Here is a 50927-nt window from a genome sequence, read left to right on the forward strand (position 1 = left end):
TTAGATTTTCAAGTTATATTCTGCAAAACTAATGTTTTCTGGACAATAAGTACCAAAAAAAAAAAAAAAAAGAGTGTTATAGACAAGTCAGAAAAAGATTCCTTTCCTGAAGAGATGCAGGATGTTGACAGCACATATTCATTGTGGATGTGCAACAGGAAGATGTCCTATCCCTCTTCTCAAGTTTATTTAGTCATGAAATACCTTTTTCCACACACCAACTATCCTTTCAGCCTGTGACTCTTTGACTTACCACCCACACAGCAGAGTAACTGAAATGTGACCTGTCCCCTGTACCCACGGCAGAGCAGCAGGCCCCAGGTGCTGTATAGAATGTGGTTAGGCAACACACAGCACATTCAGACTTCTGTCATCAAGAAAGCTAAGCCACTGATGAAGTGGCTCAGAGCCTAGAAAGCAATGAGAAATGGTCCAAAAAATATTCACAACTGAACATCAGGTGATATTTTAATTTATTCTGTTTACAGACAGCACTTAGATACACTATTTTCCTTGATCTCATTTGTTGTTGGACACAAAGACACTGAGAAGCTTGGTGAGAGGAGAAACATCAGCCATTCATTGGCTCAAGGGCTTTCCAACTACTGGAAGGCTTGCCAGTTTGTCCCCAACTCATCACCCCCAAAGACTGCAAAAACACAATGCATTTATTTACATGAAATGATGCCTAATGCACGTGTAAATTCAAAACATATTACTCAGGCTCTGTTAGAAAAAGGATGGCAGGAAGTCAGGGGCTGAAGTAGATGGAGGTTAATGAGCCACCAGGTTTCTCCAAGTGAAAACAGCAATCATGAGCCTGCCATGGGGCAGGATAAGAGATTTCTTATGCCCTGCTCAAGACCTGCAGTGGACGATGTGACTGCATGGGTGGCGTTTTGACAGCAGATGGTCATTTCAGTCATCACTTTGCAGAGGTAGCTACTGTACCATATAGCCACGCTGACCAAAGCGTGTTCCTAAGGATACTGATCCCACAAAGTGCTCCTTAGAAAAGGAATTCGAGGATCAAAAAGATTTTTAAAAACACTATACACCATTATCTACTTTTGGAATATCTCTCTCTCTCTCTCTCTCTCTCTCTCTCTCTCTCAGAACATGCTCTAAGAATTCTCCTATATGGCTTTGAGAAATTCTTTACAGAAACAAAAATAAAAATTTTTTACTTAAAAAAATTAACTCCTAGGATCACATGTTGGTCAATATGTGATCAAGGTCACATGTTGGTCAAGTTCATAAAGTCACAGACCTCTTTAAATTCCAACCCAACACTTTTATCATATACAGGCAGCAATAAATTGTCTGTTATTTCATTCTTTATGGCACAAGGTACTCAGCATACTGATTACAGTACAGGTTTGAGCACGGCCCATACAGGGCCGATATCTCACGTACAGAAGCCAGATGTTTATAGTCTCTTCCTCTTTATTAAATAGCTACTGCTGCTTATTACATGACTAGGAGCTCAAACGGACCTCACAGTTCTTTGCTCCTAACAAAAAAGGGACAATAAAAAGTAAAGCTTTAATAATGTGCCCTGCTTTTCAGCAAGAATTACGCAAACAAAAAAATCACAATAAAAAGCTTTTGGCCACACGTACCAGACAATTACACAGCAAGGGCAGGGAAAGATGAAATGATGTAAGTATTTCATCATTTCATAATATATATATATTCTTAATTCTTCTTTTCAAGGAATTTCACATGATATTTTGAAACAGAAGACAAGGAAAGCAAGATTCCAACTGTGGGACTTTGTAAATAAAATCACCTATGCCCTGCTAGGCGGTGAACCGGCACTCATACCTCAATGGCAATCCTGGCAAATCGGTACTGCAGGGAGGCGGGAGGCCTCAGCAGCACCAGGCCCCTTCCAGCTGCTGGCTGCCTGGGCAGCATGTCCAGCAATCCTGTCAGACTCACGAACCCCAGAGCTTCTCCACAGCCAATGGCCATGGAAAAGTCTCCCTGGGTGACAAAGCCTAGGAGGATTCTGGAACAGTGGGCGATCATACCTGGGAGGGGGCCTGGCCACAGCCCCAGAGTCAGAGCTCCCTGCCCAGCAGCAGGGGTCTCCACTGCCAGGCCCTCGGAAGCAGCAAACTCTCGGTTCTGCCTCCTCTCCATTTTCTTCTTCTCTTTCTGTTTCAGGATCATGCTCTTGAATGGATCACTGTGTCTGGCTTCCTGGGGCCCACAGTAGTGCTGATCCTGGCTGAGTTGGAGGAAGTCCTCCTCAGTTGGGACACAGATCATGGTGAGTGGCTCAGGGCTGCCCTTCCTGAGCAGGGACAGGCTGACCCATACCAGGGCCCTGGGAAAGTGATCCAAGATGGACAGGCGGGCCTCTGTGGTCAATTCTTGCTGGCCTCTGCTGGCAGCCCACCGGACCACCCGATTGTTTGCAGAACTGGGCCCACACCAGGCTGACAATTGCTTCAGTAATTTCCTATTCCTACAAGAAGTCAGAGACACACATTTGAGGATATTTTGTTAAAATAATAAAATCTTCAAATAGAAGATTAGGCATTGCTAGAGTTAATTTGATTTTTAAAACTGCAACATGGGAAAGTATCAAAACTACAATTTTTTTTAAAACTTAAAATACTTCAGTAACGGTGGGATATGGCTCAGTTAGTAGAGTGCTTGCCTTGCATGCACAAAGCCCCGGGTTCAATCCCCAGTACCACACACAAAAAAAGATTCTTCAGTAACAATATTTTTCTTTTTATGTACCTGATATTCTGAAACTGAAGGATTAAAGGTTTAAGAAGTTGAAGGCTGAGAAAAGAGAGTGGGATAGAAAATACTAGAAGTGTAATCACAGTGAGAAGATGAGAATAAAGAGGAGCTGATATTTTGATAAGAAAGACCTGAAGAGACAGTATATATAAAGTAAGAAATAAGATTATAAAATCATGAAATTAACTACACAGAAAAATAAGTATGAGCCAAGAGAAGTGAGCACTTTTTAAAATCACAGCATATTGCACAGGGTGTCTGCAGAAGCACCAAGGGCAGAACACATTTCATGTGGAAGCTGCTATAAGACCACGTTTCCCTGAACAGGCTGCTAACTCCCACAAACCATATAATTCAAAAGGAGCTAGAAGAGTGCTAATCAGTGATATAAAGCAAAGAAAGCCACTCTATGCACAGAGTGCCTTGTTACCTAGGGTCATTCAACGAAGGCACTTCTTTGTGAGCAAAGACTAAATGCAATAGGTCACAGGAAAAACTGACTAGGTCTAGGACTGTGGATGACAACATTTTCAATCAGGTCATGAGTAAGCACCAGGCCTCAATCAAGTATCTAATTAAGGTGTCTTCCTGGGCCCTCTATGAAACATCAAAGGACTGGCTTTCCTTTCCAGAAAGTCCATAAGTTCACCTGGGATTTGCATAAAGAAATAGTGATAACTTTCACACCCTGGAGCCTGTTTAACATGAACATTAGCAATCCAACATGCATCTAGAAGCCACTCACACTCACCTGAGAACACAGAGTTGACTACTGGTGGCAGCAACATGGTTCTCACCAGCACCCTGGTCTATTATCGTCCCAGTTTCTGCCTGGTCCTGACACTCTGTGTCCATGACTTCTAGGTCCCCACGGTCATTTACAGATGTGCCCACTTCAGACTGATGAGACTTTTCAGGAGCATGAGGCATCCAATGTCTTTTTAGGTCACCCTCCTCACCACATGGAGACGAAGCAACAGAAGACACATCTTGGGCATGGACTCTGGACTCCCAGTCCTGAGTTAACTGCTCCCAGGGACAGCAGAAAGGTGCCAGTGTGCCAAGTTTAACATAGTTAGGTCGTTTGGCAGGAGGGCGTCTAATAAAAAATGAAAAGAGAACTGATTCTCAACAACTGAGAAGTGGGCAAGACAATTAAAATAATCATCACCATCATAATACATTTTTATTTAAACAACAATCACACAAAAATGGCTTTCCAAGAAATGTATGGGGCTGGGGGCATGTCTCAGTGATATATCGCTTGCCTGGCATGTATGAGGCACAGGGTTCAATCCTCAACACCACATAAAAATAAATAAATAAAATAAAAGTATTGTGTCCATATATAATAACAAAAAAAATTTTAAATGTATGATAAAGAATAATAGCCAACTCTACTGGCCAAGTTCTTTTGTTTTCTTTGGTATTTAATAGATATTGCACCCACAAAGTAGTCCCATGTGGCTACTGAACAACCCCAGGGAGGACCATTCCTGAGAGCTCCAATTACATGGTGCCCTGGAATTGTGAAGTGATGTTCCTATATATTCACAAGGTTCTAAGTTCAAGGTTATAGTGAAGTTTCTTTCTCACTCCTCACCTCTAGTGACCCTACTGCCCTCCACGAAGACAGCATCATTATCAGTTTATGTTCATGCAAATACATATGTACTTATTTCTTTTCACTTATCTTTATACAAATGGTGGCATACTAGATACGGTACTTTTTGTTAACTTCACTTTTTCTGCTTAACAAAATATCTTGGAGACTGTTTTTATATCAATACATCAAATTCCCTCATTCTTTTGTAAAAGGTTATGTATCTTTTCTACCGTAATATGAATATACCTTAATCTATTTACACAGTCCTCTATGAAAATAACTTTTGGTTATTTTCACACTTTTGCTTCTACAAACACTACAGCAATGAATGACTGGGAATATGCACATCACAAGGCATATCCATAGGAGAAGCTCCTAGCAATGGAACTAAGGCAAAGAATAAAAGCACTTCAAAATTTGACAGATACTTCCAAACTTCTTTTCACAACAGTCACACTAAATGATCTTTCTAGCAATGTGTGAATGAGGAAAAGCCTTTGAAAAATACTACAAGATAATGAAAATCAGGCCTGACCAAGAAGTAGGGAATTGGCCTGCTGTTGGCTCTACTGGCCTGGGCACTCTTTAAGACTGCATCCTTAGGTTGTCTGATGATCTACTCTGAGACAGGTCCATACAACCCTCCCCTCATTTACTTCTTATTATGTGCTGTGTTCTGATTCTCCCATGGAAATGATCCTGTAGGCTTAATAGGGCCCACTGAGCTAAACTCTCAAGGTTGAATTAAATGTGTATTGGCTTCCTGAGAGGCACCTGCCCCACCCAGACATCTTTCCAAGTCCAGAGAGATAACAACAGCTGCCTCTCTCAATTCCTCGATTAAGAAGCCCATCTATGATAGTGTATGTAGTGCTGCAACTTGGTTAAGCAGAACACGATAATTCTTCAAACATTTAAGTTGTATAAATTCATATGAAATATACACACATTTTGGGTAGATTTTTGTGTGTGTGTGTGTGTGTGGTGCTGGGGATTAAACCCAGGGCCTTGTGCATGCAAGGCAAGCACTCTACCAACTGAGCTATATCCCAAAACCTTGGGTAGATTTTTAAAGAAAAAAAAATATATGTCCTTGGCTAGGGATGTAGCTCAGTGTTACAGTGCTTGCCTAGCATGCAGGAGGTCCTGGGTTTGAGCCCTAACACCACACATACACACACACACACACACACACACACACACACACACATACACACTCACACACACACACGCACACACACACTCCTTAATCCCATGAAAAAGTATTTAAGCCATTTCTTCCAAAATTTCATATTTAAGTAAACAGACACTAGGTTATAAGACAGAGAGGGTTCATGTTTGACTTGTTCTCTCTACTTTCAGTATACAGCAATATTGGATAAAGAAAGAAAATACAGAATGCAGGAAGTAGGGAGTGGGGTTTGAGTCAGAAATGGCTTCCTGTTTGGCAGTACCATCCTACTTTAATTAATATAAATTCAATAAAGGCTGGAGTGATAACAATAACAATAGCTAATACTTACTGAACACTTACCACACTGTTCCAAGTGCTTCATTCATCTTAACTTATTCAATCCTTGTGCAGCCACTGCCTAGGGAGTTTTCACTGAATGCATTTTATCTTCCTCCTGAACACTGCTAGATTGCACATCTTCCCTTTCCTTGTGGCCAAATGGACCAGGCCAATAGAATGTGAGTGGAAGTGACCTGCTCATCATTTCTAGGCCTAGCCCATATTCCCCTATGCTGTTCCCCCAGTCAGCTGTATGCAAAGACCCTGAGTGCCCAGGTAAAACCAAAGGATAGAAGATCCCCAGATCTCTGGAACCCCATCCCCTGATCAAGAATACCACATTCGATTACTCCACGAGTGAGAAATAACGTATCTTTGTGTTAAGCTCCTGACATATGGGGTTTGTTTGTTCTAACAATTAGCACTACCCTGATTAATACAATTCTCACAGCTATCCACGGGATAGGTTCCTATCTAAACTAAGACCCCAGAGCTGTTAGTGGTTAAATGAAGATATGAACCTAGGTTGTATGGATGCATTAACCACTGCATTGTAATGTCCTTTAAATAGGCATCTTGCAACTGGAAATGACTTCCTAAGCAGAACACTAAAGTCTAAAACCCCATCAGAAAAAATGTGTTAATATATGCACAAATTCAAAATTGTAAAGCAGATAAAGCAGGGAATAATATTTGCAATGTATATGAGAAAGGAGAAAGGAGGAAAAAAAAAACACTTAAAAATCAATAAAGCAGGGCTGGAATGTAGCTCAGTGGGAGAGCACACACCTAGTATATGTGAAGCCCCTGATTCAATCCTCAGCACAGGGAAAAGGTGGGAGGAGGGGGAGGAGAAAGGAAGGGAAGGGGAGGGAGGGATAAAAGAAAGGAAGGAGGGAGAGAAGGAAGGATAGCTAAATGCCAAGAGAAAAAGAAGCAAAATAAATAAATGAGTAATTTGTAAGAAAAGAAGCATGAAATAATGAAAAACATAAAAATATCTAACCTCACTAGTTAATAAAACAAAACATTTAAGATATCATTTCTCATTTTAGTTGGCCAATATTAACAGGACAACAGCCCACACTGGTGAAAGTGACAGGAGCCATTCCCCTCACTACAAGTGAGATCCTAAAGTCAGTACTGAAACAACGGGCACGGTACACCAAAAGCCTTAATATGGACAACTTTTTTTAAAACCAGGTATGTCATTTATAGGCATTTAGCTCAAGGTCTGTTCTTGCTGTCCTATAACCCTTTTCCAATAATGGCTGTTTCCTTCTCACTGCCCACGGTCCATATCAGATGGTCTTCATATGCCCAGGCCACTTTTTTCCTTCCTTTTCTTCCTGATTCCAGTTTCCCTGAAGCATACGCCATCAGACAAGCCACAGGCTCGCTCTCCTTGGTCAAGTCCTCTACCAACTTCCCAGGTGCCCCATTTACTAGCCACACCACCTTCCTCTCCGCCCCCAAACATTTAATATCATTTCCAGTGGCCTCGGCATCTACAGTCATCATCCTTCCAGTGCCCTGGGGCCTGTGTCCTTCACTACTTTTACTTTACCTCACCCTCAAGCACCCACACCCCTGGCCATCCCTCAGGTTTGGTCATTGCCGACTCTGCTCCACCTTAAAATCTCAATTTCATGCACGTCACTCCTCTACTTTCAGCCCACTTACCCCCCCTCCACATCCTTCAACCACTGGAGCCTCCTATTCATCTTTGCTACCACTGCCTCAGTGCTCACCACTGTACCCTCATCCCTGCTGTCGGCTTCGACTCCAGGGTTCACGGGACAGTCCCTCCATTATATGGGCTCTCAACCCTCTCCACCTGCAAAGCCCATCCCCATTAAGTGACTCTCCAGTGTCCCCAAGTCAGCACCCAACTAGGAGAACACAGCTGGGGAAGAACACATGGTAGTCCTGAGTCTTACTAAACAAACCCAAAACTCAAGTGGATGCTCTCTTAGCCTTCTTCTGAATCGCTTGTATTTCTCCAGCCAATTCAATCTTCCACTCTCTCAGAAACCTGTTTACAATTCCTCTCTCCTTAAATCTCCGACAGCCCCGCTCCCTTTCTTGCACCTCACTCTCTGTTCACTGAGAAGACAGTCACAATCCAACACATGCCACCTAATCTCCCCCACAGAGTCTAAGGAACCTAGATCTGGAGTCAGACTGCAGAGTCCACCCTCCAACTATGAAAATGGAAGAACTGAGCCCAATCCTATCAGGGGCCCCCTTCCCTTTCCCGGATCCTCCCACCAGCCCAGAAATATGTGATCATGAGTCCACAAAGGCAGGAACCACACTTTGCTTCATTCCTGCCGTAGTCAAGAACAATATCAGACCCACAGCAGGCTCTAAACAAGCATGTGTGAGATGAGTAAGTCCCCAGAGAGACGTGTACAGACAGATATTCACGGAAGCACGCAGCAAGAAATCGGAAATAACCAAAAGGGCCACTGGTAAAATATAGTACATCCACTCTGCAATCCTAGGGACTCACTCAAGCTGTACTCTTGAGTGACAGCCAGCAAGCCACGTGACTCACAGGCTGAATATGGCCCATATCTTTTTTTGTACAACCCATGAGCTAAGAACAGTTGTTGCGTTTTTAAATGGTTGCAAAAAGGAAAAGTAATATTTTACGACACATGAAGATTATATGAAATTCAAATTCAAGTGTCCACAAAAAAAAGTCTGATTAGAACACAACCACGCTCATTTGTTTTTATGTCATCCACGGCTGCTGCTTTCATGCCAAAATGGCAGCATTTATTGTCATGAAGACAAAGGGCCCTCAAAGCCAAAAATATTTACCATCTGACCCACTATCAAAAAAGTTTGCCAACATTTGATTTAGAGTCATATTTATTAAAATGGGGAAACTATCCACAATATGCTGTTAAATGGAAAAGACAGATTTCAAAATAATATAGTATAATCCTTTTATTAAAAAATTTGTACCAATGGAAAATGTACATGCACTAAAAGTCTATATAGTGAAAAATAGTATTATCATCATTATTATTTCACAAACACATAGAGGACCTCAACTGTGTTTTATGGGAGGGTACAGGACATACAGCAAGAGGCCACTGCCCTCAAAGAGCTGGTGAGCTAGCTTTCCAGGAATGTATCACCATTCATCCTCTCAGTTATTTAGCTGTCCATCAGTCAAGGAACTACAACATTTGATTATTCCCTCATTCAGCAGACAAAAAATAATTTTTTTTTAAATGAAAGCTATTAAGGCCTACCATGCATCAGCACTAGCTACACATGGAAGATGCCACAAGAAATGAAAGGGGGAAGGTGGGCATGGTGGCACATGCCTGTAACCCCAGTGACTTTGGAAGCTGAGGCAGGAGGATCACAAGTTCAAAGCCAGCCTCAGCAACAGCAAGGTGCTAAGCAACTCAGTGAGACCCTGTCTCTAAATAAAATACAAAATAGGGCTGGGGATGTGGCTCAGTGGTCGAGTGCCCCTGAGTTCAATCCCTAGTACAAAAAAAAAAAAAATGAGAAAGAGAGTGTGAGAGAGTGCGTGCACAAGTGCACTTCTGTGCTGGGAACTTACAATTAGTGGGAATACAGATTTCTAATGTTCATATGTACTTCCCTACATAAATGAAATAAAGGCCTCATTTGTTCATCTCCAAAGAAGGACACAAAAGGAAAAAAGTTTAGAAATATAGATACTAAATATAAAGAGTGTTGACTTCACCAGATGGCAGGACTACTTCAATTTATAAAGAATTTTTTACATATTTCAATAGTTTTCTTAAAATGTTATAAATAAAACTGGGTACAGTAGCACATGCCAGTAATCCCAGCAGCTCTGGAGTTGGAGGCGGAGGATTGCAAGTTCAAAGCCAGCCTCAGCAATTTAGTGAGGCCCTAAGCAACTCAGTGAGACCCTGTCTCTAAATATAATATTAAAAAAGGACTGAGGATGTAGTTCAGTGGTTAAGCACTCATGGGTTCAATCACTGGTACCAAAAAAAAAAAAAATTATAAATAGGTATTGCTTTTATAAACAGTTCTTAAAAAGTACAGCTTCCAGGGAGTGGGGGAATGGCATGAGAATCTATTGGCAAGTGTCTAAAACCCAGGGCCACAGTTAAGGTGGCAGCAAATAGCCAGGAGGAAAGTTGTAACCCAGATGGGTCAATAAAAACCATTTACATATAAAACAATCTTGTGACATAAGTATTATCTTCTTCCTTACTTCCTGCCGACCCAGAACTCAAGGCAAGCCTGTGAAGACTCCACATTACACATCAGGAGCTACTGCAGCCTCCTCCCAACTGCTCATCAAGGAGCGCCCACACTTCTCATCCCCTTACCATTACAGACTAGAAAGGGCAGCACCTTACCTTTTGTACTTTTCCAGAAGATTCTTGGCTTGCTCTTCAGCAAACAGAGCCCCAGCAGGACAGTCTGGGAAGTCACCCGGGATGTGAGGTAACCTTTTATACTGAGAATGCATCAGCGCCTCTTTTAACCCTCCAACTCTTGCACCTCGGTAGATCTAAAAGAAACATCAAGAGCTATTTTCAATTTAACCAACTTAAAGTGAAACTGCTTAATTGTTTGTAGGGGGAAAACGGGAAACAACATAATGTACATCAAGAAGAAAACAGATAAACACATGGTGAGATAATTCTGAAAATCCATGGCCATACAGTAGTAAAAATGAATGAAACTGAACTTCTTCAACCAACGTGGAAAAAGCTCAGTATCAAGTGAACACACCAAGAAAGACAAGCATAAATACAATGAGTTATGTAGTTTAAAAACATGTCACATGTACTTATTTTACTGTGGGACACAACATTCACAATGCCAGAATGGTGATTATTTCAGGAGGAGAAGGAGAAATGAGAAAAGGACACAGAGTACTTCCAGGGAATCTGTATGTTTTATTCTTCAGCTGGATGGCAGGTGAGGGATGCAGGCATCCATTATATTGGTATCTTTTCTTTTTTTTAATGCTTGAATTTCATAATTAAAAAATTAAGTGGAATTACTTTAAAGTATTCCCACTCCTGGATTTCATTAAATGAATGTCCCTTGCACTAAACACTAATGGCTAAAAATTAATTACCTACATCAATCTAACATTCTAATATGCCTTTTACAATTTCTAGCATCAAAGTATATTTATACTAACCAGAAAAAAAAACCAGAATAGATTTTAATAAAAAATTTAAAATAAGAGTACTATGGCTGGGGTTGTGGCTCAGTGATAGAGTGTTTGCCTAGCATACACAAGGCACTGGGTTCGATCTTCAGCACCACATAAATGTACAACAAAGACACTGTGTCCACCTAAAACTAAAAAATAATTATTTTTTTAAAATAAGAGTTAAAAAGTACATTCTATATATCCATGAAAGTTGTCTTTTGCTTTTAAACTATTATGGATTTCTTTAAGTTAAAAACACAACATTTTGTTGCTATTAGTAAAAAACTCAAGCCACCTTTAAAAGCTTCAAAAATTTATGATATGTTACAACAGGTCTTAGTAATGAGAATCTAGCTCCAAGGACTGTTTCCATGAAGTATCCATATCCCAGATTATAGATCTAAGGGCAGAAATATACCACTCAGATTCTAAGTTGTACCCAAAGTCTGGCATTTAGTATTTATTAGGGATGTATTTTAAATGTTGCAACTGTTAGTCGGAATCAAAAAGTAACTTACGAATGGAATCCAGAAAGCCATGCCCCAGCCCTTTGGGAGTAGGACATCCCAGCCACTTCCCCAGCCCAGTCGCTCTTCACCAGTCACTTTTCCTGGCTGCTGAATCAAAAGGATAGGTATCTTGGATTCATGGGGACCTAAAACAAGCTGTGACCCAGGCACCAGCAATTCACTTCTCATCCGGTTCAAATCCTAAAGTGGAAGAAAATAATTCAAGACAAACAAATAAAAGAAGTAAAAAGTAAAAGAAGGTACAATTAATAACAACAATTGGAAAAGTACCCTGGCTTCTGAGAAAATTTCTCACCAGGCCTGAATGATTTAAAATAGAAGATGCTATATAAATGATTTGTTTAGTGGAATTTAAGGAGTGGATAACAACATACTTTCATTATTTCAAATATCTACTGAGCAAATACAGTGACAGGCACTTTTCTAGAACCTGGGGAAAGTAGTACATGGCTCTAGCTCTCTTTCAACTGAAATTCTAAATCCAAGCTAAAATGTGAGAAGCTAATCTACAAATCTCCTTTCCTATTTTCCATCTTCCAGCCAACCACCAAGTCTTCTCAATTTTACTTTCTAGAAGGTATACTAAAAACCCCAGCTCTTCTACTCCAGCCACACTGCCACAATTCAGACTCCCATCATGTCATCATCCCATCTGGATTATTTCAAGGCTCTCTTCTGCAGACATCCAAACCAGAGACCTCCTTCCAAACCGTAGCCTCTCCCCATTCCTTCCCCTGTCTAATCCACCTATCACAAGGCTGCCAGAGTGAAATCCCATCATGTTATGGCCTGCCTTGAAACCTTCAATGGTGCCCTTACATCATCAGTCCAAAATCTTAAATGTCTCAAACTCTTTTATGCTCTGACCCCCATTGATCATTTCAGTTTCATCCCCTAACCCCCTACTGACTCCTAGCTCCTGACCTGCTAGGAGATACATGAATGGGTCATTTGGTCTGGGTCATTGCACACAATTGTTCTAATTTCCTGAAATCCTTTCTCTGCTAAAGCCTCAACCCTCCCCACCAAGAAGTATGGTTAATTTAATTCTGACTCCTATTTGAGAGTAAGTGGAAATACCAGCTCCACCATCCTGGAGGCAGGCCTCAATTTCTCTACTCTGGGTTCAGAACCCTTTTCAGAGGCTTCCTCAGTACCCTATACCTCAGCCACATTATAGTCCTCTATCCCAGCATCTAATACAACACCTGGCTCTGGTGAGAGCTCATTCACCATGAAATTAGAGACAGACAACATTTAAGGGGGCAAAAATGATTAAAGAACAATGTATTTAAACCATAAGATTATCACTTTGAGAAAAAATACATTTTCTACATATCATTCTTTCCTAAGAACAGAAAAAAAAATCACAATATATATTATGAATAAGAAATCCATAAAATGTTTGAAAATAAAGTCTGTGAGCCTCTGTAAGGTACAAAATCACTTTTTATGGTATCTAGAATGATAAATTTCAGCCATCATTCATGATTTTACCAGTAATCCTTACTCTATTAGTTACCTGATCCGAGATTTTATTCTCTGTGACACTCTTACAGATATCTTGGTTCCAGATAAAGCTATGCGTACACTCCACAGGCACACCCTCCAGAAGCAGCTGTCTAACTTTCTCATTATCTAAGAGGGAAAAGAAATATCCTTCAAACCACATCCTTAAATCAATGAATCAAACTCTAAATGCTGGCAATATACCTTTTATGACAAGAAAAATATTTGATAGGCTTTTATTTTATTTATATATTTTGGGAGTACTGGGGATTGAACTCAGAGATGTTTTACCACTGATTTTTTAGTTTACCCAACCCTTTTAATTTTTCATTTTGAGATAGGGTCTCACTAAATTGTTAAGGCTGGCCTTGAACTTGTGATCCTCCTGCCTCAGTTCTTTAAGCCACTGGGATTACAGGTGTGTGCTACCACACCTGGCTTGACAGGCATTTATTTAACTACAGAACTTACTCGACAAGTTCTTAACAGTTGGTTTCAGAGTTTATGAAGCCACAAAGGCTGCTAAGCTCTTTAATAATTATTTCATGCATAGGAAGCAAGTATTGCAACATTAAATTAGCTCTAACCACCGAATTCCATGTTTAAGATAATTCTAAGAAATGTCTTCTTCTGCCCCTTATCTCAAGTCTCTCATAACCTATTTTTATGAAGCTATTTTTGAAAAACCATATTCCTCCATTCCTTTAAGATGAGCATATTTTCTGTGAAATGCACGGTTTTGTCCCAAGGCATGCCACTCCAGAAAGTGCTCTACTGGATAAGGGGGAGTTTCAGTGATAAACACCTATATTGATAGAAGATACTTCCTACATGCAGTCGTGTAATCACTAGGGGGAAAAATCTTTTAAGACTAATTCTGTTGAATTGAATTTTTTAAAAAAATTAACGGTTAGACAAATCATGATTTTTTGGCTGATTCTAAAATGCCAACACAAAAACATCACTCAAAAGCACATACCTGTGTGAGTCTGATGGCTGGGAAAAAAATAAATTGGAAGTGACCAGGCCACAATGTGAGAGATTTCAGGGGAAAACAAAGTTGGAGAAAATTAAATTAACGAACAGCTTTGAGATCTAAATTGCTTATAAGCAACAACTGCTTCCATATGCTGCTCTTCCTCACACAGACACTAAACAACAGTCTCCAGCACCTTCTATATGCTGTGAAGGTTCACATCCTATCTAGGAGTGGCAAGATCCCTTCCCAACAATCCTGGTGTACCCAGAATGCTTTGACATGGATCTGAATGACAGAATTGAGTTGCAGACAAAAGAGATGGCTGATACTTAAGGTATAAAGGCACAGGCAAGCACTACCTCATCTTCAAATATTCTAGATGATAGAATACTATCCAGTACCAAAAAAGAAATAAGCTACCAAGTCATGAACAGACAGGAAAGAATCTTAGGTGCACATTTATACCAAGAAAAAGGGACAAACCTGAAAAGGCAATATCTGTATGACATTCTGGAAAAGACAAAATTATGAAGACAGTAAAAAGATCAGGGTTGCCACAGGTTACCAGGTAGAAAGGCTACAGCCTTCAAATTCAGTCTGCCTTATAAATCTGTATTCAAGTTTAAGTTGCCCAGCTGAAGACATGGTGTGTTTTCAACCCAAAGGCAGAAACAGAGAAGTTATGGCAAAAATGAGCATTAACTGGGCATTCCTGGAGGTCAATTGCAGCTCTGGGCTCTAAAAGTGCTTGCAAGAGCTGTAAAAAGTAAAGGAATGATCTCCCACCTACCATTCTGGACTCTTCCCATGCTATGGGTAGCAAAGTTACATAGCCAAAGAGTGCTTAAAGAGAAGGATTAAAATAATCCCATAAGCACAGTGTAAATTCAATATTTTTTTCTCCCCCCTTTTTCTTGAAGAGAAGAGGGTGATGAGGATTAAACTCAGGGCCTCGCACTGTGCGCTACTACTGAACTACACTCTAGTCCCCATTGACCAATGTTATTACAAATTCTTCTCTGGCAGACAGGGACTAGTTAAAATAATCTATCAAAGCAAATCAGTGAATGCTTAGGGAAACAAATAGGATAACAGAAAATATTGTACAGATTTGGGATTTTGGTGGGTTTTTTTCACCCTACGTTGTTGGGTGTTGAGCCCAGGGTCTTGTGCATGCTAGACAATGCTCTACCACTAAGCTACTCCCATTACCAGATTTATATTTTTAATTCTCACCTAGAAAGCCAATTACTTATACAGTGAAATGCTGTGTTAATGAAATTGAAAAGCTTTGCAAAACACATTCTTAATACTAAATCTGAACTTAGGAACCTAATGATCAATTAAACTTTTTCAAAGCATCTGAGAATATATGTCTTCACCTCAGGTTCTTCATGTACCTTCTCTTGAAAAGCTCTCTAACTTACACAATACACAATTCACACAAGAAAATCATTTGTTATTCAAAGCAGGCAACACCTTCTTTATGGTTCAAGTCACACCAGAACTGATCTTCACCAGAACTGATCTTTTTGATCTACGTCAAAATAGGCAGATATACAGACAGACTGAAACTGTATCAGAGAATTAAAATTAAGACTCTACAAGGATTGATTTTTTTAGTTTACCCAGCCTTACCAAAATATACTTCTACCCCTTGTTTAGACTTGTTTTCCTAAATGAGATGATACACTTATTAATAATATTGATATAATACTAAACCTTTAAAAAGTCTACTTCTTTATGTAGTTCATATATCTTCAAAGGAATTATAGTACTTAATACAGGTTCTAATGGAATGCCACTAACTAGATGGTTAGCTTTTATAGTGGAAACTAAATCATGTCTCAAGGCAGACTTTAATATTCCTGAAACTAATTCATATTAAGATAAAAGCCTTAGGAAGGTTTTAATGTAGGACTGCCTCATTCCAAAAAAGAATTTTGAAGTAGCAAGAGAAACGAAGTAAAGCTCAGGTGGTTATGATAGCATTTAATAGCACAGTAGATGCAATAGTTTTTATTGTTGCACTAGAGCACATTGGTATTAAAAAAACAAAGACTGTGACTCACTGATTAAAGTCTTAGGCCCCATAATTAACTAACTTACCTATGCATCTTTAAACTCCACTCTCATGCTATCCACCTTTTATGTGAAGTTCTGACAGGGAGTTTATTACCCTTAGTAAGCTATCTAACTACATGTGAAAAGATTTAAAAAAAAAAAAAACTGAAGTTGTTATGAACACATCTGCATTTTTCTCCCAAAATTCACAAGCTAATTTTAATTATTCTTCCAATTAATGGTGTTTAAATGATAGTAAATACAAGAAGACATTATCACAACTGCTGCAAATCCCAGATTAGACTAAAATTTTAGCAAGCCCCACTCATACACCTACTCCCTCCCCCAGCCAATGAGCTTCTTCAGGCATCTCTAATCAATCAATACAAGAAATCTGATACTTCAGCACCTGGGATGGCCTTGCCAGGATTCGAACCTGGATCATCTGTATGGTCAAACAGAGGCTTCCACTGAGCACAAGACCAGCTGCGGGTGCAGATCCCTTCCTCACAATTAAAATTCTGAAACACCGGGCATTTCAGAGAATTCAGTTTGCAGACAGGTTTTACTAGATACTAAAAAATAGAGAACTCAGAAAAAAATTTAAAATGAACACAAGCTCCATGGTTTACAGCTGAAAGACACACTCCCATGTCCTCTGATCATAACTGCCTCATAGCAGAGGAAGGTAAAGATCCCCGATTTTTTAACACAGAATTGTTAACAGGACTGGACTGTGCTTAACAAAATGAGGGAAACCAGGGGTATTGCAAGTACTTTACCTTGGCATTTTTCTGGATTGGACAAAGCTCTGGATCGCTTTGGAGGCAAATTTATTCGTGGATCCCCAACTGTCAATCCCAGAATAGTACCTGCCGGAATTTCTGCCGGTGATGTTATTCCTTTAAACAAACAAAAACAAAGTAAACAAGCAAAAAATCAAGCTTATAGAGGGTAATTCACAATACAAACATATATGCTTGTATTTTCAAATCTTTCAAATTTTCGAACAAAACTTTTTTTGGACTAATTATTTTAAAAACATGTATTCCCGTCCCCCCGCCCCAATTGATAATTTTAGAGAATAACCTTTTTTTAAAAAGAAGGGGTTTCTTGCAAAAAAAAAAAAAAAAATTCAACGAACATAAAAAAGGTTATTTTATAACATGAACACATAGGCTTCTCTCAGCTGTAACAGCTATGACCACAACTAAACATGAGCAGTAACTAAGGATTTTTGGTCACAACCTGACATATGCATTTATTTATAATATCAGAATGCCAGTTATTTAGAATACTAATATCTCATGGGCTTATTGTTTGGTGATTGCCGTGCTCTCTTTGTTGAGTTCAGGCACCTTCTCTACTTGCTTCTCTTGCTATATCACTAACAGCAGCAAGATAAATAAGACCACTCATCAGACACCCAGCTGCAATATGCTCTCCTAAACCATATGCCGTGCCTCCCTTCCTCCTGGTACAACCCAGCATTTCCTCCACATACCTCCCAACAATTCAAAAACAGCTTCTTGTCTGTGATGAAGGGAAACATTATCAGGGTTTTTACACGTATCACTCCACCAAAGGTGAGGCGTCTCCCCTGTATCTGCTTCCCCCTGAAAAACAACACATTCTCTTCACCAGATGCATAATGAATCAGACTTAATAATTTTGTTATGATTATGGTATCAGTCCCCGCCCCTTTTGTTTCTGTGTGTGGGAATGACTATTTCATGAAGGGTAGCAGGCAAGTTGCCACTGTTTTTCAAAAAGTAATTACTACCAGACTAAGTACTCTTCTAATTAGGAGCATGGTCATGGTATTAACACTTCTCTCAGAATTTCACATACTAGAAAATATAGCCATGATTTTCAGAGACACTGCCTACCTAAGCTACTTTACACTCCCAGTCTCTCTTGAGCAAATTCCAACAAGAGGCCTTGTCCTCTTCTCTTATCATCACCTTCATTACCTCCAACTTAAGAAAAACACATTCTTCATCAAATGAAAACCAAATCTGTACCTGTAGATGTCATCTTCGAGTAAAGGATATATTACTACAGCAGTATTCTTAGAAATGTTGATAAAATGCACAAGCACCTCACTTTCCTAAAGAGAACAAGGAAATGAGCAAGGTTTCAAACAGCATGCTGTCTCATGGGTGCATGCTAGGAGAACCACTGTCTGTGATTCATTTGGAGGTTCACTGAAGAGGACATGTTCCTACAGATCCTACAGAAGCCACTTATAAGACAGGCACCATTCACTTCACAGAACTCAGGTAACAAAGCTGAGCAGTCTGGAGTACAGGCTCTAGAACCACACTTTTTAGATTCAAAGTTCCACTCCAAAACTTATTAGCTACCATGGAGCACCTTCTCCATCTGGGCACTATGCTAAGCACCTAGGACAGACTAATAACAGGACCAGCCTGCCCTTGCTATCATGAAGCTTACTCTAATAGAGAAACAGATGTTACATACATACACAAACACACCTGAGCAGATAAACTAAGGAAATACACAAGATGCTATGAAAAGAAAAGGGATATAATTTAACTTGAGGAATCAGGAAAGGATTACAAAGGGAAATGATACAAACTGAATGGGACAACTGACTCTTGAAGAATGAGGAAGGTTTATCCAAGCAGAGTGATGGAGGCAAAAATGTTCAGCCGGCAGGAAAAAAAAAAAAACAGGTGCAAAGGCCTTGAAGGAGATGAGAAGTGACACATTCTAGAACCTGAAAGGCCAGCATGGCCCAAGTGCAGAAGCTGAGGGCAGGTGAGGCCATAGAAGCAAGAAAGCCCAAGATTATGCAGGTCACATTTAGAACTTTGGATTTCACCTTTAATATGATGAGAAGCTACTGAAGAACTTTTAATAAGGAAGCAATAAGAAGTGAATAAATTCCTTATCTAGTTTCCATGCCCCAGACCTATACTGTCCAACACTACAGCCATGAGCTGCAAAAAGCCACTTAAAATTAATTATTAATTAAAATTAAATAAAGTACAGATTCAGTCCCTCAGTCACTTGAGTCACAATTCTTGTGTTCAACAGCCTTATATGGCTCTGGCAATAATACTGGAAAGCACAAACCTTCCACAGAAAGTTCTATCCAAAGAAAGGTTATTACATTAAACTTTCTGAGAATCAGAGAAACTGACCCCAGGAAATATGCATCACTCAAGTCAAACACTTAAAAACTGGCATACAATTTCAGGGATTTTTAGAGATGCCCTATTACCCACCCATAGAGCAGAGTTTAAGATCCTTCTACAAGACAGCTGGGAGAATAGTCAGTATGTAAAAAAGAAGTCAGTTTACTATCACATCAATTAGATTTGGTCTTTTAGAAATAAAAGATTAAAAAAAAAAAAAAAAAAAAACCTTTGATAATAAGAAGGGAAATATCCAGGCACAGTAGCACATGCCTATTATGTAGCCTCTTAAGAGGCTAAGATAAGAGAATCCCTTGGTTCAAAGTCATCCTGGGCAACTTAATGAGACCTTTTCTCAAAATAAAAAGGCTGGGGATGTAGCTCCGTGGCAGAGTGTCCCTGGGTTCAATCCATCCAAAAAAAACCAATGAAATGAATGTTTAAAAGCCACAGCCCAAGATGTTTTGAGACTATATATTAGATTTCACAAATTTGCCAGGAAAAACATAACAGTCACATTTACTCTTACAATGTGCACAGAAGCAACTTTCAGGGCCTCAGTTAGGATACAGTGAGAAAGGGGACCAATCAGCCGGAATCTGTTCATCTCCATGGTCAAATCACTGCAAGAGAGAAAAGATCTTGAAATGGAAACTTCCATCATGCCAGTCTGTGCCACTGGCAAAAATGGGGTGAATCTTTACTGAAAAAGTTCAGGAGGTTCACAGTGAATTCAACTCATACCTGATCACAATACCTGTGGTTGGAGAGATCCAAGAATATGGCTCACATGGATCTCTAGTTCCATCACCAATAACTTTTTTAACTGATTTAGCATTTTCTATATCATCTTTCCTTTTTCTCTTCTTGCCAATTTTCTCATCAGCCAGTTCAATTTGACTTTCTTCTTGGGATGGTTTCAGAAGTGGGTTAGGAGTACAGATATTTGATTTGATGGGTTCCATGCACTGGCATACTGTTTTTATTTCCTCTAAGATATCCTAAGGATGTAAACATTTACTTTAAATTTTGAAATTTAAATATAGTATACAAATTCTATTGGTTTAGTTTATTCTTTATCCTTTAAAATTTTCACATTTTCATCCCTTCACAAACCAAAGCAAATTTATCATCAAAAAATATTTTTGCTTTTTTGAACAAGAAAAAAGAAATGCCAAATATTATGAAAACAACATAACCACTATCATAAAATTTTTTAAAGTTTAAAGGAAAAAAATGGGAAATGTTTACAGTGTATGATATAAAAGCGGTGAGAATGCTAAAAAAAAAGGGGGGGGAAGCTAAGCTAAAAGAAGAGTTAAAAATCATCAGAATTACTGGAAATAGTTTCTCATTATCAAATAGGCTCTCACAAGCAGTGAGGTCTCTGAGAATCAATGCAAGCAGGTGGACACATTAGTCCAAATGCAGCATCTCATATCTTCAGCATAGTAAGGTTGGTTTTCATCTCTAATTCTGCTTATGATTTACTGCATGAGAGGTCATGATTTGCCTTTTCTAAGATAGACAAGTGCTGGGGGTCTAATGTATAGCATGAGTGATGATGGGTATTTTAATTAATTTGATTGTGGTAATCTTTATACAGCATATCAAAACATCGCTCTGTATACCTTGAACATCTACACTTTACTTGTCAGTTCAATGTTTTTAAGTAAAAAATTTTTTAATAAAAAATAAAAATAAATTTGCTTTATCCAGAATGCATGTACCTTTCCCCACTATATGCTACTACCAAACTATCAGTCAAACTTGTGTACTATTTAAATTTCTGTACTATTGACATCCAATGGTAATTTAAAATGTAATGACAGAATGATGGGGAAATTATTTAAAGGATTATACCTGCTTAAGAGTTGGATGAAGCCAGATCCACAACTGCCTGCTTTCAGAACTGTCTCCAGGGGTCCTCTCAGACTTCCAAATAAATGTAACAGGTCCAAGCATTTCTCTGGGATACTTATTTGCTCGATAAAGCATGAGGCTCCCTTGGCGCTTTCCAGACAAGCAGTGAACTGCTGCAAATGTCAATCCTGACATAAACACAAGCAAAGGACAGTGATTTCGAGTGTTGGTACTGCGGCATCACCCCCGCCTAGCCACTGTTACTTATTGTCTGTCCAGGAGGGAAAAAGTTTTGGTTTGGATCATGGCTTAGATGAAAGCCTGGTACCTAAGTTCTCAGTAAATATTTATTAAATGAATATTATTAAGAGTTTCAAGTTGTTTCCTAAGTTCATTCCACAGAATCATAACTCACTTTATACTTAACAATGTTATAAAAAATTTAAATGCCACCCCAACTTTTCTTAAATAACATACTTATTGGGACCGGGAACTACCTCCCACATTTTTTATATATGTTTAAATTCTAAAATGCTTACAGTAGACACTCAGTTCATGAAATGAATAGGTATCTAAGACTAAAATGCGATCCAGATTTGAAACAAGATTACCTGTGTCTAAGTTACACATTTGAGAAACTGCCTTTAGTATTTCTTCCTCTTTGCCCTTCAGCTCCAAACAACAATAGTAGGATAAATCCTGCACACAGGGAGAAACACAATTAAATTCCTTAGAATTTACATGGGGCAGAACTGCCGAGAAGCCAAAAGCTACATCAGAAAACCTCTAGAGGTCCAAGAGACAGAAAAAATTACCAAAGCTAGCTTTCTAATAAGTCAAAAACTGAAACCTGCCATTCCTATTCCATTAGCAAATATTCTTAAACCAATCGAAATCAAAGTGAATCTCCATTTAAAATGCAAGTTACTATATCCTACTTTTTAGTAAGCAAATCTGTTTTATCCCATAATATTAAGTAAGTTCAAAGTGGTTCAAACTACTACTTCTAAGTAAAAATTCTTCATCCCCCAAATCTATACAAGGTAATAAACTAGAATAAGCAAGACAGCAATAAACTGCAAAATTAAGCTAAGGTTTCTTACTCTGGTTAGCTAACGCAGGACCTCAAGATTATATAACACTGAGTCTAGAGACACATCATTACAAGTAATTTATCCCATCTTCAGTTTTGACCCTCATCAAGCCCTCTGCCACAACACCGTTAGCAATTTCCATACACTCATCAACTGACCCTAAAAGGTGAATTACAGCTGTGATTCTGGCAAATTCTGACCAATTGATGCCATCACTAACACATAGAAATCTTCCTACCAATAGTCCCTTGCTCTCAGTTAACAGTGGCCAAGAGGAATCTCATCAGAATTTGTATAACTGGGTGACAGCACAGAATAATGGTGGAACACTGAAGTCTGACAACCTGGGCTCAAAGTTCAACTTGATCACTCATTGTCTGCTTGGGAATAAATTACCTCACCTTTGTGTACCTTAAGTTTCCTCATCTGTAAAATGGAAATAATGGTAACTATCTCCCTTGTGCTGTTTGTTGTTGTAAGAATCAAATAAACACACATGTAAATAATTTAAAACAGAGCTGGACATATATTAAGTACTCAAAAGTATTTATTATTATTATTAGCTATCACTTTTATTATTTAGGACTGATCAAATGTTTAGAAAATATTTGATAACTTCAATCAAAGATTCTGTCTCTACCCACCACCCTGCTAAAAAAAATCTGCCCCAGGGGTTGGGGTTATGGCTCAGTATGGCTTATCTTATACTATAGACTTACTAAGACTATTTATCTCTAGCACCCAGCGAAACACCTGAGTAATCATTTTTAAGGTGGGCAACTTCACATATAGGACTTGGCATAACATGAATTAATCAAAAAGTCAACCTTGTGGTGAGCACAGTGGCACACATCTATAATCCCAGTGGCTCGGGAGGCTGAGGCAGGAGATCACAAGTTCAAAGCCAGCCTCAGCAAACTAGCAAGGCCCTAAGCCACTTTGCAAGACTCTTTATCAAAATTTTAAAATAATAATAAAAAAGGGCTGGGGATGTAACTTGATGGTTAAGTGCCCCTGGGTTCAATCCCTGGTACCAAAAAACAAAACAGAACAAAAACTCATCATCATAAAGGGACTAAACAAAAATAGAAAGAAACCCCACTGGAAAAGTATACCTGGAGGAGACAAAGGTTTGTCATGGCTCGATAGCAGGCTCTGTGGCTCTTGACTGTCGGCCTCTCTCCAAGGCAGTAGCCCCACTTCTTGACCATGTGAAACCGTTTGGCATGCCAGATGTGAGTTTCCAACCATATGTTCTTCTTTTGTCTACGGTTAAATTCTTGTATTCGGTTTATATGACATCTTCGAGCCTTATGGCATTTATTTTTGGAATGTTCTTTTTTCTGATGTACAGCTTTCTCTGCCTATAGGTTCAAGAAGAGAGGCAAATACTACTTTGTAAGCACTTCAGAACCAAATTAAATGTTAGGAATTCAAACAACTAACTTTAGATTAAGCTGTAGAGTACCTTACAGACCCTATTCATTTGCTTAATAACTTAATAACTCAGTAGGTAGAGAATGGACACCATGGGAAGAATAAGAGTTTTAGAGACAGGCATAGCTCTAGTGCTCACTAATTGTACAACCTTCGTGGACTATGAAGATAAAAGTACTTATAATAGGTTCAACATAGCAACATAAGCCTAATATGGCTATTAATAGAGAGAAAAAAGAATAAATCAAATGCTAGCTCATTGATTTTGTTGTTGTTGTTTTAACCTGTATGATTGTAACTAAAACCAAAAGTTTAAGACCAAAACTACCAAGTGGGGAAAATCCACTCATTTAATTCAGTTAGGCTACTGACAAACACTAAGTGCTATCACTAGGAAAGAGACCTTACGTTAAATTCAGAAAGTACAAAATTACTGGTTAGTTTTTACTCTTAAATCTCTTCTATAGTCAAGCTAAACTTCCAGGAAAAACAATTCTCTTTTAGTTTGTGATCCCATTAAGGATAAGAACTTATAGTTCAAAACTTCAGTTTGTTGAACTATAATCCCAGCACCAGGAGAACACCAATACATAAAAGACCACTAAACAAACATATCTGGAATTGACTGGTAAAGACATGAGCAGCTTAAACAATCTTAACAATGTTCAAATCCAGAATCCTGGTGAAGCCAAAACACAATCAGATTTGTACCAAAATTAAAACCAAATTCATGCTAGGTGCAATGGCACATGCCTGTAATCCCAGAGACTTGGGAGGCTAAGACAGGAGGATCATAAGTTCAAGACCAGCCTCAGCAATTTAGTGAGGCCCTACACAAGTTAATGAGACTCTGTCTTGAAACAAAAAATTTTAAAAAGGCTAGACACTAGGGCTGGGGCTGTAGCTCAGTGGTAAGTACTTGCCACTCACACGTGTTAGGCACTGGGTTCAATCCTCAGCACCACATAAAAATAAATAAAGGTATTGTGTCCATCTACAACTAAAAAAATATTAAGGGAAAAAAAAAAAAGGCTAGAGAGTTAGCTCAATGGTAAAGTGCCTCTGGGTTCAATTCCAAGTACAAAAAAACCAAGTTTAAGTTTTTAACTTTGAAATATTAAATGGCAAACAGATGATGGTACCTTTTAAAAAAAAAAATTTAAATCTAGAAGGCAAACCTCAACAATTTTAACAGTAATTAAAAAGACAGGTTCCAAATGCTACATTATAAAAGCATCTATAGTACCCAATTGCCTCTAATTTGGCACAGGAGGGTAGAGAAGGCTAGGAAAAGATTAAACCAAAAATATGCAAGTAAAAAAAGGATGCCATAATGAATATGATGTATTCTGGTTTTCCTTTTAATAAATTATTTTCTTTATATTGTATTTTTAGTTGTAGATGGACACAATACCTTTATTTTATTTATTTATTTTTTTTTATGTGGTGCCTCATATATGTGAGGCAAGTGCTCTACCACTGAGCTACAACCCAGCCCTAACAAATTATTTTAGGCTACTACATCTCGAGTTCTTTCAGAAACTACTAACCTAAAGCACTGACCTAAATATTTACCTCTTTCTGGGCCATCTCCTGTAACCGTCTAGGGAGGCGTTTGACGTTGTGGCTCATGGCTCTTCGTCTCATGTGTCGTGGCAGAGTCTGGAAAACCAGCGAATTAGATGACTTCTGGGTCACAGCTTTTAACATGGCACTGATTTCAGCAGCTCGTGCTTGAGCAAAAGTAGAAGCTGTCAAAGGAAAAAATGTCATTGAAAACAAGCCTTGAATCTGCACCTTTTCTGGTGGGTTTCAAAAGAAGACAGGTTTGAGGAATGTGTACTTTCAGCTCACTGACTACTCTGACCACATATCTGACTCAATCAATGTCAGTGGTTATTCTGTTAAATCACTGTGAGAGATTCTTCTTCAACTTTTACACTTTTCAAGTCTTCCATTATAATTCAGTTTTACTTTTTCAGTCAGAAAAAAAGAGTTTAAAAAAAACTTAACAAGGAATTTTTTAAAATATGTTTTTGTTGTTGTAGATGGACACAATATCTTTATTTTACTTATCTTCATGTGGTGCTGAAGCTCAAAACCACTGCCTCATGCATGCTAAGCAAGCGCACTACCACTGAGCCAAACCTCAGTCCTACAAGAATTTTTTAAAATAGGAATCTACATGTAGTATGGGTGTGTATGTGTGTAATATAATCACAACCATTTTTGTTGGAGCTTTTATTTTTAAAGACAGGTCTTGCTAAGTTGACCAGGCTGGCTTTGAACTCCTGGGTTCAAGAGATCCTCCTGCCTCAGCCTCCCCAGTAGCATGCCACCATACTCAGTTTCACAATCATCCTTAAGTGCAATAATCACACAAGAAAACAAAGGGGGGAAAAACCAAAATTTTAACAGAGGTTTTGACTCAAGATGTTCTTTCTTAATATTTTTACTGCTTGTTCCAAATGTAACAAATATTGGTTTTCTTTATTGTGATTTTTTTTTTTTTTGAAGAGTAAACAGGGTGCTAGAGAAATTCAAGTGAATTAATTCAAGAAGGCATGGACAGACCAAGTATGTGCAAGGAATAAAGGATTTATATGGTAATGGAGATGGAGGTGATAAAGAGACAATTGGAAAGGGCTGGTGATAGGCCTTTAAATACAGTCTAGGTATATTAAATTTGGTTCCATTTTAAAGAATGCCATGCTGAAGAGTGTGGACTGCACATTTACAGGAGTTAACAGTTCACAAATAAAGACTTATAAAATAGGTAAGAAAAAGGACAGAAAATGAAGGCGGGAGAACCATCAGGCCTAAGGATGTTGTGCCTAAGTCCAGACTGGAGGTGAGAAGGGCCCAAGTGGGTACAACAGAGGAGAGAGGCGAGGGAGGCAGCCAAGGCAGTGCAGAGGGCAGAGGGCAGAGGGCAGAGGGCAATGTGCTGGCATAACTGCGGCAGTAGAAACAATGAGCTCCCAACACAACCAGATTGTACTTCCTTCAATACCCACCGGTTATATACTTGGGGATCTCTTGGGAAGTGCCATCAGGACCTGCTTTCCAGCCTCCCTTTTTTTTAAACATGATTTTGGAGGAAGACTGCTCATTCACACTAGGCTCAGGCAGTGAATGAGGGGTCATCTTGGTTTGCCGCTGTTGTGAAGTTCCAGAATGAAGCTCTAGAATATTTTCAAAAAGAAAACAAAAAGAAATATGTCACTCTTACCAAGGATAAGCATTACAGTGTAGAAGTAACACCTGTTGAGGACAACCACCTTATAAAGTGATTATAACTATTTCTTTTTTTTTTAATTTGTTTTAATTAGTTACACATGACAGTACAATGACCTTGACATATCATACATTTGAATCAGATGGGATATAATTTCTCATTTTTCTGAGTATACAGGTTGCAGAATCAAATTGGTCATGCATTCACATATATACACACAGTAATAATGTCTGCTTCATTCTATTATCCTTCCTATCTCCCTAACCCCTCCCTCCCCTCCCATCACTTCTCTCTGCCTAATCTAGGGTAACGCTATTCTTTTTTTCTCTCACATCTTCATACATGTATTTTGTATAACAACGAGATTCTCCTTCCACCATCCATGCAATTCCCTACTATTTCTTTTTTAAAAGGAGGGACTTAAGCAGGGAAGTCAAATAACTTGTCAAGGTCAGAAAGCTAGCAGGCAGCACAGCAGAAAATCATGTCAGAATGATGAAAACTTTGAACATAACAGATACAAGAAAATTTTCTTCACTGAGTATTTACAGTACAACATGCACTTTCAACTAGTCTCCTTGCTATGGTCTAAATGCTATGTCCCCTGAATCCACATGTTAAAGTCATGAAGGTAATGCTATTAAGAGGTATGGCCTCTGGAGGATGATTACATCATGGGAACAGAGTCGTCACAAATGAGATTAGTGTCCTTACAACAGAGGCTCCAGAGAGACCCTTCACCCCTCCACTACATGAGGACACCAGGAGAAGGTGCCATCTAGGAACCAGACACAGGACCCTCAACAGACACTGAATTACTGCTTGATCTTGGGCTTCTTGGCCTCTAAAACTGTGAGAAATAAATCTGTTATTTAGAAGCTACTTAGTTTATGATATTCTGTTATATAGCAACCTGAATGATGCTCCCTTTAATTGTGCATTCGGTCTTATACTAATTATCTGGCACACTCAACCCAGAAGCCATTACAGAAAGAATGCAAAGTAAAGTCCCTACACAAATGACAGGGTATTTGAACCATTCTGCCTTTAACATAACATTAGACATCTGTCTGTGAACAGAGAGAGGGCTTGGTGGAGAGTTGTATTTATTTCCACTGTGGTGTGAATTAGTACATCATGTAGTCTTGAATACGTACATGGTTTGTCATTCTGAGTTTTAACTGAAATAATATGCACGAAAAGCTTGTCACCTGCTATGGCAGTCCTCAACTACTGAATCTGAATCTAGATTTTGTGAATTTAGATCTAAAATTTATTTAACCAAAAATTTATTTAAAAGCACTGGCTTTGCTGTCTTCCCAAGATAGCATTTTCTACTGCTCTTCCCATGAACAACTATCACCTTCCTATCACTTCATAAGGTTCTAAAATCAGCACACAACTTAAATACAGATATGAAGATGTACCCTATTTCTCTTAGGAAACACAGAAGTATAAATAACAATAAATTAATGCAATAATAAAATATATCAGCTTTAAAACATGCATAGTCATACTATAGTAGTCATGTTCTATAAAGTCACAGTGAACACTGAATTAGTGAATACTGAACCACTGTTCCTAGGGGGAACAGATAGATGACAGACAGAAGATATAATTTTAAATGCTAAAAACAACTCATTCTGGTAGATTCTATTTCTTTTCTTCTACAAAAGAGAAAATGAAGTTCAAAAGGGTTAAGTGGCTTGCATGAGGCCACCCCACAAGTGAAATTCAAACTACAGGCAGAGCTCCATCTCAGAGAACTGACAAGTAGACACCTGGGAACTTATACATAGGGCAACTTGAATTTCTTCCTGTTCTGTGCATATCCAAAATAATGGCCAAAGCTCTATAAATGTCGATTTGAGGGTTACAAATACATTTCACCAACTTGGCAGATTTGCCAATACGAAATTTGAGAATACTGAGAGTCTGTTGTATCTAGTTTTATTTCAGTCCATTTACTATTTAGGTAATGACTATCAAAAGAACTGGCAAAATTCACTCTAAATGGAAGTAGAGAGAACTTCATGTCATCTTACCTTGCTGTTGAGCTTGGAAAGGTTTTCCTCCTCCATTATGGAGCTTTACACCTCTATCAGCCACAAAGCCAGAGGATAAAGTCACATTAGTGGGCTGGTTTCTCATTTTCTTAGCATATTTTCTTTCTTTTGCATTAGACATTTCTGGAATGGAAGTGATACATTTAGTACAAGAGGGAAACTCCCCTTCAAAAATAATAAATTCAACAAATATTTATGTAACACAAAATTGGATTCTTCAATATAATGCCTTCATTTACTATGGTTAGACTGATGAGACCATATTGATCTACAGCAGGGAAATTTAAAGGAGGCTGTAAATGGCTTTAACATCAAAAACTTGTTTCAAAAGAAAAAAATAAGTTTATTGATGGAAGATTCCCTATTGGAACATTCCAGTCTAGGTTGCCAAGTAATTAAATCTTACATAAATATTGACACTGCATAAAGTTTGTTGAAAGAATAAAACAGCAGATGAGATCACTATGCATGATAAAAAACTGAAATTACTTAAAACATTTCATATTGATTCTTAGATGAAATAAGAGTCACCCAAATCAATGAAATTTAGAACACTCTACTTCAAACTGAACATAGGTTATTGATGTTTTCAGTTTTATTGCTGAGACAACACTAACTATATGTTTAATCTACAATAGCAATAGATAATGATTTCAACTTGAAATAAAAAGGACAAAGGATAAAAGCCTAGTAGAGCCTGACAGATTCACTCAGTGGTTCCTCAAACACAAAAGGTCCCTTTTGAGAGTGGTTCTCTCAAACACAACAGGTCCCTTTTTTCACTGATTCAGTCTGAAACACTTGCTTTTTATTTTGAAATAAAAATCACTAATAATAACCTATTGGTGACATAACTATTACCAACACATACCCTGCAATACATGCCCCAACTGTAACAAAGAGCTAAAAAGTAATTTTAATAAAACAATATGCATTTCTGTATGTAACTATTTCACTACTAGATGACATTATGAAATAGACATTTTGAACCCACAGAACAATCACAGACACTGTCAGCACAGGCACTGATACAAGCCATAAAGCTGGAGAAGGGTCCTGGAAGCTCCCACCCCAAGCAAGTTATTAACTCTTTCCTTGCTCACTGTAAAGAAGTCCGAAAGGCCCTGCAGGTAACACCAGGAGGTAGGGAATCTCAGAGTGCAGACACTTACCAAGCTGTTTTCAATGCATTTAAATATTCTAATACTATTTCTACCTATATATAGAATGACCATGGAGGCAACAGCTACAGTGGCAACAGTGGCAGAACAATCCACATGTGTTCTACTTGTGCCTCAAAAAGAACAGTGCCACTGGTGATATAATTTTTCAAGCCGGTAAACACTCCTTGGTAAAGAATCCCTCCTTAAAAAAAAAAAAAAAAAAATACAACATGGCTTTGACTTATTTCATCCCTACAAAATTCAGTATACATTAAAACTGTGCAACCAATACTTTTACATAAAACAGACTTTGGCTTTGGGTTACTTTGGGGCTTTTCTGCATACACAGGGTATCTAACATTCCTGCCCCTGGCCTACAAATGCCAGGAGTGTTACCCCAATCATTATGCTAATCAAAATATCGTACTAACTTCCAAAATCCCACATCAGGATTTGTACCACTTCCATAGAGAGCCACTTAATTAGCTACCACCCATTCACTTAGCTCCTTTTCCAGTGCAATACACGTAAAAAATTAAGAGTTAATTTTTAAAGAGTGGTATAGTGTTTAGAAACCTTCACTTTAGAGTTAGAAAGATCTGGATTCAAATACCTTCTTAACACTTTTTTGGTTATATAATCTTAGGAAAATTATTTTTCTTCTTTGAGCCTCAATCTCCTCCTCTACAAATGGCAATTATCACAAGGTAGTTGTGAGAATTAAATAATTACATATACATAAGTACTGGCTTTACAAAATACATATACATAACTCACTTAGCATAGGGCTTTGTACAAACTAAATGATCAGTTTACAGGTACTATTATTCTCAAATAATATATCTACACTCTGAAATATTTTTATTTTTTATTTTTTCTTTAATTTTTAACATTTTATTTTCTAGTTCTCGGCGGACACAACATCTTTGTTTGTATGTGGTGCTGAGGATCGAACCCGGGCCGCACGCACGCCAGGCAAGCACGCTACCGCTTGAGCCACATCCCCAGCCCCCTGAAATATTTTTAAAAATTAAACAATATGTAGAATGTAGAGTTCTGCATAACTGGTTGGCTAATGAAACACATGATTTAGAGTAGTTTGTATTAAGAACAATTCAAAATAGTTTACCAAACAATTTAGTCCACCAACGTTACCTACTTGAATCAAAACTAACCCAAGAAGACAAAGCACACGACCTTAGGATCCCTAGCTTAGGATTAGAATGAGCCAAAGGAAGGCTGGTGTTGGGATATTAGGGTAACCTTGGGATACCACATCTCTGAACTTTGGTTCTAGACTTAAAAAATGAGCATACTGAGCTAGCAGCAGTCCTCAAACAGTTCTTTGGGTTGGGTTATGAATAAAGAATGAATAAGGAATGTATCCTTTGAGATCTGAGATTTCACTTAAAACAGTTTCCAGAAGGAATCTTTATTTTTATTTAAGCTGTAGATGAACAGAATATCTTTATTTTATTTATTTATTTATTTTTATGTGGTGCTGAGGATTAAACCCAGTGCCTCACATATGCTAGGCAAGCACTTTACCACTGAGCCACAGCCACAGCCCCACCAGAAGGAATCTTTTTTCTTCACATTTTTTTAGTTGTTGATGGGCCTTTATTTATTTATATGTGGTACTGAGAATTGAACTCAGTGTCTCACACATGCTAGGCAAGCGCTCTACCACTGAGCTACAAACCCAGCCCACCAGAAGGAATTTTAATGCTTATAACATTCAAGTGGATTTTATATCTATTCCTAGTATTCATAATTTGTTTTCATGTTCATTCATTTCTTTTTCCTTCTTTCTCATGTTCATTCAGTCAAAACTTTAATGAATATTAAATATGTCAGTTTTACAAAAATGCTTTCCCCACATCTTCAAATAAAATGGATATGCCATGTTTTCTCATAGAGCTTAGAATCTGGTTGAACAGATACAGCTATGTATAGTGGACTCCAGTTTGAGAACCTAGGAGGAAAAAAAGATAATCTCCATTTTCCTTCCAGATCTAAAAAGTTGGTGATTCCTGCTTGATAAGAACGAAGTACCTTGTTTCACAAGTAATATTTTACACAAATTATTTGTAATGCTCCAAGAGATCCTTATTTAAAGAATCATACAATGAATTTTTTTTCTTTTAAAAATATTTGTTAATTATTGATGTACCTTTATTTATTTATTTATTTGTTTGTTTATATGTGGTGCTGAGAATCAAGTGCTAGGCAAGCACTTGACCACTGAGCCATGATACAGCCGCAGTGAATTGTTTTATAAATAAGAATCACTTCCTAATTATCCAGTTTAATCAATATTAACAAGATTTGGGGTACCTACAATGTGCCTAATATAGTTTCAGGTCATGTGTAATACCAGTATCAGGATGTGATCTTTTTCCTTTAAGAATTTAGTCATCTTAAGCAGCTAACATTAATCGAGAACTTTGTGCCAGGCACTGCCTTATTCATTTAATTATTACAATTATATGAGAGGTTCTTGTGTTATCTCATTTTGTAAATGAGGAAATTGAAACACAAAGCAGTTATTCCACCCATATCCACTAAGCTTATGATTGTCCTGGAATTCAGGATAGTCTGCATCAGGCAGTCTGGTTCTAGTCACCATATTCAAACATAAAATAATTAGAAAATAAGATCACATGTAATAAAATGTTAAATTTTGCAGTATAGCAAAACAGGAAACTGGAAATGAGAAAGAAAAAATGTGTATCAGCAGAAAAAATCAGTAAGAACACAGAATTTCAGTTAGTTGGAATTTGGGCAGTTAGGGAAGAAGGAGTATTCAGGAATCTTCTGTGTGAATATAGGATTGAGAACTCAGATGACTAGAGTGGGAAGACAGAGAAGAAATAGGCTAGAGAAGGACAGACTGAAAGATCAATATATATTCCAGGCTGGAGCTGGAAGATCATTCCAGGCTGGAGATCTAAACCAATGAAAAAGATCTGAAGGTTCCTGAGACAGAAGGAAAGCAAAACCTTAACAGTATGTAGGCCAAACAAAGGGATTTTCTTATAGTACATTTTGAAAGCAGGGAGGACAGAGACCTCACCTTTTTTTAACTATTGCATTCCCAGAACTTAGCAGACCGCCATGCACAAATTAGGGGAGACATATATATCACACTAACGCACATTACTTAATATGTGTGTATAATGTATATAAATGTATATATATTTAATGTACACAAGCATTCATAAATGAAGAAGTGGAGCGTAGCTATATTACACATATTAACAGGATGGGAGATATTTAGCCCAGTACCATTCCTTCTGACAATGTATGATCTGTGCATAGACCAGCTCTGGGCTACTAGCCAAAGCAAGATCACTAACTTTTTTTTCCCCAGTCAGATCCCATTCCTTGTTCAGATCGTAGGAGACCCTTTAAAGTCAGAGACCGGAATTTGGGAGGGGTGGGAAGAAGAACAACGCCTCTCGGCATGGTCCCCTGAATGACCCATCCTTTAGGGTGGCAGAAGGGCTGCAAGCCTACTCATCCTCAGAACATCTTCCACCTACCGGGGGCAATGCCGGGAAATAACAGAACCACGAGAAGGTTCGGAACCGGGAAAAAGGGTCCCGGGCGCAGGCAGAGAGGAAATAAAGACCAGCAATCTGAGAGAGGGAAGGAAACCGGGCCGGAGCTGGGGGTAGCCACACACACTCCCCCCAGATTCGAGCTCCCTGGCAGCAGGAATCAATGCTTCACGACTTACCTACCCGACGTTCTGAGGGATCCTGGGGTCAGAATGACAAGCCTCTGCGACAGTCCCCTCAAAGGCGACCTACGCGGTGAGCGAGCTGCACGGCGCATGCGCCAGCCCGGCGCTTCCTCCCTCCACGTGGCGTGGAGTCGCGCGCAGACTACAGTTCCCAGAATACCTAGCGAGCGCGCTCCCCGGGTCCCTCCGGCAGGCGCTGACCCAGGCTGGTCAGTTGTTGAGCGAGAATCAGGCAGGGCTGGTGAAGGGGCATCTTCTCTCGGAAGGGCTTAAGAAAGAAGACTGAAATGTCGTCATTGATCAGAAAGGTGATCAGCACCGCGAAAGCCCCAGGGGCCATTGGTCCCTACAGGTAATATGGCTTGTAGGAGCATTCAGGGACCCCAGGCTTGCGAGGTGGCGGGGTCGGAGCTGCGGCCCCTCGGGGACCAAAGAAGTAAATCTCGTCACAGATGTGGTTGTCTTTTATAACGACAGCTGAGATCTTAGAAATGCTTCACAAATCCCTGCACACCTACCCAAACCCCTCGTTTTACAATATGCAGAATAGTTCTAATGGGCAAAGAATAGGAATGCATTTGTGATTCTTATGAACTCATTGTGCATGCCCATTTACCACTAACAAATCAAATGCAAATCACAACGAAGATAATTTTCTAAGAATGCCCCAATATATACTAGTTAATATATGGGTACTGGCCAGAAAGTCTGCCCTGTGTACCTTTATTTCTACATGTCAGAAGTTCTTTTAAATAGGCTTCTTTAAAAAAAAAAAAAATGCACACAGGCACAGTTTTTAAAAATCTCAACTTTAAAACCATTGGATTTTATTCTATGTGTTCTTGCATTCTTTTTTTCCTAACATAATTGTTATTCTTTTAAATTCTTCACTAAAGCATATCCTATAACCATTTTTCCTTTTTAAAGTATAGTGTCTGTTCACTATTAAAAGAAGCAAAACTAGAAAGTTTCTATACCTGGAACATTTTAACTATGGCAAACATATGTTGAATCCCTCCTACATGCCCAGTATTTGAGGGATACAAAAATGCGTTCCAAGAAATCCATTGGGAAAGGCCTTCACACACATGGAGGAAAGAAAAAAAAAAAAGTTAGTGCAGGCTTTATGATAGTCACTATAGCAACCACCTTTTTCTATTAATTCCTACCCATTTTTTACAAAAAGAAAACTGAAGCTTGACAAAGTCAAATTGTCCAAGGTCAGTTAATCTGTAAGTGACAATTTGATTTGAACTCAAGCCCTAGCTTCCTCCTCTAGAGCTTGAGAAATAGCATGAGAAATAGCACTCATGTGTGGCAGAACAGTAATTATTATAGTAAGATTAGAAATAAAATGTATTGGTAAAGGAACAAATGTGGAAGAAGGAAAAAAAGAGAAAATAGTTATAATGGGCAAAGAAAGAAAAAGATTTAGGGATGCTCCTTGTGAGAAGTAGTCCCTGAATTGAGTTTTGAAGATTGGTTTTGTCACATATAGCACTGTTGTGAAACTTTGTTAAAAACATTAGCAGGATGTCATGGAGTGAAGGGCATTCCAAATAGAAGACCACTGAGAAGTGGTCTAACAATATGAATTTCAGGCAATGGGCTCTAGAAATCAACCTTAATCATTTAGTTTGCTATCTTCAGGATAGGAAAATTGAAAAAGGATTGAAAAGGGAATAATTTTTGTACTGTGATCCACTGTGTGACTGACCCTTTGGGAATTAACTCCTTAAGAGTTGGATTTTACATTTGAAATTTTTGTATCGTGTATTTTGAATTGACCTTGCAAGTCTGACTTTAGTTTTGTCTTCCAAATGGACTTCACTATAGCACTACTTCATAAGATAACAGTAGGGATTAAATATGAAGTGACAGAAATTTGATTTTAGCAGAGGCCAGGTTGTGGCAGTTTCCATTGCTGAACAAAAGAGTTTGTTTTGTATGTAGTGAGAAACCATCAGGTGTTTTTGAGCAAGAAATAACCAGATCTCTTTTAAGAAGAGAATTCTGAGAGTATTTTGGATAGAAATTGTGAAGAAAAAGAGAGCATAGTTAAGAGATATTTCAATATAACCAAAAATCAGTAATCTTTTTCCTCCTTCTGCCTAAACTCTCTCCCTAAATCATTTAGAGTAACACTTTTTGTTTGCTTCAGAACAAAAGTGACCCTTAACAAAAACCAAAGTGATGTTATACAAGACACTTTGTCCTAGAACCTGCTAAAAGCATTCACCTCTCTTGACCTATTTAGAAATACTGTGTTCTTTGTTGAAGAATGAAAACATGTCATGAATATTCTTGGTTGACTTGGAAGTGGAAGCTGCTAACAGAACAGAGGGGAATCTATGAGTGTGCCAGTGTGACAGAAAGGCCATTAGCCAGCTTCATGATAAAGACTTTCCAGGACCTTGTATCCAAAGGATTCAAACACAGGTCACTAGAAATGGACCTTGTTGTCAATATTTTACGGTGAAGAAAAAACACACTCCAACTATTTATATCCTGATAAAGTCAACTGGACATATTTTAAGAACCATTTGGAAAGAAGAGTTTTTGTGCATGGAGTTTGTAGCAAGTACAGTTTTTGAAAATTCTGGGTCTTCTCCAGAAAGAATTCTAGTGAGTTGAACTGTCAGTGCCTGGCCTTGGGATGAATGGGTGCTGTCATTAATTAGCTAGAAAGTTCAGCACATTTTGAGATACTTCAGGACAGAACCTTCAGAGATTGCAACATCATGATGTTATTGCATTGCTTTCATTTTGTTATTACACCCCAAGCCAGTCCTAATGCGACATAGATTATGACATGAGAGTTAATGATTTTAAAAGTGTTTTTACCCTTTGACCTCAAAGCAGAACAACATACTTTAAAATTTTCTGGAACCTAACAACTTATCTACGCCTATCTGCAGACAGTAGGATTCTTATACTCAGTATTAAGGGGGCTGGGAGTGTAGCTCAGTGGTAGAGTATTTACCTAATATGCCCTAGGCTCTTGGTTCCATCCCAGCATCTCACACACACACACACACACATGCACCAAGTTTCCAGTTTTTGTTAACAAAACCTCTTTAAATCTCCAAGAAATGACTCACATAGCTCAGATAGTCTGAATTCCAATTCTTACTTTTAATAGTCTGAAAATAAGTGGATTATTTACAAAGTTTTTGATAAATGATAATACATATGGGCTTGAAGTATGTTTCGGATGTGGGGAGAACTGAAAGTACTTTGTAAAGGGCCCAGAGCAGATGGCCTAATAGACAGAGGAGTTAATGGACATGTTAGCTAATGGTAACTGTTCAACCTGAGAAAAGGTTACAAATTAACGAGCTCAATAGTTACTTATTTGCAAATTAGAGTGAAAGCCAGATAGTTGAAAAGAATTCCTAGACTTTTTAAATCCTATTGCTAAATTTAAATCTATCTTCTTCAGCTCTCCAAAACCCACATCATGAGCCAACGGGTACTCCTAAAAAGATATTTATTGATAGCCAAAATTGTTTATGTTACTAAGTGATTAGAGGGCAAAATATCAACAAGTAGTTATATCGTGCCTGCTGTGTACATCCAAGGGACCAACTGGTTCCTACACAGCTACACAAACAGGACCAGACACTAGCCCTAGGATACCCTGGAAGATAGGGACTATGAGACAGTTTCCTGTACTGCCATAAGAAAGACTCAACCAGAGGACCCTGGGATCTGGGCTTGGTTACTTGCTCAGTGGAAGTGTGCATGGAGTTGTGTGTATGTATGTGTGTGCATATGTGATGGTTTTGAATGTAGCTTTATTTATAATAAAATATTGAAAGCAAAGTTGATCAGGCAAACAAAGTATACATAGTGAAGTATTGTGTAACTGTTTTAAAAAATCAAGGAAAAATTCTACATATAGTTATGGAAAGATCTTGGTGATATACTGTCGGGTGAAAACAGCAAGTGTACAATAGTGTTTAATGTACCATATTTTGTGTAAAAGGAGGGAGATAAATATATTTGTTTGGTTCCTATATGCATGAAGAAACTTTGGAAGATTACATAAAGGAAAACCTTATCTGAGAATAATTAATGTTTTTAGTGCTCTTGGCATTGCATTTTTCTGTTTTACAGCTTAAATGATGTGTAAGTTACTTATTTAAAAGATGCTTTTTAGGTATAGAGTTTCATGAGTTTTAGTAAACATATAGAGTCATATCCACTACCACAATCAAATTTTAGAACATTTCCATCACATACACCACCCACGCCCCCCCACCCCCAAAATTCCTTCAAACTTATTCATGATCAGTCCTCTCCCCTGGACCCAGCAAACAACTAATCTACTTTCTGCTATCGTTTTTGTCTTTTCTAAAATTTCATATAGAGGCTTAGAGTACTAGAGCACTTGCCTAGCACATCTGGGGCTCTGGATTCAATCCCCAATAATGGAGGTGAGAGGGAAAAGTCTAAAATTTCATATAATTGAAATTAAACAATTAGATCTATGAGTGATTTTTAAATTTTTATTTATTTATTTATTGGTGTCACGAACAATGCGGCTCTGAACATTTATGTAAAGGCTTTGGACATACATTTTCATTTCTCTTGGATAGTTGCTGCCTAGGAAAGAAACTACTAGGTTGTGTGTTGAGTATATGTTTAAATTTTTAAGATACTGCCAAAATTTTCCAAAATGGCTGTACTATTTTGCTTTCCTACAAACAGTATATGTGTTTCTCATTGTTTCACATCCTCACCAATGTTTGTTATTATGAGTGAAATGTATGGTGGTATATTATTATGGTTTTGCTCTGCATAGGTACCTCTAGTGACTGACCTTGAGCATCTTTCATGTACTTCTTAGCTCTTTGTAGGTCTTCTTTGGTGGAGTGTCTATTTAATCATTTGCCCTTTTAAAAAAAATAGTTATAGATAGACACAATATTTTTTTATTTTATTTATTTTTATGTGGTACTAAGGATTAAACTCAGTGCCTCACATGTGCGAGGCAAGCGCTCCACCAGTGAGCCACAACCCCAGCCCTCATTTGCCCATTTTTAAAATTAGGTTGTTCATCTTCATATTATTGAGTTTAAAGAGTTCTTCACAATTTTTTTTTTAAAAAGAGTTCATATATTCTACCTACAAGTCCTTTATTAGATGGATGTTTTGCAAATATTTTTCTCCCAGTCTTTGATTTGTCTTTTCATTTTCTCAAAGATGTCTATTGATAAAAGTTTTTAATCTTAATGAAGTCTAATTTATCATGTTTTATTTTACAGTTTGCGCATTTTGTGTCATATCAAAGGACTCATTTAGCACCGAATTTTATATTTACATTTTATATATACACCAGCTTTCTGTTCATTGCAGTCAAGCAGTGTTAGTGGACAAGACCGTTTACATCTCTGGACAGATAGGCATGGACCCTTCCAGTGGACAGCTTGTACCTGGAGGGATAGCAGCAGAAACTAAACAAGTATGTCATTTTCCACATTTGAAATTCACTTTGCTATGATTTTTTAATATTGATCAGTATTAATAACCCCCCACCTGACTTGTGTTATAGACATTAACAGATAAATGCCTTTTAAGCTATTCACTACTTGACTTAAGCCAGTTTTTGATTGAAGAGAGTTGGAAATTTAATGAATCATTTAACAACCAAAAAAGAGTATTCCATCTCCTGCCAAGATGCAGGGGCACACACCTATAATCCCAGTGACTCAACAGGCTTTGGCAAGAGGAGCATAAATTTCAGGCTAGCCTCAGCAACTTAAAGAGGTCCTCAGCAATTTAGCAACACTGTGTCTCAAAATTATAAAAGGGCTAGGTGATAAAATGCCCATGGGTTCAATCCCCAGTACCAAAAAAGAAGAAAAAAAAAAGGACCAGAATCAACAAAATCAAATAGCATGTTGCCACCTACACATGGATTGGGAAATTTTCTTTTTAGGGCCACTGACCCCCAACACACACAAATAAAGCCACCACCACAGAAGTAAAAAGTCAGCATTTGTTAATAAGAAAAAAACAAATTAACAGTTTTACACAGTGTGTTTGGTTTGGTTGGTTCGGCTGGACTGGGTTTGGTTTTTTTGGTACCAGGGATTGAACCCAGGAGTGTTTAACCACTGAGCTACACCCCCAGCCTTTTTACTTTTTATTTTGAGAAAGAGTCTTGCTAAGTTGCTGAGGCTGGCTTTGAACTTTCAATCTTCCACCTCAGGTTCCCACGTCACTGGGATTACAAGCATGTACCACCATACCTGGCTACATACTGTGCTTTTAAAAAAGAATGATGAATACAATTCTATTTCTTTTTTTTTTCTTTTTTTTTATTGTTGGTTGTTCAAAACATTACATAGTTCTTGATATATCATATTTCACACTTTGATTCAAGCGGGTTATGAACTCCCATTTTACCCCGTATACAGCTTGCAGAATCCCATCAGTTACACTTCCATTGATTTACATATTGATATACTCATGTCTGTTATATTCTGCTGCCTTTCCTATCCTCCACTATCCCCCCCTACAATTCTATTTCAATAATAGAATTAAATTATAACTTAATACATTCACTAAGTTGTTTATAATAACCAAAGATAGAAAACAACCTAAATGTCTTTTCATAAAGAACTAGTTGAAAAAATCATGCTAGACCCATACAAATAAATTGCTAAGCAAAGCTCTCAAAGATAATTTGTTACATGATAAAATCCAACCAAGAGCAGAATAGCATATACACGATAGGCTGCCAGGTGTATATGTTTGTGTGTTTAAGAGTATGTTCATTTATGCATGGACTCTGTAAAAGATTAAAAAACAAGAAGCTAGAAACAGTTTGTTACCCTTACTAAGGAGTAAGGAGAGGATACATCTTTTCTCTGCATGTACTTGTTCACAGCTTTTAGACTTTTGTCTTACTCAGGTAGTATCTATTTAGATTAATTATTAGTTTAAAATACAAAAAATGCAATCATATATTTTCAACAGTAAAGTGAGGAGGAAGAATAAGTTGAAAATAATAAGTTAAGGATTTGGTAACAAACTGATATTTTTCTGGAAGCTGAAGCATCAAACACATACAAAATTCACTAATATTGTTTTTTGAGGAAAAAAAAAGAGCCTTTTAACATCAAATATTACTTTAAAAGAAAACATGTTTTTAATGCTCACTACCTCCTTGAAGTGATGTAGAATTATATAAAGTAGTGATATAGAATGAGGAATCCCAGAACTTATTTGTTTCAGCTTAATTAATGGATATTGACTGAAAACTTCACACTCTTTAGCACTGAGGAAGGGACTTCCTTTCTGACTTTTCACTGTATTTCATAAAGATTCATTCCATTAAAGGAAAACCAAGAAGGAGTTGACTTTATAGAAATAGTCTAGAAAGAGTGGGGAGAATTTTTCTGCAACATAAGCTACTCAAGGAGGTACTAGTAAAAGATGATTCACCGAATTTAATTAAAACTTTAGTATTACACCAGTGTCTTAGGCCTCTCTTTGCCTTGGTTTACAGGCTCTTACAAACATGGGTGAAATTCTGAAAGCTGCAGGCTGTGATTTCACTAATGGTAAGCAACTTGGTTTTCCTTCACTGTTAATTTCTGTTTGATATTTCCTTGGTCTTTTTGAAAAACATGGCATTTAGTAATGTCATACCATGTTGTTTTTTAAAGTTGTCTAATAGTCTGGAAAACAACTCTGTTCTAACTTCACTTTTTCAGACCCCTTTCAGTCCCATTTTAATCAAGACAGACACAGAATCATATATGGTTTTTCTAAGAAATGTTTTGAATCAGACCAAGTTGCTAAACCTAATGAGAATGTATATATCTTCTAGTGGTCAAAGCAACTGTTTTGCTGGCTGACATGAATGACTTCAATACTGTCAATGAAATCTACAAACAGTGTAAGTAATTTATCTTTTTTTCTTATTTACAGTTTTAAAGAGAAATGAATTGTTAACAAAATGAGTGCCCATTATCAATTAAAAGTGACAGGAGATGGTAAAGAAATGGCATCTTGTTCTTAAAAAATTAATAAGTCTAGATGGGCCAGGCACAGTGGCACATACCTGTAATCCTAGCAGATTGGGAGGATGAGGCAGGAGGTTCACAAGTTCAAAGCCAGCTTCAGCAAAAGCAAGGTGCTAAGCAACTCAGTGAGACCCTATCTCTAAATAAAATATAAAATAGGGCTGGGGATGTAGCTCAGTGGTCGAGTGCCCCTGAATTCAATCCCTAGTATTCACCCCCCAAATTAATAGTCTAGCCAAGCGCCTTGGTGCATGCCTGTGATCCCAGCAACTTGGGAGGCTGAGGCAGGAGTTTGCAAGTTCAAGGCTAGCCTCAGCAACTTAGCAAGGCCCTAAGTAACTTAGCAAGACCCTGTGTGGGGTCTTACTGGGGATGTGGCTTAGTGGCTAAATGCCTCCAGGTTCAATCCCTGGTACTCCCTCTCCCCCCCAAAAAAAATAGTCTTACTGGAAACATACAATATACCCCCATGAAAAAGCTCTAAGATATTTCTGTTACATTCCCTAAAATAATATACAAAAACCTATAAATCCATTTTCCGTTAGACCTTTCTTAGGCTTTTTAAACCCTCATAAACATTTCTGATATGTATAGCTCATGTTTGCTAATGCTATGATATGGTCTAACCACCATCTCATAATCTCTAGCTAATTAGTTATTTTATATTTCCATGTCTTGTTTCCTCATATGCAAAGTGGAGATAACATACTGCTACTCTATAGGATTGTTTGAATTGTTAAATAAATTAACACAAACTGTAAAGCAGTTAAGACAAATGCTGTCATATTGTAAGCACTGAGTAAAGGCTGATATTATCACTGCTGTAGTAGGGAAAATGGGTGTCCCTCCCACCTGGGAAGAGACAAAGGAATCACATGGAAAAAGTGTCATTACTTATTGTCTCCAGAAGAAAAGACTAGAGAAGATCAAAATTAGTGAAAAAGTACCTGCCAGGCTAAGTGTGATAGCACATGCCTGTAATTCTAGCAGGCTGAGGCAGGAGGATTCCAAGTTGAAGACCAGCTTCAGCAACTTATCAAGGTCCTAAGCAATTTGGTGATACCATCTCAAAAAGAGTTGGGGATGTAGCTCAGCGATAAAGCAATGGATCCAATCCCAAATAACAAAACAGGGAAGGAAAGTACTTGCCAAAATTGCTGGATATAGGGATTTAGGGAGACATTCCCTATTAAGATTAACTGGTTTGCAAATATCACTTCAAAGAGCAAATCCCATTCCTATCAAACAAGATCAAAATGATAGAGTATGTATTTCATTTTTTTTTCAGAAAGCTGACAGGAAAGCATTAAAAATTATAATACATCAAAACAGTTTATCAAACAGATCTGAATGTGAGATTTTTTCCTGAAATGTTACTTATATCTAAGAACTGACTAGTCCTTGTAGCACTTACCAGGTTCTTGATCATGGAGGTTGAACAGTACAATGTCTGGAAACTAAAAGGAAATTCTTTTAAATTCAGATTTCAAGAGTAATTTTCCTGCTAGAGCTGCTTACCAGGTTGCTGCTTTACCCAAAGTAAGTATAGTTAAAATGAGTAATGTACACAGTTTTAAATTGCTACATTGTTTTCTGAATATACCAAACTAAGTTAAGTGCTGTGAAAGGAAATTAAAAATAAAGAAAGGATATAGTCCCTGCTTCCCAGGAACTTAAAGTCTTAAAGTAAACATCCCATATTACATGCAGGGGAAAAACATTAGGAAGCCTTATAAGGCATGAACATAACAGAATCAGTACTTAAGTTGTGAGAAAAAGCACAGAAACAGCTGTATTGTCATAATGTTACTTAGAGAACAATAAAATTGAGCCAGGCTTTTAATTCTGCAATAAAAATTTCATTTGGCTATCGTATAATAAAAAATCCAGATCTACCACTAGAAAAATATTCTCTACTATGGCGTCCATATTTCACCATTCTGGTTTGGTATTCTAATTTCACTAGAAGCTCTTTTCCTATGCTTTTAGCCACACAATATTCCTATAAAGAAGTTTAAGCCTTTACTGACTTAAACTTGTAACTTTCCGCTGAACAAAATTTAAGAGTGGCATTTTTATTGCTTTAATTAATTGTTACTTGTAGTGATCATTATCATCAAACTTAGTAAGTTATTGGGTATAGTAAAAGGAGTTCTGAATTTGAAATCACAAGACAAGGATCAAACCTGTGCTATTTACCTTTTTGACTTGGAAACAGTTAATCAGCCTGAACCTTCATTGTATGAGTTGAAGATTGTCTATCTAATAGGGCTGCCTATGAGAATCAAATGAGCTAATGTACATGAAAGTGGGGAGCATGGTAACCTGGCCTGCTGTAGGTTCTTGGTGAATATTTCTCTTCTTTCCTGCTTTGAAAAGTTTATTTTAAAAAATACTGTGTTGCTGTTAGCTTCACATTTTTTGGAAAGTATTACTAAACTCCTTAATTTGTACAAAATAATGAAAACATTGTTTGATTATTTACCTTACAGGGAGCACGCATTGAGATTGAAGCAGTGGCTGTCCAGGGACCTCTCACAACAGCAGGTCTATAAGTAGGCAGTGTTATTCTCATCATGTCTTTAAATTAACATTTTGATTCTTACAATTGATGTTGAAAGTGTACATGTGACTAAAATATCTGTAGTTATCATGGAAATACCATATCATAGAGGGAGTTGACATGAATTGAATATTAGATAATGAATCCAGTTACTGATGCTACATAAAGAGCCCAATTCAATTACATTCTATTTAATTAAATGATATGAAGTATTTAGTTCTCATGTTAGATATGTGATTCTGCTTTTACTTGAGTAAAATATTCACTCTTGAGTTGTAGAAGTAAAGGAGAATAAAATGGACCAAAATTTTATATAGACAATATTTTTCTAATGGAAATAAAATACATATGCAGATTTCCCTACTTGTGATTTTGTTCACTTATTTTGTAACAGTTTAATTTATACATGAAAACATATTTACCAAATAAAAATGGGGAGGGAACCATGAAGTAAATCACCAGCTACTTCACTTCTTTAAGTTTATTTTTAACTTTGTATATTTTTACACTGTTGTATTCAAGTTATATATAATCACCTTGTGATTGTTCTTTAAAGTCATTCTTTTTCTTGGGAATGGAGATGAGTCTTGCTGTGTAGTCCAGGCTGACCCTGAACTCCTGGACTCAAGCAGTCCTCCTGCCTTACCCTCCCAAGTAGCTAGGACTACAAGCATACATCTCTGTTCCTTGGTTTTTTAAAGTCTCTCAACATTCTTAGACAACTATTACATAAATACTTCCCCTCTGTAGAATAAATCCCAATTCAGAATTATGCCAAAGAAAAAGGAAAATTCCCCACATTCACTCTCCAGTCTACTTACCTTCCCAAAGAGAATGAACCTCTGTTAAAGAGTTTTATTCATTAAATACTTGATTATCTGGGGGTTATGATTGTTTGTTTATTTATATAAATAGGACTTTGCTGTACACATTATTCTATAGATCACTTTCTGTCTTAAATATCTTTCCATAAACATATGTATAAATCTTCTGCATTTTTAAAACTATTATAGTATTCTTTTGTGTGGATATACCTTAGGTGATGTAATGATTCCTCCAAACAATACAGTTTCCAAAATTATATTATAGCAGTGCTGCCATAACATTATTATACATACAAATAACACAAAATTATATGTTAGGTTGTTAAGAGTCATAGGAAACAGCAAAGCAAAAGATTTGGACGATATTGGTTGGGATTATTACACTTTAAAGCTCAGTAAGAAGGGAAGGCTTCACTGAGGCGACAATGGAGTTAAAAATGTTTGTTGAAATTTATTGAACTTTTTTCTGTACCTGTGGTAAAATTGTTACTATGGTAAAATACAATAATTTTGTGATGTAGAATCCACTGTGCATCCCAACTTAGCTTCAATATATGTATTTATACACAAAAACACACATATATACACATATATGTATATATATACACATACATACACATATTTTGTGCGGGGGAAGGTTTGGAGTTTATTTGCTGCAGTTCTTTGATACTAGTTTACAAGGCAAAAACAAACAAAAACAATTGGAATAATAGTTATTTTTTTAAAAAACCCTGTCAACAACTTTCAGTCATTTCTACACACATATTTTTTATACTCTTAATAGTTTGGATATTTGTTTTTATGTTCATCTGTGAGATTGCCTTTTCACTTCTATACCACATTTTATGGGGCTGGGGGAAATGCTCTTACCTAGCCCATGTGAGGCACTGGGTTCTATCTTCAGCACTGCATATAAATAAATAGATAGATAGATAGATAGATAAATGGAATGATTTTTTTTTTAAAAGATTTTGTGGCTGTAAATATCTGTCCTGGAATGCTTGATAGAGTTTGGCTAGAAAACTGGGCTATATGTTTAAACTGATTCAATTTATTTCATGGTAACAGAAACATTCAGATTTTCTGTAGTCAGTTTGGTCATTTAGTGTTGCAGAATTTGCTCATTCCTTCTAAACTTTCGTGTTATAGGCACCTTTTAATCCTGCTGTCTCTATTAACCGTGCCTATTTTTCCATCTCTTTTTTTTTCCTTTATCAGTCTCCCAGAAGTTTATCAATTTAATAATCTTGTTAAAGAACCACTTTTTGGCTTTGTTGATCCTTTTCTATTGTATGTCTCTCTCCTCCCCTCCACTCCCCTTTCTCCCCTCTCCTCTCCTTTCGTCCCCTCTCCCCTCCTCTCCCCCTCTCTCCCTCTCTCCCTTTCTCTCCCTCTCTTTTTGGTGTTGCTAGAGATTAAAACCAGGGATTTGGGTGTGTGCCAGTCAAGCATTCTCCTCTCCCACTAAGCTATACCCTCAGCCCTTATATCTTATTTTATCATTAATTTCTGCTCTTACATTTTTATTATCTCCAGCTTATTTATAGGACATCTCTTTCTACCTTAACATGAAGATTCTCATATTTGTAAATGATGGAAACTCAACTCAAACTAGTGTAAGAAGATCAAAAAAGGAACTCAGGCTCAGATCACCCAGAATTCCAGGATATAGCTGACTTCAGACACATGTGGTCCAGAAACCTCATGGTTCTGTCTGTCTCTTGTGGGAAGATGCTGCAGGTCCATACATACAGGCTACCTGTATACTAGCTCCAGCTGAAAGATACCATTTCCTAGTATATCTGGAAAGAGACTCAGGGAAGTCTCTGATTGGTCCAGCTCAAGTCAGGAAAGAGCCATTCCAAAACCAATAATTGTAGTGAAGAAAATTAGACCCAGCCAGGTTGGTTCTAAGAGGAATGGTTGTATATAAGTCATGACTTAAAAATCAAATCCTAGAATGAAAAAGCTAGAAGGAAATAAGGTACCGGGACCCAGGTTAATTAACTTAATGACTGTGTTGGGATTTTTAATCTTCTTTCCACTAAATCAGAACAGGATCATTAGACTTTGTTAAATGTGAAAAATAATAATTGCAGTATGTTGGCCTTTCAAACATAGAGCAAGCTATTTGAAGTATGAGATATCTAAATGAGTCACCCATATTTCCTTATTGTTGCCATATTTCTACCTTTGATAGAGTATATATTTTTAGTTTGCTATTTTCTGAAGAACACCATGAGCCAAAAGAAATTTTATATACGTTCCTGTAGTAACAATTAGATAAATATACCAAGATAAGATTCAAACACTGTATTAATTCTAATGACATATTTATTCAATCAAAATTATAAATGTTGAAGCAAGAGTACAAAACAATTTTATAAAATTTCCCATAATTGCCCCTAAAGCCAATTATAATTAATTATAAGGAAATTACCTTGATTATATATGAATAAACAGCATTTGTCATCAACAAATATTTACAGAATGTTGAATTTGTACTAAGTCCTGTAAGAAAAATGAAATATGAGATGCTTTTCCTGCCCTAAAAAGGGCTTACAGTCTTCTCACTTCATGTGTTTAGTAATTGGAAAGCATTAAAAATAATTTCAAAAATCCATTTCATGAACTATTCATAAGTCATAAATCATGGTCAGCTAAGCGCTAATATATACTTAAGAACAGTTTTTTCCTCTATACCACTAATCAATGTTCACTAATATAACAACTATAATTGGACCCTTCTCTTTAACTTATTATCTCCAACAAATTCCAATGGGGAAAATCTAGAATTACTGTGCTCATTCAATAGACTTAACATTCTATCAACTATTGTGCCTTGTCTAACTTGTTACAAATTTTGCAATCAAAATAATAATAATAACCCCACATATACATCAACATGCTAACAGTGATGATTTTTGACCTAAATTTTGAACTGAGTTACAGGTAATATTTAGATTTCATCTTAAGAAATTCATATTTTCTGAATTTCTACAATGCTTTCATTTTTAGTAAGAAAAATTTTAATAAGCCTTTCCCTGAAATAATTACATAAATAATCACTGTGTCCCATTTAAGTACCTAAACAAAAACAGCGTTTTTTGTTATTTTTACCAAAAAGAAAAAGGTTATTTGATTTTGTGGTGCTCAAAATGGAACCCAGGGGATTGTGCATGCTTGTCAAGTGCTTTATCACTAAGCTACACCTTCAGTCTTTTTTTTTAAGACAGGGTCTCACTAAGTTTCTGAGGCTGACCTCAAACTTTTGGTCTTCCTGCCTCTGCCTCCAGAGTCTCTAGGATTGCCTGGAAACTGGCCCAAAAAGTTTTTAAATAGCTCAGATATCCAGAAAACTTAAAACTCATCCATACTGATCTATTAACTACTAGTTGAAATCAACTACTAGTTTATCCTCTCCTAAAACTGTTAGGGGTGTGGTGATGGTTAAAAAAGATAACTTTGGGGCCTGTAACTTCCCAGTGAGGTGCTGGGGCCCAAACTATCTATAAAAATGGCATGGTTGTAATCTCTAACAAGTGATTATGTGCACCAAAAGAACACAAATATAAACCCTAGTAGCATAATCTGACTATGGCCATTCAAGATTCTGATTAGCTAAATGTGAAAAAAAAAAAATTCCTTTAAAAGCAATTCTTAATTCAAGGCCAGGTTTGGGGAAAAAAATTGTTAAGAGTGACGTGTGTGTGTGTGTTTGTGTATGTGTGTTTTGACTGCTCAAAAGCTATTCACTTTGTTAGAATCTCTTACTCCAAAGTCTAAATGGAAAAAGCAATAAGATCACAGGTCCATCACACTTTTTTATCCTGTGGATCCCCAGCGGGTGGCACTTCAAGCCAAGAGTTTGGGATCTGGCCTGAGTATTTCCTAGATTTGCGACTGGCAAAATGTTCATCCCTATTGGTGATACTAGTTAGAAAATCATTTGTTCACCATTTCCCTCCTAGGTAGGCAAAGAAAATAATGAAATTAAAATTAGTAGGACACAAACTGGACTACAAAGTGCCTATTTTACCTAAAATCTAAGAAAACAAAGTTTCTAAAGATGCCTTAGTAGCCACATTAAGGACTATAGACAAAAGTACAGAAAGTACCAAAAATTGCTGGGTAGGGTAGTGCACATCTGTAATCCCAGCAGCTCAGGAGGCTAAGACAGGAGGATCACGAGTTCAAAGCCAGCCTTAGCTACTTAGTGAGGCCCTAAGGAACTTAGTGAGACCCTGTCTCAAAAAACAGACTGGGGATATGGCTCAGTGGTAATCCACCTTGGGTTCAATTCCTGGTACCAAAAAACAAAGAAAGAAAAAATATTTTTATACAAATTTCCAAAATTTTGAGAATTAGTTGACACACTAATGGGAAAGAATGGAATTAATAAACACTTTGGAAAACTTAGATCTCTTTAAATATTAAAATTTTAATAAGTCACCAAAAGAATGGACTTTTATGCCTATTAATCCTCCTATTTCAGTGCTTGATACAAAGAATAATTCCATTTATTAAGGTGATCACTTATATTTTGTACTAAGCTCTGACTTTTTTCAAGTTCTATTTCTTTTTTTAATATTTTTTTAATTGTAGATGGACACAATATCTTTATTTTTATATGGTGCTGAGGATTGAACCCAGTTCCTAATACATATGAGGCAGGCACTCTACCACTGACATACAGCCCCAGCCCCTTAAGTTCTATTTCAACTGATAAATCATAAATATAAATACTCATATTCATAATATGAATAAATGACTTATTCATATATGTGTATGCATTCTGTACTGATTGAATCAAGCTAATTAGCATATTTATTATCTCACATACTTATCAGTCCTGGTGTTTTCTACTTACTAAATACATGTAAGAAAGTATCTTCTGGTCAGAAAAAAAAATATCTTTGAATGAAAACATGTAGCTCAAAAGATAAATTTTATCAGTTCTTGATTAATATAACTTTCTGACCTAAAAATTCTAGTTTTGGAACTACACCAAACATGAAGCTATTCATTTAGCTTTAGCTTGTGATATGAAAACGAATTTTCCTGTTTCCCAGATAGGATTAGGGTAATATCACACAATTTCATATTTTAAATGTATTATTTTTTCTTTCTTTTTCTTTTCTTTTCTTTCTTTCTTTTTTTTTTTTTTTTTCATACAAGGGATTGAACTCAGTGGCACTCAGCCACTGACCCACATCCCCAACCCTATTTTGTATTTTATTTAGAGACAGGGTCTCACTGAGTTGCTTCGTGACTTTGTTGCTTTTGCTAAGGCTGGCTTTGAACTCATGATCCTCCTGCCTCAGCATCCTGAGCTGCTGGGATTATAGGCATGAGCCACCACACCCAGCTTAAATGTATTATTTTCTAAATGAATTCAGTATAAATAGGAACCCTTGATATTATTCATTCATTGAGTCAACAGAAGTGTAGAGTACCATTAAAGGAGCTAAATGCCTGAAATTAAAGACAGATAAAACAGAAATCACAATCTTCTTTATTTTGCAGATAGAATGACATCATCCACTCAAAGAACTCCTCTTTTA

At 37.4% G+C, this 50927-nt stretch overlaps 2 protein-coding genes across 2 annotated transcripts; one reads left to right on the top strand and one right to left on the bottom strand.

The window, feature by feature from the left end:
* Positions 1 to 495: 495 nt before the first annotated feature.
* On the bottom strand, positions 496 to 34017 carry Pop1 (POP1 ribonuclease P/MRP subunit). Its single transcript, XM_026383377.2, has 16 exons — positions 33932 to 34017; positions 29006 to 29149; positions 26740 to 26907; positions 25298 to 25473; positions 23401 to 23649; positions 21803 to 21890; positions 21192 to 21379; positions 20073 to 20329; positions 19858 to 19951; positions 17669 to 17780; positions 16947 to 17066; positions 13135 to 13250; positions 11601 to 11792; positions 10271 to 10425; positions 3515 to 3862; positions 496 to 2476 (listed from the first exon to the last, which is right to left on the bottom strand). Exons 2-16 carry the CDS (start codon positions 29145 to 29147, stop codon positions 1822 to 1824), a joined length of 3060 nt encoding a protein of 1019 aa, XP_026239162.2. The 5' UTR covers positions 29148 to 29149; positions 33932 to 34017; the 3' UTR covers positions 496 to 1821.
* A 99-nt stretch (positions 34018 to 34116) lies between these two features.
* On the top strand, positions 34117 to 44887 carry Rida (reactive intermediate imine deaminase A). Its single transcript, XM_026384148.2, has 6 exons — positions 34117 to 34289; positions 39299 to 39404; positions 41457 to 41511; positions 41781 to 41849; positions 43460 to 43515; positions 44469 to 44887. The coding sequence occupies exons 1-6, from the start codon at positions 34225 to 34227 to the stop codon at positions 44529 to 44531; spliced, it is 414 nt and encodes a 137-aa protein (XP_026239933.2). The 5' UTR covers positions 34117 to 34224; the 3' UTR covers positions 44532 to 44887.
* The last annotated feature ends 6040 nt before the right edge of the window (positions 44888 to 50927 follow it).

This window comes from Urocitellus parryii, chromosome 7 (genome assembly GCF_045843805.1).
Source record: "Urocitellus parryii isolate mUroPar1 chromosome 7, mUroPar1.hap1, whole genome shotgun sequence".
In the NCBI taxonomy this organism is placed as follows: domain Eukaryota; kingdom Metazoa; phylum Chordata; class Mammalia; order Rodentia; family Sciuridae; genus Urocitellus; species Urocitellus parryii.

Excerpts from the sequence above, each read along its gene's own strand:
- Pop1 (XM_026383377.2), bottom strand. The coding sequence starts at position 29,147 with ATGTCTAATGCAAAAGAAAGAAAATATGCTAAGAAAATGAGAAACCAG. Across the intron at positions 26,908-29,005 it reads TTTCCAAGCTCAACAGCAAG|AGCTTCATTCTGGAACTTCA; the intron begins GTAAGATGACAT and ends AAAATATTCTAG. Across the intron at positions 13,251-16,946 it reads CAATCCAGAAAAATGCCAAG|ATAATGAGAAAGTTAGACAG; the intron begins GTAAAGTACTTG and ends TTTCCCTCTTAG.
- Rida (XM_026384148.2), top strand. The coding sequence starts at position 34,225 with ATGTCGTCATTGATCAGAAAGGTGATCAGCACCGCGAAAGCCCCAGGG. Across the intron at positions 34,290-39,298 it reads GGGGCCATTGGTCCCTACAG|TCAAGCAGTGTTAGTGGACA; the intron begins GTAATATGGCTT and ends TGTTCATTGCAG. Across the intron at positions 41,512-41,780 it reads AGGCTGTGATTTCACTAATG|TGGTCAAAGCAACTGTTTTG; the intron begins GTAAGCAACTTG and ends TATATCTTCTAG.